Raw genomic sequence first — 62,626 nt, 5'->3', positions numbered from 1 at the left:
CTATCTCTGTTATAGTTCTTGACTCCCTCTGCAAGAACCAATTTCCAGGAACGTACCTCTCTTAGGGCTGACCTCTTAACTCCTCGACCATGTCATCCCATGGCCCTTATTTGATCCAATGGTATTTAACTTGTCATAAACTGGGGTAGAGGCATTGAATGGTTGTCGGGATGGTATTGTATGTCCCTGTTTGACTCGTTAACATGATGGATTTTTACATCTGATCAATGGATTATCCATGGGATGTAGTACCACCAAATTTTGTACGACAGTTGTTATACAAGGGTTTATAGTTTTCCCCATTTCTCAGTCTAACGGTTTAAACATGCATTTGGCTTTCAGCAATTGTTAATGGTTGGCCGTGATATTTTTGCTAATCTGTTTGGATTCTCTGAATCCTTGTTTTCAAATCTGTTTGGATTAGCGGTTTCCCTATGGTTTCCCCTAAATGGTTGGACTTGGCGCCTACAGTGTTGTTTAGAGGTAGGGCTGCCAAATGGGGTAGGCTGGACCTGCCAACCTAGTAGGGTCAATCTGAGCGAGTCTAGGTCGAGATCCATGTGGTTTTTTTTTTTTGGACAATGTTACTAAAGCTTCATTAATTACTCAAAGGTTATAGCCAATCTGAAATGGGACATCCGAAATAAATTTTTTTTGCATAGACACCCCTCGTTTTGCTAATTTATCGGCAATGTCATTAGCCTCTTTATACACATGCTGAAATGAGATTTGGAGGCCCTCACCCATCCATAATGTTTGGCTATTTCCTCCTCAAGCTCTATGGTGGCCTGGATGTTTTATCGCACCAATTTATCATATTCAGAGAATGTTCTAATACAATTTTGCTTCATTAGCCGTTATCTCCCTTATGAGGGTCAGCAGCCGTTATCTCCCTTACGAGGGTCAGCAAAACAAAAGATCATCTCTCCAAATGTATCTTGCAAAATTCCTTTTAATTCCAGTTAGGCTTGGGTTTCTTAATGAGCTTCCATTGAAATTAAGTTTGATATTCCTTAGCATAGGTAAGTTTCACCTATATTTTGGTTTCATTTTCATTATTTTTTGAAGCATTAAATTATGCAAATTAATCTCAACATCCGCTTTGGTCACTCCAAACCCTTCCTTTGTCACAGATAACCAACTCCAAACCGGATGTATAGTCTTTCTTTTAACCAATTCCACCTCCAGAGCTTTGTTATTAAATGTCTTCCTATTGCGTTCCATCCAGATCTCCCAAAAAACAACAGCTCTTGCCCTCTCCCAAATCATCTTGCCCACCATTGGTAAAAAATTCAACTCCATGCTATCCAAAATATTCATATGACCACTCGGCACCACCATCATATGTCCAATTTTTTGAAAAACCCATATCCAGATGTAAGAAGAGAAAGGACAATGAAGGAAAAGATGATCTCCATTCTCATCATTTTCCTTACAAAGAATGCAAACATTTGTAATAATCCTGCCTTTTTTTATGATCTTATCCACAGTAAGTGACTTTCTTTGAATAAAATCCACAAGAAAATTTGAATTTTGAAAGGAGCTTCCAACACCATACTCTCTTCAATAATGGCCTACTCCACCGAATCCTATCATGGAAAAATGTACATTGATTTAATTGAAAAAATACCGTCCTTCTCAGCCTCCCAAGCCAACTCGTCTTCCCTCTCTCTTTGCGGTGTAAACCCATGAATATCCCCAGCAGCGAATTCCCTCTCTCTGTGCGGCATAAACCCATAAATATCCCTAAGCAACGAAGTATATTCATCAATCATTGAGTCCGAAACTTTGTTGTACCTGCAGTTTAAAGACCAGACATGAATATCTTCAAGAAGCGAAGTATATTGATCAATCACTGAGTCCAAAATTTGTTGTACCTGCAGTTTAAAGATCAGGCATTTTGTACCTGTAGTTCAAAGACTAGACATTTGCATCCCAATCAAAGGTCTGAGATGCCATGATATCTTGTTGATTTGTCGCTCCAATAACCAGCGAATATACCGATTTCAAGCAACAATCTCCCACCCACTTACGATGCCCAAAAGATATCTTTCTCCCGTCATCCAAAATCCACTTACAATCACCAATCATAAAAATTGTTTTGGACCTGGAGAGTTTTGTAAGTTCCAAATTGCTTGGGCCTAACCCTAGTTGGGTCAGGGTTGATGTCTGGCTCGATGACTGAGGTTCAGCTTCAACCCTTCTGGTTGGGTTGGGTTTGGGATTGGTCCGACCTCACCTAGTACAAATTTTAAATTATATGCTGTACATTTTAGAAAATAAATTTTTTATTTGTTTTTTTAGCTTCTAGGCAAGGGTCCGGGTTCAAATAACTTGGACCGGACCTGGTCTGGGTCCGTGTGAAGCTTAGTTAGGTTGGGCTCGACCTGGGCCTCACGGACCTGACCCAGTGCCACCCTAATTAAGAGGTTGGCTCTATATTTCCGAAGAGATTCTTTGGTTATAATAATTCATGACATTACAAACAAATAGAAGGTTATAATCGTAAGTTACACCGTCAGTTCCGTACATGTTATGTTACTGGCAGTTTTCCCTAAAAAGTTGACCTCCAGGCCACTTAATTCATTGATGAGAGGCTGAAATTTTTCTTTTCAAATGTGATTCCTTCACTATAACCCATCCATGACATTACATACAAAACAGATGGTTCAGATTGCTACTTAATTGTTAATTCACACATGTTAATGATACAAATTGATTGACCGATGTGTTCAACTGCCAATAAAATTATCCTGTTGGTAAGTTTTCATGCACTATTCGCCCCAAAAAGAGCTTTCATGTATTATCCCAAAGTTAATTCCCAACATAGGGATCCATCTACAAGTGACAACTCCCTTCTACAGGGGGGTCATTATCCATAGTTTTAATAATTTAAATAAAAATAAAGACATAAAATAAAGTCCTATCTTGATGTAGATGAGACATGGTTGGAAAATCATTCGAGTCTTATCCTAACTATTAACTGTTTGGGGCTGGCTGCAAGAGTCTGGTACTGTCATTTTGCTCTATCATGTTTCATACCTTCATAATGACAGTCACTATATGTTTTCTCATTACTTTCATTCATGTTCTTTTATACTGTAGCCACATATGATTCTTTTGAATGTCTTTATTATGAATTCTAAACCTTCTTGCCTTGCCACCTGTCCATCTCAACATCTTCTTTTCAGCTATACTAATCCGATAGGTATGTCGTGCTCAATATTCTTTCCCATAAAACATTGTTGGGACTGCTCAATATTCCTTCCCATAAGACATTGTTGGTCTTATTATAAAACTTTCCTTTAAAACATTGTTGGGACTGCTCAATATTCCTTCCCATAAAACATTGTTGGCCTTATTATAGAACTTTCCTTTCAATTTTATTGATATACAGACGGTGGATGGGAGGCAAAGTGTTGCTCTTGTACTGGGCAGCCTATCTATGAATCTGCACTAGTAAAATTACGTAAAATCGCCGTTCACACTTGTATTGCATATACAGAGACATCCAAAGGAGCAATTAAATATTTTCGACCCACCTCTATGAACCTCTCCTAAACTTCAGAATCTGATGTACCCATCATCCTCTCACCATAAACTTTACTCAAGCACTTGATCCAAATTCCGAGCATTTTTTCGTTAAATTGAGGACCATAATGGGCTGGCCATACATCTGAGTTGTCATCTATCTGCAGGCTTCCTCATAGATTGTTTTAGCGTTTATGTAGCTTGATAGATTGTTTTGTCATGGATACTATTTCGAACTCATCTTGAGCGGTAGTCCATTGTTGGTTTTGTTGTCACTGTCAATGGGTATTGGAATCCACCCCTATATGTTCATGGCAAAAAGTACTATCAGATTAGTGAAAAGTTGGGAGAGGGGACAGAGAACAGCAAATTAACAATATTGAGAACCAAATAAACTTCCCTACTTTTCACAGTTACCAGGAGGCAAGAAATTTAGTACTGAGCACAGTAAAGAGTAGAAAAAGGACATTCATCACATATAACAGGTAGTAGCCAGTTATCAGTGGCTATTGGAAGGGGTCGACCTGAAAAAGGGTCGGTCCGTGTGTTGGACCCGGCAGATCAGGTCCGAGTCCGAGTTGGACCCTATTGGGTCGGGTCGGGTCTGGTCGGCTTGCCTCGGTATAAAATACATAAAATATATGATATGCAAAATAATTTGTTTTTATTTTTTTCTAAATTTCTAGACAAGGGTCCAAGTCCCGTCTAATCCAAGCGACTAGGACCAACCCGCGACTAGGACTCGACCCATGTCTTGGTCAAACACTGGTCAAGTGGATTAGACTAGGACCAACCCAAGCGACTAGGACCCCACCCATGTCTTAGTCAAACGCGGGTCAAGTCCGGGTCCGAATGTATTAAAGTTCAAGAGAGCATGTACACAGACCTTGAATAGAGAGAAAAAGAAAAAAGAGGTAACACGTCCACAATCCAAACTTAACTGGCTACATCTTCATTATTTTTGGAGATAGGGAAGAGGCTTATCACCAATAAGCAACTTGATCGAGCAATTTCACTTGGTCTATCTTCGACACTTATATATAGAGGACAATTACAATGAATCTTGGAGCGAGAAAAATAATATGAGGCTTATCACCAATAACCAACTTGATCTTGTAATTTCACTTGGTCTATCTTCAAACACTTATATATAGATGACAATTACAATGAATCTTGGAGAGAGGAAAATAATACGAGGCTTATCACCAATAACCAACTTGATCTTACAATTTCACTTGGTCTATCTTCAACACTTATATAAAGGACAATCATATATATAGAGGACAATTACAAATGAATCTTGGAGAGAGGAAAATAATATGAGGCTTATCACCAATAATCAACTTGATCTTGCAATATCACTTGGTCTATCTTCAACACTTATATAAAGGATATACAGAGGACAAAAACAATGAATCTTGGAGAGAGGAAAACACAATCAATCTTAGAGCGACATTTATAAATAGAGGACAAAAACAATGAATCTTGGAGAGAGGAAAACACAATCAATCTTGGAGCGACATTTATAAATAGAGGAAAAAAACAATGAATCTTGGAAAGAGGAATATATAGAGGACAAAAACACTGAATCTTGGAGAGAGGAAAACACAATCAATCTTGGAAAGAGGATCGCCAATAACCATGTAATGCTTATCACCAATAACCAACCTATCTTCGATACTCCCCCTCTCTTCAAGTTGGTACATGGATCCCCCAAGTTGGTGCCCTCAAGTTGGTGCATGGAGTAAAGCATAGTTGGTACATGGATCCCTGAAGTTGGTGCCCTGAAGTTGGTGCATGTGTAAAGCAAAGTGCCCAATTTACAAAATTCTTCATATTTTCTTGTGCGCCCCACTGGGGTGGGGTGGAGGAGGTTTATCTTCAACACTCCCCCTCCCCTCAAGTTGGTGCATGGTGGTGCATAGAGTGAAGTGGAGTGCCCAATTTGCAAAAAGTTTTTTGCTCTACTCTTTCGAGCGGATATTTTCTTTTGCATGCTAATGGGGTAGAGGAGTAGAGGAGGTTTTCTTGGAGGAGGTTTTTCTTGTGCAGAGGTTTTCTTGTGCAGAGGTTTTCTTGTGCTGACGTTTTCTTGCGCAGAGGTTTTCTTTTTCTTGGAGGAGGTTTTCTTGTGCAGAGGTTGTCTTTTGAGTGGCACGGGGCCGGAGGTTGGTTTTCTTTGGTTTTCGGAGGTTGGAGGTTGGATTTCTTTTAAGTGGCACTGGGTCCGAAGGTTGGAGGGGGCCGGAGGTTTTTCTTTTCTTTTAAATGGAACTGGGGACCGTTTTTTTTGGGTGGTGGCACGACACTTAGGGCCGGAGGTTTTTCTTTTCTTTTAAATGGCACTGGGTTGGAGGTTGCGTGACACGGGAGGTTGCATGTCGTGTCACTTGGGGCACTTGGAAGTCCAAGTCGGAGGTTTTCTTTTGAGGCCGGAGGTTTCCTTTAAGTGGCACTGGCCTTTTTTTTTGCGCCCTAAGGCACTTGGGGTCAGAGACCGAAGGTTTTCTTTTGCGCCCTAAGGCACTTGGGGCCAGAGACCGAAGGTTTTCTTTTGCGCCCTAAGGCACATGGGATCAGAGGGTTTTCTTTTGCGCCCTAAGGCACCTGGGGCCAGAGGTTTCTTTTGTGCCCTAAGGCACTTGGGGCCGGAGACCAAAGGTTTTTCTTTTGCGCCCTAAGGCACTTGGGGCCAGAGGTTTCTTTTGAGCCCTAGCACTTGGGGCCGGAGACCGAAGGTTTTCTTTTGCGCCCTAAGGCTGGCACTTGGGGCCAAAGGTTTTTCTTTTGCGCCCTTAGGCTGGCACTTGGGGCCAGAGGTTTTTCTTTTAAGTGGCACTTGAGGCCGGAGGTGTTTTTCTTTTCTTTTGTGCCCTAAGGCACTTGGGGCTGGAGATCGGAGGTTTTCTTTTCTTTTGCGCCCTAAGGCACTTAGATTTTCTTTTCTTTTGCGCCCTAAGGCACTTAGAGCTGGAGGTTTTTCTTTTAAGTGGCACTTGGGGCTGGAGGTTTTCTTTGGGGTCTTGGGGCCGGAGACCGAAGGTCTTCTTTTGCGCCCTAAGGCAGGTTTTTCTTTTGCGCCCTAAGGCACTTGGGGCCAGAGGTTTTCTTTTAAGTGGCACTTGAGGTCGGAGGTGTTCTTGAGGCCGGAGATTTTTCTTTTCTTTTGTACCCTAAGGTACTTGGGGCCAGAGATCGGAGGTTTTCTTTTCTTTTGCGCCCTAAGGCACTTTGAGATGGAGGTGGCACTTGGGGCTGGACGTTTTCTTTTCTTTCTCTTGCCTTTTAACTGGCACTTGAGGCTGGAGGTGTTTTTCTTTTAAATGGCACTTAAGGACAGAGATTTTTCTTTTCTTTTGCGCCCTAAGGCACTTGGGACCAGAGATCGGAGGTTTTCTTTTCTTTTGCGCCCTAAGGCACTTTGAGCTGGAGGTGGCACTTGGGGCCGGAGGTTTTCTTTTCTTTCTTTTGTCTGGAGACCAGAGGTTTTCTTTTCTTTTGAACCCTAAGGAATTTGGGGGCATTTTCTTTTCTTTTGCGCCCAAGGCACTTGGGACCAGAGGTTTTTCTTTTAAGTTTTGGGGCCAGAGGTTTTTCTTTTAAGTTTTGGGGCCAGAGGTTTTTCTTTTAAGTTTTGGGGCTAGAGGTTTTTCTTTTAAGTTTTGGGGCCGGAGGTTTTTCTTTTAAGTTTTGGGGCCAGAGGTTTTTCTTTTAAGTTTTGGGGCCAAAGGTTTTTCTTTTAAGTTTTAGGGCCGGAGGTTTGTCTTTGAAGTGGGGGTTTATCTTTTAAGTGGCACTTGGGGCCAGAAGTTTTCTTTTGCGCCCGCTCTAACTCACTTGGTGAGTGCCGGAGGTTTTCTTTCACCCAAGGCACTTGGGTGCCGGAGGTTTTCTTGGGCTCGGATACTTGGGTACCATGTTGGGGGCCGGAGGTTTTCTTCCCATGTTGGTCCTAGTAGGAGGTAGGTTTGTGTTTTCTTTTGCGCCCTAACTCACTTGGTGCGTGCCAGAGGTTTTCTTTCACCCAAGGCACTTGGGTACTTGGGTACCATGTTGGGGGCCAGAGCTTTTCTTCCCATGTTGGTCCTAGTAGGAGGTAGGTTTGGTGTTTTCTTTTGTGCCCTAACGAACTTGGTGAGTGTCGGAGGTTTTCTTTCACCCAACGCACTTGGGTGAGGGGGCCGGAGGTTTTCTTCCTACGTTGCCCTTGGAATGTTGCCCCTGACGTAGGAGGTAGGTTTGGTTTTCCAAGGTTTTCTTGTGCTATGATCGATACCATGCTGGGGCAGAGGTTTTCTTCCCATGTTGCCCCTGGCCCCATGTTAGGGCCGGAGGTAGGAGGTACGTTTGGTTTTCCACACCACCCCCAAGGAGGTAGGTACGTTTGGTTTTCCATATCCCCAAGGCACTTGGGGCCAGAGGTTTTCTTTTGCGCCTTAGGCTTTTCTTAGTTTTCTTCTGCTCTGATACTATGTACCATGTTTACCATGTCCCGACCGGAGGTTTTCTTTTGGGGCTTTTCTTAGTTTTCTTCTGCTCTGATATACCATGTTTAGGCATACCATGTTTAGGCTTGAGGTTTTCTTTTGGGGCCGGAGGCTTTCTTTTGCTCTGATACCATGTCCTCCGAGGTTGGAGGTTTTTCTTTTGCTCCTGGGGCTCCCTCCCCCTCTGATACCGGAGGTAGGAGGTTTTCTTTTGCTCTGATACATACCACCTTTGAACCGGAGGTAGGAGATTTTCTTTTGCTCTGATACCACCTTCGAGCCGGAGGTAGGAGGTTTTCTTTTGCTCTGATACGACCTCTGAGCCGGAGGTCGGAGGTTTTCTTTTGATCTGATACCATGTTTTTTCTTTTATTTTAAGCTGGAGGTTTTCTTTTGCTCTGATACCATGTTTTTTCTTTTGTTTTCCTTTTATTTTAAGCTGGAGGTTTTCTTTCGCTCTGATACCACCTCCGACTGCTCTGAAACCACCTCCGGCTGCTCTGATACCACATCCGATTGCTCTGATACCACCTTCGATTGCTCTGATACCACCTCCGGATGCTCTGATACCACCTCCGGATGCTCTGATACCACCTATGGCTGCTCTGATACCACCTCCGGGTGCTCTGATACCACCTCCGGCTGCTCTGATACCACCTCCAGCTGCTCTGATACCGATACCACCTCCGGCTGCTGTGATACCGATACCACCTCCGGCTGCTGTGATACCGATACCACCTCCGGCTGCTGTGATACCGATACCACCTCCGGCTGCTGTGATACCGATACCACCTCCGGCTGCTGTGATACCAATACCACCTTCGGCTGCTCCGATACCACCTCCGGCTGCTGTGATATCGATACCACCTCCGGCTTCTGTGATACCAATATCACCTCCGGCTGCTCCGATACCACCTCTGGCTACTGTGATACCGATACCACCTCCGGTTGCTCCGATACCACCTCCAGCTGCTCTGATACCACCTCCGAGCAGGAGGTCGGAGGTTTTCTTTTAGGGGCCGGAGGTTTTCTTTTGTTCCGGCTCGGAGGTTTTCTTTTAGGGGTTTGAGGTTTTCTTTTAGGGGTCGAAGGTTTTCTTTTAGGGGCCGGAGGTTTTTTTTTCTTTTCTTTTGTTCCGGCTCGGAGGTTTTCTTTTTGGGGCCGGAAGTTTTCTTTTATTTTCTTTAGTTATGATAGAGAGAGCATGCACACAGACATTGGATATGAAGAGAAGACATTGGATATGAAGAGAAGAAGAAGAGGAGAGAAAAGAGATAACACAATATTTACAATGAATGTGAGAAGTTGAATGTGAGAAAAAGAAGAAGAGAAAAGAGATAACACAATATTTACATTGAATGTGAGAAGAAGAAGAGAAAAGAGATAACACAAGATTTACGTATTTACATTGAATGTGAGAAAAAGAAGAGAAAAGAGATAATATTTACATTGAATGTGAGAAGAAGAAGAGAAAAGAGATAACACAATATTTACGTATGTACATTGAATGTGAAAAGAAGAAGAGAAAAGAGATAACACAATATTTACGTATTTACATTGAATGTGAGAAGAAGAAGAGAAAAGAGATAACACAATATTTACATATTTACATTGAATGTGACTTGGTCTATCTTTAACAAAATGGGACCCCACTCAAGACAGGTTTCATGTAAAAACTAGTCAGTCGTCCAGGTTGACCCCGAACCGGCTCTATTGAATTGCACTGATGCCATGGGCCAGAGTAAGTTAGCAATACCTTGCCAAAGTCATCTCTTACTACCCCTCCTACCACCGTCATCCCGAGGCTTGGACTCCCATTGGGTTGGGCCATGTTGGGTCCGGGTCAACCCGACCCAACCGCATTGATATAAATTTAAAATATATACTTTATAAAATAAATTTCCTATTTTTAAATTTCTAGACGGGTCAGGTTCGGTCTAATCCAAATGACCTAGACCCGACCCAAGTCTTGTTCAAACACGGGTCAGTTCCGTTCCAAATGAGACCCAACCTGCATCTAGGTCCATGTGGAACCTAGTCAATCGGGTCCTAGTCGACCCAGACCCAAACTTGAACCGGCCTGTTGCCACCCCTAAAGACCCTCCATAGGGCCCAAACCTTAGGATCTATTGAATTGCACTGATGCAACGGGCCACAGTAAGTTAGCAATCCCCGGCCTTGATCATCTCTTATTGCCCCTCCTAACGCCATCATCCACCGGGTTACCTTTCAAACTTCCTTCAAAATGTAACTTAGCCAGTTATTAGACTTTCCTTTTCTATTGCATTTAACATTGACAATTTCCGCCTGTTTGTTTTTGAAATTATTCATTGTGTGAACCCAAAAAAGTGTTTTGTTTTCTCCCAAGCTATGAACATGGCCTGAACTTGTTCTTTTCTTATGCCATCTTCTTGCTTTCGATCACTAAAGCATCTACCACTACAGAATAAGTAAAGCTAGTGTGCACAGGACAACACCTGCTTTATAGATGGCGTTGGCTCAACAATGTAAGAATGGACTGTTATTTGCACATTAAGCCAACCCCAATTAAATGGGAAAAAGTTATTATGATGATGATAACACTTATTTGCACATTACATAACATTAAGGATAACCATTCTTCGGCTACATAGGTAATCATCAATATTTATGATCACTTCTCTGATGTTTTCAGTGTTTCTTTATGTGATATTGTTGGGCTGCTTCTGCTATTTCAAATATTTCTTCTGATCATTGTGAACAACAATTCTATCGAATTTGTTTGCTGCTAATAGTGCAATCTATTTTTCTTGGGTTTTAGTAGTTATATGATCATTGTTGGGGTGCTTTTAGTATTTTTTACATGATACAGCTGTGGAGTTCTCAATAGTTATATGATCAACGTTATTGGTAAATGTATCAAATAATTAAGTTGCTGTGAATGTTGCTAGCTAGTTCTCTTGTTAAGGGATGTGAATGCTAACTTCTGAATGTGAAGTAAACAACATGAAAGAAATTATTTAATCTTTTATTTTTCATTGAAATAAAAGTTGGGAATTTAGTGCATACAGGACAAGTCATATAAGGAACTATTTAGAATGACGTTTAGGGTGAGTGCAAATAAGTTCAGGCCAACTTTATTATTAACATTTTTGAAGCAAGGACAACGGGGTTTAATCACGAGCATAGTTGAAATGATATTGTGAAAATGATCATCTTAATGCTTTTACCATTGGATATGAAATTGGGTGGCTGTATTTATTCCATTGCTAAGCCCAAAATTCAAAAGAATTTATTTATTTTACTGTGTGACATACCTAAGCTGTTTGATTTCATATTTGATGACTATAAGTAACTGTGGCCTCTTTGTATGAAAGGTAAATTGTTTCAAAATATATAATCCCCTTACGGCGCACTACTTTTAGAACTTTAAAAAATCTTTAACCATTATCTAATATGAATTTCCACAATAACGAAAATTGTAGAAATTTATAAACAAAAAAAAAAATGTATTTAGAAAAAGTTATCAATGATATTAGGCTCACCACTTACATATGGTTTTCAAGTCATAGTTGTACTCAATTGGCCATAGTATTGATGATGTATGGCTCCCAAAATATGTATCCCTTTTGTGTTTTTATAATCTCCTCATAGAAGAGATAGTCATTGCTATAATTTTCTTGGATATGCTATTACATTAGAACATTGGAAAAAAAAAATATTTACCATATCTAAGGAATGATTTCATGTAATAGTTGTATAGTAATTTATTGAGACCATCTTCAAAAATCATGTTAGAACCATTTGATTGAAACCAGTTTTTAAATAACCACTTTTTTTATTCTAAAGAGTAATATTTATTTATTTTTGAAAAAATACTTTAGAAAGTGATTTTTTTTAGCTCAATTAATAAAGACCATCCATTTTAGGATGATTAGATATAGGCATCGGAATGATTTTTTTCTTCTAAAAATTCTTAGATTGCATAATTATCATTATATTAACAATGTTAAAAAACAAAAAAGTGATTTTGAATTTATTAAGACCTAGATCTTAAAATTCATCAAATGGAGAGTAGAGATTCATTATCAAAGAGCACTAAGTTATACCATGTCAAGGGAGAAAATTGAATTTTTTTTTTTTTAATTGATCATGAGGATATAGAGAGAGTGTGTAAATTTTGAGGCCCTACAAATGTCAAAAACATGATTTTTTAGATGTGTTTCATTTTATTACAATGACAGGCATGAAATAATTCCCTTTAACTTAAAAATGATAGATAAAAAAATGATGTCAAATCATCAGTACTTACCGAATTAATTTGTTAGTACTTGATGCTTTACAATTATAGGCTCAATTCCTACCAAAGATAGAGCCACTGACTCACCGTTTTATGCAAAGATGGATTGAACCTAATAAATCAGATCTCGAAATTCATTTTCTACTTATGTAAGCAACCCATCTTTCTACAAATAGACCCTATTCGTCTTAAAAAAATTTATCACTTTCACCCCTTACTTTTAGAGCCTGTTTGGATAGGAAGAAATAAAGAATTTTGATTTTTAAAATCCAAAGATCCAAAATATTTGGACAAGCACTACTAAACAATAAATTTATCGAACCCCATCGCTCTCAACCTATCATGAGTAAAAAACCACTAAACTCTCATGAATAAAACTATCCAATCCCTCTCCTCACATCATATACATGATCAACAGCCACCATAAAAAGATATTGCAGAAAATTTATAAATTCGAAAGATAAAAATTGTTTCATGCAGCATGGATCACATTTCTACATATGCGGTCTGCGAGATATAAAGCATCTATCTTAAAAATGGATGCAAATAGTTGGTCCATCTAAAAGCAATTGAAACTAACGGTCTACATGTTTTTCTAATAGAATTATTATTTTTAATTTTCAAAATTTATTTATTTTTCCATATCCCTGATCTACATGAGAGATTGCACATCCTTAAATATTAGGTCCAAAAATACAACTCAAAAATAAATTTTTAAGAGGTGACTCATTTCCATTACTTGCGATCACTACCTTGAGTTTAGAGTAACAACAAATTTTAGTTTCAGAATTGTATTAACATAACTCAAATTGCATTGACCAAACTACATATTTTGCGTTATTTATCAAGCTTTTTTTTCATCTATATTGATTTCTATTCTGGTTGAATATCATACTTCATTCCTCTAAGCATGAGAATTTCACTTCTTGTGCAATTGAATATCTAGTTGTCTAGAATTTTTCCATCATTATAGAAAAGTTCTTATAGTGTTTTCAAAATCATTCTTCTATGGTACCAAAATGCACATGGAACAAGTTTGAAGCTTCTAAGAGCCAATTTTTTAATAAAAATTCTTAAAGTTGGAAGAGCAAAGTGGAGATGTCTAACAAAAATAATATTGGGCAGTTCCAACTAGGCTAGCCCAATCTTTACCAAGGCTTACAAACCAGCTAAGCCACCCAACCCATTAATTCCGAGCCTTACCGAGGCTTACAAACTGGCCAAGCCACCCAGCCCATTACCAATGACATACACCAAGAAACACTTTCAAAAATTACTTAAATTTCTTGAAATTATAAGTTTTAAAAGGGGAAATTTTTCATCATAAAAATTTATTACTTTTACTTTAAAAAAGGATGAAAAAATAATAATATTAAAATTAATAATGTGGTCTAAAAAATATTATTAGAATAATTTCATAAAAAGTGGGATGGTTTATTGATGGAGTTGAATGAAATTCCAAAATAAGAAATATTTAATGTTATTGTTTTTTATTTAAAAAACTTAAGCATAAAATTACATTCTATTAAAGGGTTTACTTTTTTGCACAAGATATATCTTGAACTTTAAGACTAGTAACATGTAATGTTTTTTTATATTTTAAAAATATAAAAATGGTCCCATACCGATAAAAAGAGGAGCCAAGACATTATAAAGTACCACACAAGGCATGAAATTTAGACCCATCCAACCACGTGAACCGCTTAATTTCCAACAAGGATATTGCGAGAGCCATTCTAATCTCTTAAAAAACGCTAGTTCCTACAAGGATTAGACAATTCTCATCCGCATTAAAAAAAGTCAAAAACCTAATTTCTCCTCACAAAATATCAAATCTTAATTGCCCACTTTAAATTGGTCTTGAAGGGGACCAATCTAAATCCCCAAAACATTGAGAATCGGGTGATTCCCACCGATAAGGAATCAATTGATCTGGCTACATTCTGTTTTTGCCTGTTTTGTTTGGTGCTTTCATTGCCATAAAACAGAGTAACCTACGTTCAAAAAAGCCCAAGGGATGGCACGCATAATATTGGGCAAACGACCCCAAAATAAGATCCCTACCTAATTTGCTCACAAAGACGATTTGCTCTTTTCCGGAAGGAGAATTGACCGTATTTCTACAACATTCAATCCCAAGGTGTAAAGCACCCATCTTTAAATGTTTTTTATTATAATTATAATTTTTAATTTACAAAAATTATTTATTTATTCATATATATGATCTCAATGTTTGAGATTATACATCTTTAAAAATTAAATCCCAAAATCCATCTCAAAAATAAATTTTTAAAAAGTAACTCATTCCTACATAGACTAATAGAAAGTCCTTTTCTAAACCACCCATGTAGGACAAAGGTCATAATTGTGTGATTTTCCAAACTAACTCGTGTCCTATTGTAAACTCCATGTGCATCTTTTGCAAAAAGAAAATATTAAAGCGAAAAATTTCTATAATTTCCCTAGAATATGGAAGATCTATGCTTCGCCTATCATCCAGCCGTCCAAGTTTGATCAAGAGAACCACACCGTTTGATATTAGATCAGATGTTTCAAAATATTTTATTTTTACTTTTTTTATACAAATTGTATAAATATGAAATTTGATACATGTCATCTTCTCGTTGAGGTGCACCCAATGGTTTAAAAAACGGATCAATGACTCGGATCGGGCTTCCAAAAAACCGATCCAAATCGACAAATCGACGATCCGAATCGAGAATCGGGTGAATCGATCAGAGTAAAGCTTAAAAAAAATTTGAAAAAATTATTAAAATTCATTATAAATATTGTTTTTTAAGAATTCAATAAAAAATGAGGATACTCCATTAAAAATTTTCATGTTTTTGAATTAATATGCGAATATTGATATGTTCTTTCCCTGCATGAACCGCCATTCAGCATTTAATTTACAGTATTTCGTGCTCATCCCTACACTGTTGCTGTTGGGACTCGATATGTGAATAATATGGCTGGGATAGGGTGGTCTCAGAATCATCATCTCTCTCGTTTTCTCTTTGAATAATATGGATTAAAAAAAAAAAAAACAAATTTTCAAAAAAATCAATCATGGATTAAAAAAAAAATCACAAATTTTCAAAAAATTCTATCATGGATTACAAAAAAAAATTCGATCATGGATTAAACAAAAAAAATCACAAATTTTCAAAAAATTCAATCATGGATTACATAAAATTCGATCATGGATTACATAAAATTCGATCATGGATTACAAAAAAAAACAAACAAAAAAAACAAACAAAAAATCCAATGGTGGATTACAAAAAAAGAAAAAAATAGTTCGATCATGGATTACAAAAAATTCAATCATGAATTACAAAAAACTCGATCATGGGTTACAAAAAAAGCAAAAAACAAAAAATTCAATCATGGATTACAAAAAAAAAAAAACATTTCGATCATGGATTATAAAAAAAAAACAAACATTTCGTTCATGTATTACAAGACATTCAATCATGGATTACAAAAAACTCTATCATAGGTTACAAAAAAAAAAAAAAAAAAAAAAAATCGATCATAGATTACAAAAAAAGAAAACAAACATTTCGATCATGGATTACAAAAAATTCTATTATGGGTTACAAAAAACCAAAAAATTCGATCATGGATAAAAAAAAAACAAAAACAATTCGATCATGGATTACAAAAAAATCAATCAAGTATTACAAAAAAATCTATGATGGATAACAAAAAATAAAAAATAAAAATAAAAAAAATAATAAAAAATAATTTAAAAAATCCGTACGAAATCGCCGACTCATTGTTCGGACTTGCCGATTCCATACAATGAATCGGCGATTCACTGTACAAAATCGTCCGGTTCTCTCTAGAACCGAACGATTTCTGATTTTTTGGACGATCCGGTCCCTTTTCACGATTTTTCGAGTCGAACCGAGCGAATCCGATTCGACTCGACGTTTTTTAAAACGTTGGGTGCACCTATAACAACTATTAAAAATATTTTTTGATAAAATATAATGACCTACATAGGTCATTTGGTTATTTTATTTTATTTAAACTATATTTTTTATATTTTTCGCTCATACGAGTTTAATAGAGGATTGGACATCAAAAATTTATGTGTCAAAATGATTTACAAAATAGAAAAAAATAAAAAATAAAATAATATAGAGACGTAACATTATGATTGAGACAATCTTAACCCTCCATTCAAAATAGAGGGCTAAAATAATTTAAAACGTATGATTGAGGCAATCTTAACCCTCCATTAAGATAAGGTGCTCAATATTTTCTCTGCCCTAATATAGAGTAACCTGTAATTCCCAATCTTGCTCTGCCCCAATTACATGACCTAAAACACACCGGTTTTCTATGATCCGCAGACGTAAACCAAAAAACCATTACAAATCACAAAAATTATTGAATTGAATGAGTCGGTAATGACTATCAAACAAAATAAATAAATGTTAAATAGTAGCGATAATAAAATATAATGATTGAGGTAAAACAGTTTTAGACTTATAGGTAAAAATGGACGGATCAGTAATATGGCTTGGACCTCCAAAAGGAGAACAAATAACGCACATTCTAATCATAGTCGATCGTCTGGGGAAGGGATCATCATTTCCATCCTCTTTTGAAAATATCTCTAAATAATAACAATTAAAATACAATTCGCTCATTATCCTCAACCGTGACGAAACAGATCGAGAAACCTTCTGAAAAGCAAGGTATCCATCAAAACAGAGTTCAAAAAATCTTCAATCCGGATTGACATTGCGCAATTTGAAAAACGATCAGTAGACGGCCATTTCCAGTTGAAGAAACTACGGTATTCAACTCTGGAATTGCAACTATCGGGATCGCTAATCGAACAGGGCAAATCAAAAGCGAACTCTTGAAAATTCAGGGCAAAACTCATAGACAAGATTAAACCTTTTAACTCCCTTTGACAGGGAAAATTAAGACAAGAACAATGATTTTGACGATAATAAGTTGAAGGGATCAGAAACCTGGCTTGGAACTCCCAGAGGGAGAAGATAGCACTGTTTGAATCAGTGTCGATCATATGGGGAAAGGATCATCATTTCCATCAACTTCAATAAACACAAACAAGTACCAGAAAAAATGACACTTTTCATTTGAAGCAGCAATGGTTGCAACAAAAATTATCAGAGAAAAGAAATGGAAGAAAAAAACGCGTAGTATAAGTGAGAAAAGAAATGGGAGTAAAAAACGAGAAAACATCAGTGAGAAAAGAAATGGAAGAAAAAACGAGAAAATAAATGGTAAACAACAGCGGCCATATTTCCAGCTCCAAGTGGCCGCCTTAAGAAGAAACGAGGCCAAATCTAGAAGTTAGAGGTGGAGTGCAGCTAAATGTGGCGTCGACTCATACACAGCTACCATATAATCAAGACAACTGGTAATCAGTTTTCGACGCTTGAAAAGGATAATCGAGTGAACAATCCAAATAGAAGAAATTTAAAAACTTCTAGATCTGGAGTAAGGAAAAACACTAGACCCGATTTGCGGGGGAGGTAGCTCTAAAACTCAGACGAAATCGTAGAGAAAAGCCATAAAAAGATATAATCTTTATAGATTGTTCTCTCGCTGATCTTTGTGATTCATACGAGTTTTTAGAGGTGGAAGAAAGTGAAATACATCTAAATCTTGGGGAAGAGAAAATCTAGACCGAATTTGCTCGGAAACACCTCCAAAACCCAAGCCGAAATCGCGGAACCTCGAGGAAACCCCAATGGGCGAAGACCCCTAAGCTTTGAGGAAATCCCTAAACACATCGGAAACCTTACAAAAACGAAGACAGCCAAGAGATGAAACCTACAGCCCTAAGTGAGACTGGTTGCTTTTGAGGAGAAGGTTTGACATATATAGACAATTTTCTGAAACCCGAAACCCTAATTTCATGGATCAACGGACTAGTTTTTGCCACGTGTTTGGTAGTTTCTTTCAAGGAGGAGAGGAGTCGTCCCTTGCTACCCACCCGCCGGAGGTTTGCCCTCTCAACCAAAAGATTCGGAGATTATTTTTATGTCTGGAATTTTTAGAATTTTTAGGTGATTATGTTTAAAATAAAATTTTGAATTTAAAGTTTTTTACATTTAGATTTTCCCTTTTGAATTTTGAGTTTTTCACATTTAGATTTTTCCCTTTAAAAAATTGGACAATCTATTGAGACGTTACTTTTTTAATACATATTAAAAAAAAATTTACTTAGTATATGAGTTGAAGGGATTACATCCCTCAAATTTCAAAATTTTATCTGAGTAAATAGAAAGTATATACTCACGAGTACGAGTGGCAATGGATCCGACTAGACTTGGGACTTGATAGATATACTTGATTTTTGTTCTGAGTATGGGTTCAAATTTTGGACTCTAGGTCCGGGTCCTGCTAAACTCGACCCATACCCATAGTCATAAGGTATAGGATGGCAATCATTTGTTTTTAGACACACGTTAGGTGTTTTGTATTGTCACAATGTTGGTAACATTTAGATTATTATTGGCAAAAAAAAAAAAGGGTAAATATAAAAATAAACAAAAAATATTATTAACCAAAAAAAAAACTCATAACATTAAGGTGGCAATAGATCCGACCAGATCCGGACTCGAAGATTATAATTGAGATCTGACAGGTTCAAGTACATATCCAAATTTTAGACTCGAATATTATTCGGGTCCGGGTCCGGGTCTTGGCAGACCGACCCATACCCAACCGGTTGCCACCCATACTCGCAAGGTAGCCGGCTAAGGACACCTCATTACGAAAAGCCACTGAAGGCAGGAGAATCAAGGATTCAGATATCGACGAAAAGTCGTGTCGAGATAAAATGCGTTAAGGATTTCGGGATCACAATTCTTCAGGTTTAGGGTGTGTTTGACAATGTAAAAAATTAGCGATATTTGGAATTGAAAAAACCCCGCATTTGATAGCTTATTAACTTGCATTTCATATCTCTGAAAAGCATACCTATTTTTGGCTGTAATCCGGCGCTGTTCAGGGTGAATGAAAACGCTCCTAGACCCATTTTCGTATTTCCAAGTGTATAATACTCATACATAATCTAAGAACGGATAGGATTGGATTGGCCCGTCGATTTGGTTATAGTTGGACCGATTAAGGTCAGAAATTCGGATTTGGGTAAGCCAATTTGATGTAGTCAATTACCATAGAGAGTTTTAAAATACAATAAAAATGAAATCACTCCACATACGGTGATCTAAGTCTCCCAGGAACCGGACCATCTATCTAACGGTTTGGATTTCAATCGACAATTTTTAAAACCTTGATATGCATGTGTGTTGTGCATGTTCTCCACTTTTAACCCAAAAGCTATAAGTTTCATGACCAATTCTTTTAGGGGAAATATCAATTAATGGGTTGAGACCTTTTATGAAATCACTGGTGGGGTAAAAAAAAAACATGAATTATATTTGATGGTTTACTTTTAATTTTCTATTTCAATCAAATACTTCATAAACAATAATAAAAAGTTCCCAAATTACCCTTGTATGGTGACACGAAGCTTGAACAATTAGAGGCATAATAAAAATTTTACCCCTAAAATGGCCAAAGCATATAACAAAAATGCCATTACTTGTTTGAAGTTAGAAATAATTAATAGTTTGTTCGGTATTTGAAATGATAAACAATAATGATATTTACATCATTTAACATACCACTTTGGTAATTTAACCTCTAGAGAAGCCTTAACAAAATTATAAAGTACATCTTCTTGTTCGAAGTTATAAATAACAAATGATTTATTACGGTATTTGATATGAGAAATAATAAGGAAAATGACATAAATATCTCTATTTGTTTTTCATTTTAAATAAAAAATAAATTATTTTTAACTTCTAACTTGAAATAATCAGGGGTACTTATGTCATTCTATTAAAGCTTATTTTGGAGTAAAATTACCAATGTGTCTCTAATGAGTTCTCTAACACGAAACGAGGATAACCGTGGAGATTTTTAACATTTTTTCAGGAAGTACCTCATTGAAATGTAAATTAAAAGTAAACCCTTAAATATAATTTGTGATCTATTGAACTTTTTTTAATTTTGTAAGGGTTTTAACCCCTTGATTGATATTTTCCCATTCTTTTGTGACAATACCAAATGAGTGTGCGATTTTTTTTAGGGAAAATTATAAATAGCTTCTTCAAATTCAACTTTCTAGACATCCTATCCTCCTTTAAATTTAATTTTGTAGACATTTTATCTCCAAAACTTTTTGTTACTCACTTTGAACTCCAATACTATCTTTTCTTATATTTACCATCTCAAATAAAAAAGTCAATAATTTAAGATAAAAATACTTTTACTTTTTCTCTTCTCCCCCCTTTGGAGTCACATGACTCTCTCTACCCACACTCCCTTTATTTAGCCATACTCGCTCTCTTCCAAAGTAAAAACCCATATCTTCTCTTTTTCTCTCTCTAAAAACCCATGTCCTCACTATCTCTCTCGTTCTCTAATAATACAGTGCCCTACAAAAATTTTTCTTGGTCCGATGCAAAAAAGTGCCAGACCACAAAACAAATTTTGATATGGCACTTAACTCAAACCCACCCGGTCCGACACACTGGGTGCTGGACCGCATTACAAGCCACATTATGCGAGAGAGAGAAGAGAGAGAGACTGTCACGTGACTCCAAAAGGGGGAGAAGAGAAAAATTAGAGATATTTTTGTTCTGAATTATTGACTTTTGAATTAAGTGGGTAAATATAAGAGAAAAGAGTATTAGAGTTTAGGGTGGTATACAAACAGTTTTGGAGGGTAAGATATTTAGAAAGTCGAATTTGGGGGGTATTTATAATTTTCCCTTTTTTTTATTAATGCTCAATTTTTCTACTTTTTCCTTTTTAGCTTCTATTTAAAGCAAAACAATTTGTATAAAGTTGCAACCTTATATTATAAAGAGAAAATTTCGTACGAAACCCTAATTCCTTATCTTATTTCATAGTATATATCCCTTCCGTTTTTCTTTTAAGCAGAATAAAAAAACCACTAAGGATTTCACCGTATCCCCTCATTTTATTATCTCCCTTGTTTATTCACTTTTGACCATAAAAGTTAGTCCCAACAAATCATTTTATACCATCTCAACCCAAAAACAATTTTAACCATGTTTTCCCTTGTAACCCCATTATATCTTCACCTCTCAATTCACTATGTTCTAAAAACCTTTTTTTATTATGTTTTTTCTCTTTTCAATCCCTTATCATATCTCTCACTCTCTCAACTCACCCCATTGAGGGCTCTTTCTCCTCTCCTATTACATGTTAATCTCTCTCTAATTTTGCAGCCGATTCCTGTCTCTCTCTAAACCTCTATTTCTCTAATGACTATGTACCTATGATTTCTCTTTAATGGTTATGTATTGCTGCAATTTCTCTCTAATGGCCATGTACCATGTGATTTCTCTCTCTAACCATTTATCTTTCATCCCTATTAATCATTCTCCAACTTGATTATGTTATTTGGTCTTGTAAATATGGACCCAGTTTCTATGTGGCCAAGCCCGCATGTGTCGTAATGCGGGCCTTTTAATAAATCTATTTTTGAGATGGATTTTAAGACTTAAATTTAAAAACATGTAATCTCATATAAAAAATAAAAATAAAAAGAAAGAAAAAAACTCTTAATAAGTGATGATTTATATGAGCATGATGGTCTTTAGGGACCATCACTGTTTTCAAAATCTTTTGGTTAAGTTTCTTTTGTTTGCTCCTGCCTTGCCACGTCAAGTGGATGTGGGCTTTAAGCATATAAGGGGTATTGTAACGGTTACACCTCATTTATGAGGTGTCACTTAATAAAATATTATAATAAGGTGTAGTAAGAGTTTAAATACGAGAGGCGTGGACTCCCACCCCCACCCTCTCGTATTTAAACTCTCGTATTGTAACTGTTACACCTCATTTATGAGGTGTCATTTAATAAAATATTATAATAAGGTGTAGTAAGAGTTTAAATACGAGAGGCGTGGACTCCCACCCTCTCGTATTTTGGTTAAGTTTCTTTTGTTTGCTCCTGCCTTGCCACGTCAAGTGGATGTGGGCTTTAAGCATATAAGGGGTATTGTAACGGTTACACCTCATTTATGAGGTGTCACTTAATAAAATATTATAATAAGGTGTAGTAAGAGTTTAAATACGAGAGGCGTGGACTCCCACCCTAGAAAACTTTTGAAATCTTTCCCTTTTTGGTCAAAACACAGTGAGCTCCTCTTCCTAGCCGAATTTTTATCGGAAGCTCCCTTTCAAATATTTTAGGTAAGTGACATCGTCTTTCTGAAAAATAGTCTATTTTTAATAAATAGTGATATTTCCATCTAGGATCTTTATTTTATCAGATTTGTGTGTAAGTGACCTCATTGTCTCGAAAAATAATCCATTCTTTTTAAAAATAAAATGAAATAATTATTTCTGCTTATTATCATGAATTTTAGGCGCGATACATTTTATGCGCACGTGACCTCATTATTTTGAAAAATAATCTTTTTGATAAAAATTGTGATATTTTATCTATGTTAGAAATTTTGAATGCTGTAAATTAGAAAAATAAATTTATTTATTTTTCTTGTTTATTGTTAGAAATAAATGTGATATTTCTGCTTTTAGTAAAAAAATTGTGATATTTCCTTCTACTGTTTTGAATATTTAGACATTGTAAAATTCATGTGCAAATGACTGCCTTATTATAAAAAAAAAAAATTGACATTTTTGCAATTGATTATAGTATTGTTGTGAAATGTTTATTTGTGGATTGATATCCCCTAAATTGTGATAATTCCGTATTCTTGAATTTTTATAAGAGTTTTTCTATACATATTAAATTGGCAATTATGCTAGAATGCCTTTACAAACTGCTACCTTTCTAAATTTGAGCCCAAAATATTTGATTGGTTATTTTTGAAATGTTATAGAGAGTGACTGTTATTAATGGTTTAAGTGAAATTCATATTAATGATTTCAGTGATATGTTGAGTACATGATATTGCTACTTTCGAATGTTTAAAGAGATTTAGAAATAATTTAAGTATGCAAGTGGACTCATCCGGTTCGCCGGTGAGGTATAAGTGGACCTATCCGGGACGCCGGTAAGGATTAAGTGGACTCATCCGGTATGCCGATGAGGTATAAGTGGACATGCAGGGATTAAGTGGACCTATCTGGGACGCCGGTAGGGATTAAGTGGACCCATCAGGACGCTGATGGGGTATATAGGTGACCTACTTGGGACGCCAGTAGGGTATTTTGTAAAATCCTTTGAATTATGCACTACCGTTAAAGTGTTATATGCATTTCAATTATTCGGATTATACTTAATTATGTATTTATTGAAAGTGAAACTGTTGATGCATTTCTGTTAATATATCTCCTTTTGGAAAATATTGATATCTTTCAACCATGATTATTTTTAGGATTATGATGATCACTTACTGAGTAGCCAAACTCATCAAACTATGGTAAACATTTTTCAGGATAACTGCGGCTTCATTTTGAGTACTCGTCAATGGCAACTTTGAAAGATATTGTAGTTGTGCCATTAAATAGATATAAATATCAAAAAAAAAAAAATTCATACCTCGTGACTCATCCCAAGCCATCCAATTCAATATTTAATGAGTGAAAGTGATTATAACTTCCATGCGCAAAAGATAAATGGTTTATTAATAGGCAATCTCTTAACTAAAAAAACAAAAAATAATAATTATATTTTAATAATATAATCTAGGTCGGGTTGACCCCGACTCAAATCCCGACCCTATATGACAAGATCTAAGCTGAACTTGGTAACATACACACTCCTAAACCCGGACCCAGACCCAACTTGGATTGGGTCAAGGTCAAAGGGACCTATCAAGTCCAAAATCTAAATATGGGTCTAGAGCCTGACCTCATCGAGTCCACAGTCGACCCGATTAGTAGTGGAATATTTTTTTCTAGCTCTATTTTTTTTATTTTTAATTATTGATAGTGGGTGTGGTTTGTATAAGGATTCAACCTTAAACAATTTAAGGCGCACCTCCAAATTGCATCATAACACGTAATTTTGGTGTAAAAAGTTTTTAGGATTATTTGAATATCTATTTTTCATATCTAAGTATAAAATTTTAAACAAAAATAATAATTACAATCATTTAGATCTATAAATATATAAAAATCTTAAAAATAGATGGTCTAAAGACAAAAGTTTATATAGAGCCGAGGCTCTAAACAATCAAAATAGATCCCACTTCAAAATTTTCACAAGAAGATGTTGTTTTAATACCCAAATATCCTCAATTTGATTATCTCGACATCGAGATGCATGGACATGAGAAAGAAAATGGATTTCAAGTTTGGGAAATAGTGCATCTTACAATGTATTTTTGGATTGTCAACTTTCAAGATTTTTAAGTTTCCATAGATATGCTCGATCTACACTGTTTTTTAAGCTTTAAATTTTATAATTAAAGATAAAAATATATTTTAAGGTTATCACAAAGATTTTCAGTATTGATACCACAAAATTTCTCAACGCTATTTGAAGGTGCGCTTTACTTTGATTGGTTAGAGCCTCGGCTCTATACAAACCACATCTTTCTATATTAGCTCACTATTTTAGAACGCATAGTATTTTATTTTTAGGTTTTTCTATGTATTAGATTAAATTCAAATTTGGAGTGTCTATACTTACGCACCTATAAGATAATAGAAAAATGTTTCAATAATATAAATAACCATAGCCCTACAAGATTCATGGGTATTTATTTCAAATGATTTATTTCATTTTTTTTTTTTTCAAATGTGTGAAAAGTATATGCAACCCAAATTCTAGCTTAATCATATATATAGAAAAATAAAACTTGAAGTATATTATACGCTCCCAAAAAGTAATACTTAGCATAAAATATGAGGAATTTTTTTTTTTAAACATATACCCAAATTATCACCTAGTTGACATTTTACCCATTTTCATCTTTTCCAACTCTTTTTTATCATGCATATTTTGATAGATATTTCAAAATTAAATAAAAAGAAATAGGTACAATTTTAAATAGTACATCTTTTAGATACAATTTGATAAATTTTTGAAATATAAAATGCATAGGTCTATCTTCAAATTCCTAAAATATAAGGGCATTTTTCTATAAATTTTCCAATAAACAAATAAAAAAATACAAAATAATTAAAACTAATATCGTAAGCCATCTCCCCTCAAACTTACATATTTGTAAATTTTAAATAATAAATAAATAAGATGCATGCCGCAATGGGGAAATTTATCTAGAAGCACCTAACATATCATATTTAACGATCTATTCATTTTTAACCATTCCAACTCATAATCATATGTATTTTTAATCAGGGTTTTGAATATTAAATATTGCATTTTGATAAATTTTCTGAAATAATATTCCTTTAAATTGCTCTTTTATTTTATTAAACTTTCTACGAGTTCTTTCAGCATGCTTTTCTCCTTTGGGAGTAGATGCACATTGACTCGCGCGGGAACATAGTATACGTTATCTTCCTCTAATCTGAAACAATCTTAAAAAAAATACCAAAATTGCAGGCTTTGACGGAGATAGCGGGTAGTGAGTCCAGATTTGCGTGGAGGGTGGTGAACTTTGTCCCTGACCACATTTACCCTCTCCATTTTCATTAGAGAGAGAGAGAGAGAGAGAGAGAGAGAGAGAGGGAGATTATTCTCTAGAGAGAGAGACAGATTGTTCTCTAGAGAGAAAGAGAGAGAGAGAGAGAGAGAGAGAGAGATTTTAAGGAAAATTACAGGGTTCAGTTGATTATGTCAGAAGTTTAAACACGCAAAAGTGGTAAGCGAGAGAGGCTCTCTACGCCATAAGCTTCAAAACAACGTATATTCCCATAAAATAAAGGAAAGTTCAAAAAACCAGGGTCCATTCCCCTCTTTTGCAATTGTCCTCCCTTTTGGCGGGTATTGCCTTTAGCATTTCCTTTAGAATTTTGAATTGCAGAGCCGCAAAGGGCTTCACAACGGTTTCACAAAGTTGCAGAGCAACGCAAAGAATACCCATTGCTCAAGAATTGCAAGGTGGAAAAACCGCTCACCACCCACCATTCTTTCAGAAAAGAGCTTTGAAATCCTCGCGGAGAAAACCCAAGTTTTATTTTTGAAGCTAACCATGAAAAATGACCAGGTATAATAAGGATTCTTTTCTTGCATGCATTCTATCTCTAAATGTTGGTTCTTTCCTCTTTCTCTCTCTTATTCTCGATTTTTTTTAATGAATGTTCTTTGGTCTATGAATGAAACTTTTGTGGACCCATTTCCAGCATGGAAATTCTTCCTTGAAGGGGCATGGCTTGTTGAGAAGGAAAGCAAATCCAATATGTGAACACAAAGACAAGATGCGAGATTTGAAGCTTCTTCTCCCCTATAAATGGCTAACCATTACCGCAAATCAAAGGCAACGAACCGGAGTTTCTCCTTGTTTCGAATTCGCAAATTGTGTTTGCAAAAACTCCCTTTTTTGTTGTTGCTAGGAACGGTATTAAAATGGCGTCTGCTTCGAGCTTCAAAAGAGCAGATAGCATCACAGAAACCTTACCAGAAGTTCTCAGGCAGAGCAGATATCAGATGAAGAGGTGTTTTGCCAGGTGCCCAATTCATCCTTCTCTCTCGGTCTCTCTAGATTTTTGCTTTGAATTGATTTCATTTGCTTGCTATATAATAGCTCTCTTTTTATATGTTTCTCTCTCTAGATTGTAGCTTTGAATTGTTTTTTTGCTCATTCTGTATTATCGGTCTGTTTGTTTCTATATCCAGATTGCCGATTTCAATTGGTTTTTTGCTCATTCTGTACAGTGGGTCCCCTCGTTTCTCTCTAGATTTTCATTTTGAATTGGTTACTTGCTCTTTCTGTAAAGTGGGTCTCCTTTGTTTCTGTCTTTAGATTGACATTTAGAATTGGTTATCAGCTTGTTATGTGCGATTTTGATTCCTTTCTCTGTAATCTGTTTCTTCAAAGATTATAGCTTTGCATTGGTTATCAGCATATTTTTGTGCAATGAGTTTTACTGTTAGCTCCGTTACAGGTATGTTAAGGGTGGAAAAAGGGTCTTGAAAAAGAAGGATTTATTGGAGGAAATGGAAAAAGCAATAGAGGACAAGGTTGAAAGGTCCAAGCTCATGGAGGGTCTATATGGTTACATCATTAGCTGCACTCAGGTGAATCTCTTCATGGGCTTCTCATTTCTCATCATAAACAAATGGAATCTCACATGAACTAATCCCTCTCTCTCCCCACAGGAAGCATAAACAAATTGAATCTCACATGAACTAATCTCTCTCTCTCTCCCCACAGGAAGCAGCTTGTGTTCCGCCATATATCGGGTTTGCAGTGAGACCCAACCCTGGAATATGGGAGCATGTAAAAATACATGCTGAAGATCTTTCCATGGAAGGAATTACACCTTCAGAGTACCTGAAACTCAAAGAAACCATATCTGATGAGAAATGGTGAGTGAATTTCCCTTAAATTGATTGTATTCAGATTTCAAACGACCTTTATCCAATTTATGACTTTTAAAAGTTGAATGTAGCTTCTCCTCTCTCTCACTCTCAAAAATCAAGAGGATAATGTCAGATTTCTTTGGCGTAACTACAGGGCAAGTGATGCGAACGCACTGGAATTGGATTTTGGGGCTTTTGAGCTAAACACACCCAAACTCACTCTCCCTTCATCTATTGGCAATGGAATAAACTGCATCACTAGATACTTGGCAGCGAGACTCGGCCGTGATTCTGAGAGCATGAAACCATTGCTGGACTTTTTACTTTCTCATAACCACCGAGGCGATGTAAGAGAGAGAAAATACTAAATATTGATAAAAACAATAAGCTCTGCTGTGAAAGAGTGTGATAATTCTAGCTGTAATCTGTAGACATTTAAAACTAATTCAATGGCTTCCCCTTCTACTTGCAGAATCTTATGATCAATGAGAACCTCAATAGCATTCCCAAGCTGCAAACAGCATTGCTCTTGGCTGAAGTCCTTCTATCTGGAATGGCTGGTGACACACCATATTACAAGTTTGAGCAAAGGTCAACTTCTGTTTCAATTATGATCAATATGAATGTGTGTGTGTGTGTGTGTGTGTGAGAGAGAGAGAGATAACTCTTATGGGTTCACTTGTTGCAGGCTTCACGATTGGGGTTTCGAGAAAGGATGGGGAGACACAGCGGAGCGTGTTAAAGAGACAATGCATGCTCTATCAGAAGTCCTTCAAGCACCTGATCCTTCATTTCTTGAGAAGTTCTTGAGCAGGGTTCCATCTATCTTCAATGTCGTTGTTTTCTCACCTCATGGCTACTTTGGGCAAGCGAATGTTCTGGGCTTGCCAGACACTGGTGGTCAGGTAAATTTCTCCTTGTACGAAGTTTATAACGAAAATGGCCCTAGAAATTCATGAAATCTGATTATTGAGGATTGTATATGTTATATATCAGATCAAATTGCTCTGCTATGATAAGTGTACAGAAATGCGGATCTCTCCCAAACACTAAAAATAAGCACTCAACTGTCTCGAATTGCAGTCAAATACTACATGCCAGTATCATTTCAACAACTCGATGAACTGATAAGTACAACGATCTAATTTCTAAGAGAATACTTCAAATCAAACTTCATTAATCTTCGAGGCAATTACATGAACCAATCTAAGCAACTATCCTGTAAGAAAGGTTAACCTCATTGAGGAAATACGCGAGAAAACTGGAATCACATTCTCTAAAGCAAGTTGTCAGGTTCACTGTAGATGGGCATTAAGTTTGGAGAATTTCTTCTTGAGGAAGGATTTGGAAAATGACTTGAAGAAGCTCAACAACTTCGCATGATTTTTCTCTTTCCTTTCATAAATTTCACTTGGAAGAAGTGTTTTTTCTCTCGGATAAGATTTCACCCTAGTCATATTTTGTAGAAACCACCCTCTTAACTCTTCTCCGTATTGGATAGAGAAAATCAAATTTTAACTTCAAATTTAAATGACTATTGAAGGAAAATTGGACATGTCCGCAACGAGCCTAATAAGAAGTAGCTATGGGAGGCTAACCCAGTTTCCTTATCTATGAGAAAATGCCTATAGCTGGCCACAAATTTGATGATTTTTTCCTTCCCCGCAATTTTGCCAATTCACAGACTCGTACTCTAGTAAAAAAAGATGGGTAAATGTCGACCAAAGGAAGAAAGTTTAGTGAGAAAACTAACATATATGATCCTTTTACTAGATTGTTTATATACTGGATCAAGTGAAAGCCCTTGAGGAGGAATTGTTGCAAAGAAACAAACAGCAAGGATTGGCGGTAAAACCTCAAATCCTTGTGGTAAGTAAGTTCACTTGTCGTTTTTTCTTTCTTTTATCACCATTTGAGAGTATTTAAGTCAAATTTCTGATGGCTTTCTGAAGGTCACTCGACTCATTCATGAAGCCATGGGGACAAAATGCAACCAAGAATGGGAGCCCATACTCAATACCGAGCACTGTTACATTCTGAGAGTACCATTTAGAACAGAGAGGGGAGTTTTACGCCAATGGGTTTCACGATTTGATGTATACCCTTACCTCGAGAGGTTTGCTCAGGTATGTAATTTGAAAAGTCTGCGTGTGTGTGTGTGCATATGTACAATACTAATATTGAAAGCCTTGTCCACCAAAATGTAGGATTCTACGGTGGAGATCCTCAAGCATTTAGATGGGAAACCTGACTTGATCATCGGAAACTACACAGATGGGAACACTGTTGCATCCCTAGTGGCAACAAAACTTGGTGTTACCCAGGTTCGACAACAAAATTCAATGCCTTGTAACTTAAATTATATCTTTGTTACTTAATCAAACATAGTTTATTTCTTCAAAACTCACTTGCAATTTATAACAGTTCACTTCCTGATATCTTTATATGGAATCATTCACACAAACAGATATATACATTACTATACAGTAGTCTTCTTTCTAAGAAAACTACCAATTTTTCTATAACATTTCTTTTTACATGCATGCATGCCTATATAAATACATGCGAACATACATTCATGCACTGTGTCAATGTCTATACATATTTTGTGCTTTCAACTGTAAGTAATTACTCAACTGGTGGATTGTTTTCTTCAGGGTACTATTGCTCATGCCTTGGAGAAGACCAAGTATGAAGACTCCGACATCAAATGGAAGCAACTGGAACCCAAGTATCATTTCTCTTGCCAGTTTACAGCTGACTTATTTGCCATGAACGCTACTGATTTCATCATCACAAGCACATATCAGGAAATAGCAGGAGGGTAAGCATCTGATTGTTTCCAATTTAATATTCCCATGAACACATCCCAGTTATGAAAGAGAAGGATCCAGATGCTCAATGGAAGAAAAAAAAATGCTCCGTTGAGATCATTGTGCAATAAAATGATGGATGGAGATGGAGAGAGAGAGTGAGACCCACCAGAGTGAAAATGTCCCTAATGGTGGTTCACGTCCTCCCTCGTCAATATCCATTTTTTAGGACAATTGGACTAGGGTTTTACGTATCCATTATATTAATTTGTACTTTCTAATGCTCAAATTGGTTTTATTTTGTGGTAAAGAAACTTTTATGTTCCTTCAAATGCTCAAATTGGTTTTGTTTTGTGATCACGTAACTTCTATGTAATAGCAAGGATAGACAAGGGCAATATGAAGCTCATGCTGCTTTTACTATGCCTGGCCTACACCGAGTTGTTTCTGGCATCGATGTCTTTGACCCCAAGTTCAACATTGTGTCACCTGGCGCTGATATGTCGATTTATTTCCCCCATACCCAGAAACAAAAACGCCTTACTTCTTTACATCCTGTAATAGAGGAGCTCCTCTACAGCAAAGAAGATAACAAGGACCACATGTGAGTCTCTCACGTTCTCTATAGAATTTAGGTTTTATACTATAATTATATAACAAGGAAAAGATGTTAGTGTTGCACACTCTCAATGTAGAATCAAAAGTTTTCTTCAAAATATAACAGGGAGGATTTGATAGTGAAAGTACATTGGACTGTATTTTTTTTTTTTTTGGGTGGGTGAGCTGGGATGCAAAGACCATAAAGCAACAATCATAGGTCCTAACTACAAAGTTAAGAGGCAAAGATTCTCTCTCTTTCCCTCTCTAAATCAGTGTTTTTTCATCCTAAAGCACTACTTTTCATATCACTACTCCAAAATTTTCTGAAAACTGTCCTTCCATTCAATCTTTTGTGATGTAAAATAGAAGCCACAATAATCGATGCTAACATCTTAAATATGTGCAACAACAGAGGATTTCTTGCAGATAGAAAGAAACCCATAATCTTCACCATGGCAAGGCTTGACATAGTCAAGAATGTAACGGGTTTAACTGAGTGGTATGCGAAGAATGAGAGGCTCAGGAAACTGGTCAATCTTGTTGTGGTTGGTGGTTTCTTTGATGCCACAAAATCGAAGGATAGGGAAGAGATGAGTGAGATTAAGAAGATGCATTCACTAATGGAGAAGTACCAGTTGAAGGGTCAGTTTAGGTGGATTGCAGCTCAAACTGATAGGGTTCGGAACAGTGAATTATATCGTTGCATTGCTGATACAAAGGGAGCTTTTGTACAGGTACGATCTGCATACTGTATTGCATTTACTAGTCTTGATCATGTCTAGCTTTGCTCCCTACAATCCTTTTTCTCCTATTATCTAGGGATGCAATCAAATTATCTTCATTCGTTGTGTTTCTTTCTCAAGATCTGTGGCAATCAACTATTTGTCTCATTTTTTAAGTTTGTTTCCTTCATTATTTCTCAGCCTGCTCTCTATGAAGCATTTGGGCTCACAGTTGTGGAGGCGATGACATCTGGGCTGCCCACCTTTGCGACCAATCAAGGAGGCCCAGCGGAGATAATTGTAGATGGCGTCTCGGGCTTCCTTATTGATCCTAATAATGGCAATGAATCGAGCAACAAACTTGTAGATTTCTTTGAGAAATGTAATGCAGACCCCGAGCACTGGAATAAGTTCTCCACTGCAGGGCTTCAACGCATTTATGAATGGTAAGTTAAAAAAAGCCCAACTATCCATTTGCAAGAAAGCAATGATTTGAACTATAAAAAAAGAAACCAAATAATTTTTTGGCAGTTTCAATTGATGGAACTTCTGACAATATTCTTTATTATATCTTATAAATAGTGCAAAGGAGCTTAGAATTTTCAATTATGGGTCATTTTCTTTTTGTTTCCTTTTTTGCAGTTATACTTGGAAGATTTATGCCACTAAGCTTGTGAACATGGGAGCAATTTATGGTTTCTACAAGCAATTAAATAAGGAACAGAGACAGGCCAAATTGAGATATTTGCAGATGCTGTTCAATTTGCAGTTTAGAAATATGGTGAGTTGAGAATTTCAAAATGATACAGGGAACTAAGAGTACCAATATCAGGAAAAACTGATATCCTAATGCTTGTAGGTCTTGAATATTTAATATTCATGCCTTCCTAGGGAAATAGCTATTATTTCTGAACATTTAATTTTGACTGTTTATGACAAAAGAGAAATCTGGAGTCTCGTATTTTAGTTCTGAATTTTATATCTTGGTTTTGAATTGTTCATATTTGATCTAAGTTGTGTTTGTTACCTTTAACTTCTGTTTTTTACTTTGAATTTGGGTTATAGGCAAGTAAAGTAGCAATACCAAGTGATGTTGAAGTGAAGAAACCTGAAGCTGGACCAATAGTAGTAGCCCCTCAACCAACTCGGTAAGTGTTACCATTTATGGCAAGGTCACCTTTTATACTAACACAGTATCGCACGATTTTTCTTTTGGCTGAGTCAAATTTCTTGGCCAAAGTTCAACCATAGTTAGGGCTGAAAATTCTACCATGTTTGTGGCTGAAATCGTACAATTTGACTTTACATAGGGAATTTACCAACATATTACCATTGGGGTACGTCCTACCAAATGGTCGATACTTGTTTTTGAAAGAGGGATAACCACAAATATACCTGTTTGCACAATGTCTCAATTCTTCAAAGTTCTAGGTGGTGTTTTAAAACCTGGTAGTCATGATTGGGAATTGCCAATCCTGACCAGGAATCGGCCCAGACTGACCTGGTTCCTTGTAGGAATGGGAAATGGTCTAGTTCCTTTGGACTCACCTGGTTCCGTCTGGGCGTTTGCAACTTGTCATAGTAGCATCCCCCTTATAAAATGGTTTTTATTTGTATCTTTCTTGCCAGGCACTTTCTCAGACACAATAAAGGGATCGGCTTTATGGCTTACATTGATGCTTGATATATTATTAGCTAGAAACAAGGGTTTCATTTAAATGAAGAGGGATGTTTGGGGGTCATATGAAAGTTTACAAATTGGTGTTTGTGTGGGTCTAGTGAAGTTCCTTGGAAACACAGAGACATGTTATAGACAAAAATTCAGAAATTTTGTTTGCGATGTTCGAAATTTGGTTTTTGATCATAATGGAGAATCATGGTTGGAACTAATAGTGCACTGATTTCCTTTATGACAGCAGAAGAACGGAATCGAAGGTGCAAAGGTGAGAGAACCGACAATCTGGCCTCCAAAGTTTGGAACATATCTCATGACTATTCAGTGACTGAAGTATTTGGGTTTTACAGGATTCTCACGACATGCTTTACTAAGAAGCCTCGCACTCAGAGTTGATCCCATTGATGACTGGGATTTGCGTAACTAAATTTCACACATTTGTTTGGACTGAGATGACGGTTTTCTTCCATTTGATTTGATTTTTTTTTTCTCCAAATTGTTTGTGATCTATTTGTACTTGTGATATCAAAATAAACAAAGAAATATGTTTGTCTATGTAAATTTGGGTTCAATGTTTTGTGCACATATAAAAGTTCTAAAAGAAAAAATATCTAACCAAGGAGAAGGGCAAGGGACCAGAGCATGGACAATGTTTGTTAAGAAACCACGCACACATTGATCAAACTCTGTGTAGAAGTCAGATGATGGAGATGTTTACAGTATGGACATGATCGGAAACTGCAGGAATCACTTGGGTCCAAATTAACTCCATGATCCTTTTCTTTATAAACTGACAGTGGATGCTCTGCCTGTGCCCTTTTCAGCTCACATGTCGTGCATATGCTATGTACTCCCAAGAAAATCGACATTCACTTACAATATCATTTCGACATTAGCAAGCATAGTTAATGGCTCATGGACAACCCATGTAATGTAATGAAAAGCTGTATAGTTTGAGAGAGAGACAATAACATTCCAAAAATTAGGAATTCGACTTGAGCTTTAGTGGTTAGAAGCAGACATTTAGCATGGCTACATGTCAAGTTCAATTCCTACCACTGAACTATGCCATAAATAACATTCCAAAAATTGTAACCAAAAGGTACAATAGGATGAGAGAGAGAGAGCCAGAATGGAGGTTAATGGAATTGTCATAATTTGAGAGCGAAAGATTACACAGATAGGTATAATGGAGTTCTTGTTGGCAAGGATTACCACCACCATCAAATACAAATGCATGGCAGATTAATGTAAGAGTTCGAGCAAATGGCATTTTCATCTGCGATTAGCTTTCCTCTCTGAGCTCTTAGCTTTTGATGAACATGATTCATACCTTTAAATCTCTAATAGAGGAACCAGTCATAGCAGAACTGTTTTTCTTGCACTTTTATCTGTGTTTCTCTCTTCTCTTCTACCTGACATTCAGACAAATACATACATGTACAACCATGGTTAGCATTTGCCTTCACTCTCTAGCTCCTGGTTCTCTTGCATTCTCTACCCACTTAATATTAGTTCTTTTTTGCATTTTCTCTCCTAATAATGGTTGGTTCTTTGATTCATTTTCTACCCCTAAATGTTATGTTCTTGAGCTTAACATGTTTCTATGGTGTGTGCTAGGCAAACATTTCCTCTTAACACTGGTTTTCTCTCTTTGAACTGGTCAGTTTTTTGGTATCTACATGTGTAAGAGGTTGTTTTATTCTTCGCAACTATATTAACTGTTATTAATAATGTCTATGAATCCAGTATTCGAATTCAGAGCACTACAATACCATGACGAGAGAGACTAAAAGATATAATTCAAGATGAACCTCCTCACTTTATAATAGACCTTTTGATAATATGAAAATTTATCGAAGTACACCTAACTATTCAACTATTTAATAAACATTGAAAAATTTACATAAATGTCCCTTATATTCTGCACTCAATTTAAAATTTCTCTCAATATTGTATATTTTACGCTCATGTTTTACTTTTTTTAGAGCATGTATCATATTTTAGTTTTAACTGTTTTCCTATACATTGGATTAAGCTCAAATCTACGATATCCAAACTTCTCACTATCATGCATGAGAAATAATATAAGAATAAAAATTTCATATTAAAAATGACGGCATAACCAATATACCCCTAAATTTTGTACAAATATTTTGGTCATGTTATTTTTATTTAGTTACTTTTTATATTTTTTGATGGATACATGATGATGCCAAATATGGACATAGAAAATTTACGCTCAAACCCATGTATAATAAAAAATAAAAAATAAAATTGAAATACTATACACTCTTAAAAAATGGACATGAAAATAAAATAGAAAATATTAGGGACTTTTTTTTAAATTTAAAAAATAAATGGCATCATCATCATCATTATAGCCTTTTCCCAAAGAGATATTTACACAAATTCCTTTTTTAACATTTTACACCTTTTCAACTATTCCAAACTTGTGTTTGTGGTATTTTCGAAACTAAATCAAAAGAAGTTTATTTTTTCAAATTATCTACTATTGATAATATGGGAATCGATGAAAACTAATTCCAGTGGCTTATATACTATTGACAGCATAACAGAGTAACTGCAATGTGGGATTTCATAATTTTGGACTGAATAGAAAGGTAATATTATTGCATAACGATAGATCATAAAACATATGCATCTTCCATTCACTTGTGAACATGGTGACTCGATCATGGAAATAATCAATGATGGATTATGAATTTTCAATTGGGTGCCGTTTACTCAAGGCATAAATCCTAAAAAACCAATGGCTCTCCAAACCCTTATGAAAGATGTAGTTCCAGTGCCGAGCATAAGCTTGAAAATCTATTTCCAACCCTAATTATGAATTGGTACAAATTGAGCACATCTATAAACATTTGAAAATCTTGAAAATGAACAATCAAGATAATATGCTGCAAAAGACACTATTTTAAGACTTGAAATCGTTTTTTTCTCATATCCATATATCTCTATCCATATTTGTTATGGTTCCCCTTCAAATAACAAGCTTGTATTTCTTTCTCTCGTTTTGTAGTGTGATTTCTTTAGCAAATTAAACCTCCTTATATATTGCTCTTTTTATGAAGTCCTACCAAAGGACTAAGTTTTACATTCAAACTAGAAGCCAGCTCTTCTCCTCCTATAAACTCCTCTCTAAAGATAGGAGTTCCACACTTAATATAGAAAGGAGCTCTTGCTTACCTTGATTCAAGAGACTGAGAAGAAAGTTGTTGAATCATGCCAGTACAATAGATAACACAATCACAAAGAGTTTTCTTATACATCAACCTCCATTGAACTGCCATCCTCCACCTTCTTAGTGATCTCTCTAACCTCCTTGACAACTTTCTCTCTCCTGATATAAAACAATCCTTCAAGCCATACATCTCAAGAAACTCCATCATCTCGCTTACCCAACCCAATCCTTGCTTTTCTTCAGTCGCCCATTTGAGAAAACTTCCATTCGAAGGTTTCTTGTCCTCTTCTTTGAAATATTTCAGCATATTTTCAATGTATTTCAGTAATAGACCATCTTCTTCTAGTGTGGTTGGGAGCTCCTGCAAGAGACCATGACATTTCTTCACAACCCAACTCATAGCTGATGTCTCGTTCTCTCTAGAAAGTTGAATTCCTGAGTAAGCAAGCCGTCCTGCTGCCTTTCGAAGCTTTTGGGGAGTGAAGAGCAAGCGCAGGGCACAAAGAGTTGAGAATGACGGTCTCCCATCCTGCTGAATGTGAAGAGAGTCATTTATCTGAACTGTGTCTTCTCCCACAAGAATAGGGATTTTGTCACCTGGGTTTCTGCTTAAAAGGAAGCCATAGTGCTCCAGAAGCTCTAGGTTGGTGTATGTGCCATAACACAAGAAGACCTGTGAGAATATTTTGGAAGGGGGGGGGGGTGGAGAGAGAGAGACTCATTCATTTCATTATGAATAGCCATGCAACTGTATGTGCACTACATGAAAATGCAGGAACTAAGACAACATTGTAAATCTTGGAAAATAGCAAATGCGCGATGACATGAAACAAAAAAAAGACACAGGAATTTCATCACAAATGATGAACAATAGTTATTCTCAGCTGCTCCCTGCAACGGAAGAAATTTTGTCCATCTTAATTAAAGCAACATAAGTAAGCTCGTTTAAAGATCTTTTGGGATATTGTGGTTGTTTCCACAAATGTAACAGAAGGTTAACATTTTACTGATTTCTGATCCTAAAATGAATCATATCCCATATTAATGCCATTAAAAAACAAGATGAGAAAGGTAACAAACCACCAGAAGCAGTTAACAACCACATGAACTAAGGTTAACATTATCAAAAAAACAAAAAAAACCACATGAACTACAACTACCACATTCCATGAACATGCTTTTTTGAAACAAGACTTCACAGTAGAACTTTCCAGATGCAAGAATCAGATTCCAGCAATTTTTTGGGTGGTTCAGCTTAGTTTGCACGTGAGAGGTTCAGATCTTAGACCTCTCTCTCATACACTAGGCGCCAAACTACGACATCAAATGCCTACTGACAGATTCTTGTGAAATTCCCACCCAAGCAAAAATCCTAATCCACGAGCTAATGGTATATCATCACCATCATCATTCGAGCCTTATCCCAACTATTTGGGGTTGGCCACACGAATCCTGTTTCACCATTCCACTCTATCAAGGGCCATACCCTCAGTCAAACAATAAGTCACCATATATTTTTTCGCTACTTCCAACCATATCCTTTGGGGTGCTGCACACCGAGCACACATACCGGGTAGCTAAGCTACTCCTTTCTTCACACTCCGCCTTCTCCTTGTCCTTTTAAAGCCTTCCACTTGCACCAAATCACCCCTCCTAACCAGTGTTGTTTTAAGTCGACACTACACATGACTAGACCACCCAAGTCTACTTTCACCCATTTTATCACCTATTGGGGCTACGTAAGTCTAATTTCAGTTTATCCTCTCTCCTGTTATCCATCTATGTATCAATATATGTATATGGCAATCAGTACTTCCTAACTTTCCCATAGGTATGTCCTTGAGCCTCCAAGGATAGGAAATGAACTGGAGGACTTAACTGGCATTGTGATCCATATTGTCAAGTCTTTTACAATAACAAAATTTTCATGCTATCAACAACCACAAAAGCATAGACAAGCAAATAAGAGTGGAGAAAAATTATATCTCATGCACCATGATCAATTAGAAATATCAAAATTTTTTAACACATGGCTTTTGAAGCTTATCAAAAAGTAGAGAGTTGGGCCAGGTTGACTCCAATGGTATCCACCCAAATCAAAGCAACTACTTGAATGTGCGCTAAGCAGTACCATTGGAAATTCAAGCAAAATATGATGTATACCTGTTCTCCTCTTTTGTATCTTTTTCTTGCATAAAAGCAGTAAGCACCCACATCTTCCTCGAACCCACCATCGACTAGCCTTTGAAAGTTCTCACAACATTCTTCAGCATCGGAGTCCTCTCCAATGTTTATATCACTCCGCAAAGAGTTTTGATCCATAGACTGCAAAGGACACACTTTAGATAGTGCAGTAAATCAGATATGTATACAAAGCAATTCATTTACCTTCGTTTCCAGTTCACCAGAGATACATGCATCCATCTCAGGTGCATCATAATTGAAAAGGTCTCCAACAGGGCATAAGCACCCAGCATCATCCCAAGGTATATGCAATGTACGAGAGGATATCTTGCAAAATAAACAGAAAACATACACATGTTTAGATTATTTAGATCGACAACGAAGATAATGCCTATAAACTTAAGATATCGGGTTATGAGCCACTCACTCACAGTTGCAGAAGCCCATAGCCATGATTGAAAGCTCAAGAGTTGGGGCTTCAAATTGATCTCTTTCATAAGGCCTTGGGTTTCTTTCCACTCGAATTGGAGCTTGGAAATTGACTTTTTAGAAGCCGAGATAGCATCAGCCACCTATACATGCACTGCAAATTTTCAGTTTTCAACTTCTTTTTTTTTTTTTTATGTTTATTTTTCTATGGTTTTTTATTGCTTAGCCCAGAATCCCAGATAAAGTCAACAAAGTTTGGAATGGTATCGAGTAACATAAAATTCATGAAATTTGACGTCATACATCTTTTGAATGTCAATGTTTATCAATATTCGTACCTGTCCCTAAGAATGCAATAATATGCTACTTATAATAAGAAAAAGAAAATAAAATTGGAATGAAACTGAACTTGCAAAGCTTGGATTTCAAACTGATTGAAGGTAGCCAGAATATCATAAGTCCGGGGTAACTGCACCAAATAAGGGTACCACCATGAACTGCTCCCTTTCCCCACTTCAGCCAGCAAATATACAGTTAACACCTATAAAATTACACTTGTTGCAGTAAGCCTCAGGGATAGTGTAACAGGAAAACTTCAATTATTATTAGAAAACAAAAGACGCAAGCCGAGTCCTTTTGGCCTTCTTTTTCACAAATTAAATCATGCCAATGGAACTTGTTCTGCAGTCTGGAGTTCTATATAACTGATCTCTTGAATGTCGACCGAGCAAGCAATCTCTTTCATTTTTCTTGACAATTAAATAAAGTTCTGACCATTTAGATTATTTGGCAACTTCAAATTGATCTATGATCTATTTTTTGGGGCTGGTAAATAGGGAAGCTGTTGAAAATGTCAGAATATCAAATTGATACGGTCATAAGGGTAGCAGATTACCAAGCCATATAAAAAAAAAAAACCATTAAAGAGAGAGAACTCAAAAATCAATGAATGTAACTAAAAATGGAACCTTTCAGAGTTGAAGATAAATGAGTAAGTTCGACTTAAAATCCACCACTAAGTAGTAGACAAAGGGCTTACCTGAGTGGAGGTGAGATGAGGGTATCTTTGAAAACCAGGCGTTAACTTACCATCCTTCCTCAAACTCTCCCTGTTCATTAGAGCTTTTCTTGGAACTCTAAGAATGAGTTCACCACATCTCAGTTCTCTAGCTGCTGCCAAACCCCTTCTGCAACCAAAATCATCAAATGAAGTAAGGAAGAAGAAATTACAAACATTCATCATCTTAGTATCAACTTAAAAAAATATCTGTTTGACCAAAAGAGAAAACCCAATTAATTCTTCAGAAACATTGAAACAATAGTATTGGAAAATCCCAAAAAACATAAGTTCACAAATTGCAGAGACCCATTAAATCGCATGGCATTCAAAATGAATTACTTTAACACTCGTGTTGCAGAAAATGATAAAAAAGGGTGACAAGTAACACCTACAATGGAAATGAATTAAATGGATAAACCCCATGAAATCTATCTCAAATATAAAATTGGTTGAAATGTGAAGAAGAGATCTCAATTGAATTGAGTAAAACTATGATTTTTTAGGGCTTACCCCCCTGCTTCAGGGAAGTTAGAGATAGAGAGAGAGTGACCCAAGCAAGAAATGGGGCTCGTGACAGAATGGGGAGAATCGGATATCCCGACTTCTGCACCCCATCTCAACAAAGCTTCAAGGCCTTTCTGGTCATCCATGGACAAATTCTTAGCATCCCAAATCTCTCTCTAGATTTTAGAGTTAGAAAAAGTTTATAAGACAGCAACCTTATAATGTAGAATTAAATATGCACCTCGAAAAACCATTAAAAAATGTTGTTTTAATGACAAAAAAAACCGTCTAATTGATCATCGGAAAAAAAAAAAGGAAAGAAAAAAACAGCAAGGCTCTAAACAATCAAGAGCCCACATCAAAAATTTCACTACAAGTTGTTGTTTGATGCCCAAATATACTCAAATTGATCATCTCAATATAAAAATACATGGATCTGAAAAATAAATAAATTTCAAAGTTTTGAAAATAGTGCATATTGTAATGTATTTTGGGACAGTCAATTTTTGAGTTTTTCAAGTTTTCATAGATCCGTTTGATTTACACTATTTTTTAAACTTAAAATTTTATAAGTAGATATGAAAATGTATTTTAAGTCTATTACGAAGATTTCGAGTATTGAAATCATACTTTTAAGCACTATTTGAAGGTGAGCTTTATTATAATTGTTTAGAACCTCGGCTCTATACAAACCCACCAAAAAAAAAAAAAAAACAGATTTTGAGTCCTAGAAATTGTGCAACTCATTATCTAAACCTTCCATTTACAAGATTTTCATATGTTTATAGATATACTTGATTTTAACTATTTTTGAAGTTCAAAATTTTGTAATTAGATATGAAAATAAATTTTAATACTAAAAATAAATAATATGATTATAAAAGATTATATATGTTGAAATCATTTACCTTTAATACAAGGAGGTCGTCATTATCTATAACCATATGAAATCTAATAGCTTGGATGTGTTATAAAGTTCGATAAATTTTTTTTTGAACTTTAAGAGTGGTCAATAAAATAAATGCAGCATCTGATAGTCAAAATTACTTGTGCGTCGTGGCCATTAAGCCATTTAAATTAACCTTTTCCATAAATATCTAATAATTGATCGTCTATTTTTTCTCCATAGCATAATTAAATAGCAAGAAGTTTGCTCTTTTATTTAAGAGAAATTTATGTACATATCCCTCTAAAAAAAATTATTTATTTTAAAAAAGTGATTGTCTACAAAGAGACTATTTTTCTTTTATACGTTGAGGTCACAATTATCTCATAAATTTTAAAATAGGTGGTTGTTAGAGTATCATTGAGTAGACATAAAGTTCAAAAAAAAAATTATCAGACTTCGTGACTCGCTCCAAGCCATCCAATTTGACATATAATGAGTATGAATGATTGTGACCTCCATATACAACAGATAAATGGTCACTTAATAGACAATCCCATATAAAATTATCCTTACCTATCTACTTACGGATGAAGTTTTTGTAAGGCCTATGCTTTATGAAAACAAAATAAAGCATCACCTCAAATCCTCATATGGAAAGCACTTTCGGCAACATAAATCTCCATGATCGCTCTAAAATTAATTTCCAACACCAATAATGAAAATCAAAACTAAAAAAATGGTTCAGATCTCTTGGATATATTAAAAGTTATTTTTTAGAGTGAAATTGACGGTCTAAATAATTTGTTACAATATACAATTCTTTTAGAGCTTGAAATCCTAGATATATTTTTCACAACCATAATGTTAATGTAAGGAATTAGTTCATATAAGGTTGGGGTGCAGTTAGCATACGGATGCATCTGTAGCTGTAGAGGTAAGGTGCACCTTCAAAATTTATCATGGTATATAATTTTGATGTAAAATGTTATTAGGATTATCTCAAAATCTATTTTTATATATAATTATAAAATTTTAAATTTAAAAAATGGTTAAAATCAAGTAGATCTATAAACATATGAAAATATTGAAAATGGATGGTATAGATATTATATTGTAAAATGCACTATTTATGAGACTTAAAATCTTTTAATTTTTCATGGTCATACATCTTGATGTCGAGATGATTAAAGGGTTTTCAACATTAAAACTACCCTTTTCGATGGATTTTTGAGGTGCATATTTAGTTCTACATATAAGGTTACAACCTTATATAAACTTTTTCCATAAGGTTGAGGCCCCAAACAATCAAATTAAGGTGCACATCAAATTTTCACTAGAAGAAGTTGTTTCGATGTTGAAAAATCCTCAAATCTGATCATCTCGACCTTGAGATACATGGACGTAAAAAGGATTGCTTTAAATCTTGAAAATAGTGCATCTCGAAAGTTTTTTAAACTGTTAATTCAAAAATTTCAAGTGTTTATAGACCTATTTGATCTACATTATTTTTGAAGCTTTAAATTTTACAATTAAAGATGAACATAAATATTTATGTCATCGTAAGGATTTTATGTAGTGAAACGATATCTCTTTGATACTATTTAGGGCCTCAGCCTCGTAACCAGAGTAAAGGTTTTTTCGATGAGCCATGAGATGAGGCTTTACGTATATTTTATAGGGCTGCAGCCCTATCAAACCATCTTCCTCTACTTAAACGCCATCCGATAGTTCTTTATACGAGCTGCCTATTGTATTTCGGCAGCAAATAACAAGGCCTCTGAATCTAGAGGGAGAAAGAGTTTAGGCCAGTGAGGGAGGGAGAGTTTGGGAAGCTGACACCAGTGGTTTTAGAGAGAGAGAGGAAACGCATTGGAATTAGGTTTTGTCTGTTGCTTGGTGATGGATGTGCCTGGTTCTTCGAAGAAGATGATAGCAACACAGGAAGAGATGGCGGAGGCTAAGGTACCGATCCCCTACAGGGACCAGTGCGCTCACCTTCTCATTCCTCTCAACAATTGTAGAGTTGCGGAGTTCTATCTTCCATGGAAGTGTGAGAATGAGAGGCACACGTATGAGAAGTGTGAATACGAATTGGTAATGGAGCGAATGATGCAGATGCAGAAGATTAGAGAAGAAGAAAAGCTCAAGAAGAAGCAAACCCAAGGGATCCCTTTGATTCCTAAGACTGCAGACGCCTAAATTTCCCTTTTCATGGTTGGTACATGGCTTTCTAGGGTTTTGATTTTCATAGCATCTGTTGTTTTCACATCATTTTCTTCACCATCATTGGTATTATCACAATAGTTTTCTATTGTTTTTGGAGTTTTCTTTGATAATCTTTCATTGTTTAATGATCTCAGCAACTTCAAAAAATCCAACCTTTTAACAAAAGAATCAGTATAGTTCACTGAGGGATATGAAAGAATTGGCATAGTTCACTGAGGGATATGGATTACTTGGTTGTGCAAACTGTTTCTTTTTTGGGTAGTTAGAATTGGAATAGTTCACTGAGGGATATGGATTACTTGGTTGTGCAAACTGTTTCTTTTTTGGGTAGTTGTTGCATAAATTGTATGAATAGGCCTGGAATTTTTTGTTGGTGGAGATATAAGGGAAGTAGATTAGGATTGATTGCACATGCCTTTTCTCTTTTTCTTGTGACAAATTAACCCAATGTTGGTGAAATAAATTTTCCAATGTTTAGGTCTCTCTCATCCATAATCAGCGTTCCCTTTCAGTTATGAAAAGTGTTACTGAACGGCACAAATCTTAGTTCCGTGTTAAGACCCTTTCTTTCTAAGTACTGGAATGGACATTTTAGGAAGATCCAATTTTTTTCACCTGATATATTGAAGTAATTACAGTTTGTTTGGTTCTCTATGTCTTTTCCTCTATGGGGTTTGAGTGATTATTAATTGTAAAGCAAACTTTCATTGAACACTAAATGTGTTGAAGTCTCAAGCTTTTGATGGAAAAATTGTATATGTCTTCCCTTTTGCTGATATATGTGGCACATGTCAATGAAACTACTGCTATAAGCTGATAAGATTGGATTAAGAAAGCTGTGTAACTTCTGCTACTCTGGAGCTTTTTCTATCAAACTTTGGTTTGTGATAGGTTTTAACATTATGAGATAATTGAATCAATCATAATTGCATTAGATACAAGTACAATGCCTTCAATCAATGTATAGATTCAGCTTGCAATGCTTATTCTAATTTCTTTGGGATTATTTTGGATGCTACTTAATGTGGCTCACATGGTGAATGTTTGAATTTACTTATGAGTTATTGGACTCATCTTTTGAGTTGTTTTTTGCAATTCTAAAATGCTAACTTGTAGAGTGATGGGGTTTCTCTTTAAGTTTGCACATTGTATGGCATTTATGATTTATGAATGATAGTGGTCTTGACCACAAAATTCATCAAAATGGTTAAATGACACTTGAACTTTCAAAAGATAAAAATGTGTTATGATATTTGAAAGAAGGAAGAGAAAGATGAGACGTGGCATGTGAAGGAGTCGTAATGTCAAAGAATGCATTGAGAAGTACAATCCGAACTCTAGAATTGGATGTTATGTTTTTGTTCCCTTGCGAGCTATCTTGAACTTAAATGCAATGGAGTTAATAGGATAGTACAAGAATTCAGGGATTTAGCTAGGTGTTTTGGGATGAGGAACTGGCTCCTCTTCATCTTGCTTAGCTTACTTTATGTTGGCTGTCAGATTTGACGGTATTGGAGACGTCATGATCCATGGAAGGATAGGTCTGAAATAGCCAAAGGGCTACTCAAGAAAGCACCACTTTTTATGTCCGTAAGGACAACATGTTTTGGGATATTTCTTATGTACAAGAGCTCTAGGATGTAGACGGGTGATGTGTCTCCATGATAAGGATGAATATGTTTAGGCAATGTTTGAAAACCCGTATTAGCTAGGTGGATTGGCCATCCAGAAAGTCGGTCTGGATCGGTGGATCGGCCTGAATGGTTGCACAACCTTTAGAAAATTTTAAAAACGACTAAAAATTGTTATAAATATCGTTGTTGGGGTTTTCAAGAAAAATGAGGTAGTGTGATGAATATTCATTAATTTGCAAAAATACATGAATATTGAGATGCTGCTTCCTGTTTGAATTTCTGTATCACATCATAGAAAAAAGGAACATCTGATCATCATGGATATGAATACATGGTTCAAAATGGAGAATACAACAATAAAGATTCAACCTACTACTAGAATGTCAAACAAATCAAAGCTTGGATCTAGTAGAAGGCTCTTCAATGATCATTAAGAAGAAAATTCAATGAAAATGGTTGAAAATTCATATTAACTAACATCAAATATATTATCTAATATATCTCTAACATATAAAGACCTAATGAAAGTATTAAACTATTAATATATAATCTAATGTTTAAAGTTTTGATGGTACTATCTCTATATATATATTATCTAATGTACTGTAATTAGGATATGATCTAGGAAAATTTATGTACGGAGACTCTTTCTTGCCTTTTATTACGGTATGGGGCAATCATCATCACCATTAGAGCTTTATCCTAACCCACCATTCTGCTCTATCAAGGGCCATACCCTTAGTAAGACCATAAGTCGCCATATTTTTTCTCACTACTTCTATCCATGTCCTTTTGCCTCTTCCCTTTGCCCTTTTAGAGCCTTCTACTTGAACGAAATCGCACCTCCTAACTGGTGTTGTATTGGTCTACATTGCACAAAGCCCCCCCACCTAGGTCTACTTTCCCTCATCTTATTACCTGTTGTAGCCACACCTAATCCCTCTAATGTGTTTATTTCAAATTCTACCATTTCTTGTTTTGCCATACATCCACCTCAACATCCTCATCTTAGCTATACATTCTATGAGTATTTTGTTTCTTGACCCCTCAACTTTCCATCATATAAAGCAAAGTCGGTCTCGCAGTTGTCCTATAGAACTTCCCTTTCAACTTCATTGGTATGCAACAAGCACATAAAACTCTAGATGTACATCTCCACTTCGCCCACCTAGCTCTAATTTTATGTGTGGCATCTTCATCAATCTTTTCATTTTCTTGGATTACCGATCCAAAGTATCGAAAATACTCTCATTTAAGTATTTTTTGGCTATTGATCTTAACTATTTCATCGTTTCTACTCTTATTATTGCTGAAATTGCATTCCATATATTCTGTCTTAGGCCAACTAATTTTAAAGGGTGTGGTTTGTATAGAGCCTAGGCTCTAAACAATCAAATTAGAGCCTACCTTCAAATAGTGTCGAGAAATGCAGTTTCAATACTGGAAATCTTTGTGATAACCTTAAAATATATTTTCATCTTTATTTATAAAGTTTAAAGCTTAAAAAATAATGTAGATCGACATATCTATAAAAACTTGATAATCTTGAAAATTGACTGTCCAAAAATGCGTTACAAAATATACTATTTCCCAAACTTGAAATCCATTTTTTTCTTATTTCCATGCATCTTGATGTCGAGATGATCAATTTGAGGATATTTTGGCATCAAAACATCTTCTAATGAAAGTTTTGAGGTAGGCTCAAATTTGATTAATAAGAGCCTCGGCTCTATATAAACTTTTCCCAATTTTAAAATCTTTAGATTCTAGAGCATCCCTCCAACTTTGAGTGGACTTCGCTTCTAGTCTCATTGGTCCAAACTATGTCATCCACAAACAATATGCACTATAGCACCTCATCTTTTAGGTGCCTAGTTAACTCATCCATAATTAAAACAAAGAGATTTGGGCTCAACGCTGACCCTTGATGTAAGTTTATTGTCATGGAAAACTCACTTGTCTCTCTACTATTTGCACACTAGTTAGAGCTCCCTCGTACATATCTCTCACTATGTCAATATAGCATTTGGAGACTCCTTTCTTTTCCAACACCCACCAAATTAAATATCTAGGCACCATATTATAAGCTTTCTCTAAATCAATAAAGACTATATGAAAGTCTTTTTCCTTTTCCCTAGACTTCTCAATCAATTGCCTAAGTAGGAAAATGTCCTCAATTGTTGACCTCCTTGGCATAAAGCCGAATTAATTTTCGAATACACTCTTTTCAGGCCTTAGTCGCTGCTCAATCAATCCCTCCTATAGCTTCATAGTGTGGCTCATAAGTTTGATCCCTTGACAGTTCACTCAATTTTGTATGTCTCCTTTGTTCTTGTAAATAGTTATCACAATACTTTTTCTCTATTCGTCTGGCATTTGCTTTGTTCTCAACACTTTGTTGAACAACTTGGTTAGCCAACATATGCAAATCTCCCCCATGCACTTCTAAACCTCTATCAGGATGCTATCTAGCCCTAAAACCTTTCCTATCTTCATCCTCCACAAAGCGTCTTTCACTTCAGATATCCGAATCCTGCGCATGTCTTTGTGAACTTTACCCTCATTTATGCCAAAGGTTAGCGCTATGTTCCCATTGTTTTTATCATTTAAATATTTTTAAAATAAAGTCTACACCTTTCGTTGACCTCAGCATGGGACAATATTTGGCAAAAATTACGCCGAGAGCATCCCTTCATAATTGCCTCCCATCCGGTATTTCCAACACAAGCAGTTTGTTATACCAACACCAAACAACACCTTCTTTTAGCCTATTTTGTATTTTTAATGCTTGACATCCCACTTCCTTGGGTGTTCAACGTTTTGAATAAAAGAGAGGGTTGTGTTTTTGCTGAACCACCGACCCATTTGAATTTGTCGCATTTAAGCAGTCAAAACAAATTCATGAATGGTGGGCGCGATGTTGAACCTAGGTCACACCTGGCTGGCCATGTGGTTTGCAGATTGGTACTATTGAGAGAGAGAGAGAGAGAGAGAGAGAGATCAAAGACTCACAAAACAATGAGGAGAGAGAAAGGTAGGAATCAAGAATCAAGTCTAAATAAAATAAGATAGAGAGAGGGGCAAATCTATCTCATCTCATTGACATCACTTGTCAATGGTTTATTATTGCTGCTATAAAACGGGGATGACATGAGAGAAAGGGATCTCACCATGACACCATCTTTCCAACTTGAAGCTGAGCATTGGAAGAGAGAGAGAGAGATTTTGGAGAGAGACAGGAGTGGGAGGATATGTTCTTTCTCAATTGGCTTTTAATTCGTTTGTTGCGGACTTGCGGTTATATATATCCTCATCAAGGCTGCCTTCGAGCATGGCATGAAGCTCTATGTGTTCGTAACTTACAGACATGCTTCAGCCACTCTGACGACACACTGGCAATACGGGAAATTTGTCAAACTCTTTAATTTTATGAAGAGGCTCTTTTGTGAGTGTTTTTTGGGAGTTAAGGGAGACTTTGGGCTTTTCGAGCTTTTTAATGTGTCTTAGGTCGTTTTTTTGTGGTGCCATTTGGGTGGAGATATTGTGGGGCAAAGTGGGCGATGGCAGTGATCGAGAGTAAGTTGGTGGGGTTAGTGAGTGTGAGGGCGGCGTGTTTGGGTGGTGAAGGAGACAAAAAGAAGTTTAATATACAGTTTATAAAAGACACACCCCTATCTGGTATTGAAAATGCCAAACACACAAGAAAGTGGGCTGTCTGACTTCAAAAATACTGAACAACCCAAAAGAAGTGTATGCTTGGCTTAAAAAATACCAAACAGGCCAAAAGAAGTGGTTGTCCGGCTTTAAAAACACCTAACAGGCCAAACGAAATGTCTTTCTGGTGTTAGTTATAATGGACAGATGGTGAATTTTTTTAAAAAAAAAGAAATGGAAAAGTTGTGTGATTCCCCCCACCTGTTCTGTGTTGGAAATACTGGACTGGGAGGCAATTGTGGAAAAAGAACAGAGCCACACGTGGGGGGCTGTCTTTGCCAAAAATCACCCCATACCGTGCGTGATAAAGGATGGAAAAGTGTGTCCATATATAAATTTCCCTATTAATAATATATTTAAATTTTAATATATTATATATCATCTAGTGATAGTATCCACAATATTATCTAGTACTAATATACTATCTAATATATTTTCATATTTTCAAGTTAAAACTTTAACTAGATAAACATTATATCTAATTGAACATAGATATTTTCTATCTCTTCAATGTATATGTTTAAACTTTAACATATATCGAATGTATCTAATTTTCTAGCTAAATTTAAATAATCTAATATATGCAAATATCTCTAATTTTAGGCAAATGATCTGAAATATAATTTTTCTGCATATATTAAGATTATCTAAAAGTTTTGACTCAAAATTAGGTTATATGATGGAAGTCAAACGTGATAAACTGGAAATTAGATTATATTATGTTACATAATCCCTTATTAGCACAACCTACAACTAAGAAAAACAAAAAAATAAAAATTGAAATAATATATTACAAAAAATTTCGGATGTTCTCGAATTTTTTCAAGAAAAGCTTATACAGTGCAAAAAAAGAAATAAATATAAATATTGTTAAAAAAATTCAAGTGCCTAGTTTAGATTGATCCTCAACCCTGTTGCATGCAGATCCCTAAAAAATTTCTTGATTACAGCTAAAAAAAATATTGGGTCGAGGATCTTAGCTACGTTGAAGAAAATTCCAAAAATTTTGATTGGATCTGAAAAACTTTGATAGGGCTTTGATGCAGGACTCAATAAAAATCAAATGAGACAATTTGGGTTATTTCTTTGAGAATCAAAGGAGAACTTGAAAGAGTGGCGGATTGGGTTTTATATGGTTTATGGAGCTGCTATTTTTTGTTGACAAAACCCCAAAAGATCCAAAAATCATTCACCCAAGGCTTGGATATTATTATTTTGCATCAATTGATGCATTTATCGATCATTTGGAGGGCTTTATATTGAGAAAAGTTCAATTATTTGGGTGAAAATGCCGATTTTTCATAGGGTTTGAGCATTGATTAAGGGAATCTCCGGTTCCCGGTAGCGAATCACTGATTCCTTTCTAGACCTAGCCGGTTCTTGATATATTCAGGGAACCGTTAGGTGTAGAACGATTCCCAGGTTGGATCGGGCAATTCCGATCCAACCCGGCAGTTTTTTTAAAAACGTTGTGTTTAGGTTTGCAATTTAGAATGATATTTACAAGGATATTAGGAAAGTGATTGGTACTACATACACCCTTTGAATTTTAGTTAATATTCTTTCCTTTTTTTGGTAGTAAAAAGACTAACCGTATGAAGCTTTGCTGGCCATTGTAACCTCACCAACTCCATTATTCCCAAGTATAACCATTTTGCAATTATAGTTCATTGGGTTTGTGACACATCTATTCTTTTCTTGTGTTATCACAATGCCATGAGGGCTGTGTAATCAGGTAAGTGGCAAATCAATGCCATAAAAGATTGTCGATTATTGAAGGAAAAAGTGTCCATTATGTATAAATAATCTGTTGGTTGTGAAATCATTACAAAAGAGAAAATCCAATGTTAAACTGCACATAGTTGATGGTGCTAAAATTTATAATTTTCTACACATGGATTATGATATCATGAACCATATGTTGTGTCATGCATCTATAATCTTTTTATAATGTTCACTTGGCGTTAAAGCCAAATAAAAGATAACATGCAACATAGAAAATAGATAAAAATAGCTGATGGACCCAGGCTCCATACTTTTCATATGGACCCTCACCCAAATCTACCTCTTTCGATCTGGTTGAGGAGCCTAAAGAAAGGCTCCTAAATGCCCCCAAAACTGTCTTCTCTAAGGAAGAATTTATTTAGAGCTCCAAATCCACTGTCCATCACAATCCAGATTTGGTATTGGGCATATTTGGAGTCCCAAATCATCATCATTATCATTATTATTATTGTTATCATTTTATTTTTTAATGAAGGAGAATGGTTTTGGAGTGGAGAGACTTATTTTGGAGCCTTTTGGCCCTCACTTTTCAGAAGTGGTGGTTTTCTTTGAGATTATATATGAAGACCCTGGGTCCATCAAAACTATTTTCAAGATTGATTGTAACATTTAAGTTTCGAGCTTTTCTGTCTTTTCTTTTTCTGGTTTTAGTATTGGACTGGATCAATTGGGGATCGATTTTGGTTGAACCTCTCCGGCCTGACACGTCAAACATGTTTTAACATTGATATTTGAATTATAAACACAAACACCGATGAAATGCATGATACATACATGTGTGTATGATTTTGGGATTTACTGACATGCATTTTTATTCCCTTTTGCGAACTATCTTATTCTGCTCAATTATTTTTGGATTTAGAACAGACTTGACCCCATTACATCTTATTGGAGCTTAGGGGAATTTTGGTTATTTTAATCTTATCCCCATGGATGGTGATAACACTATGGCATCACCCACTCAGGATTGAGGGCTGAAATATTGACCAATGACCATATGGAGAATATCAAATTGGATCCACCATCCATCTCTAACTTGGTGGCAGCCAAAGTGCTTTTGATCCCCGTTTAAGTTGTTGATAGTTTTGTCCTTTCAGGACATATTCCTCCAACTTTGTTTGAATTAGGACAATAAAGTAGCCCTTGTGTGGTTGTGAGTATTTAATGTGTCGATTATAATTCATTCTTTTTTATGTGAGGTTTTTTCATGTAATTTATTTGTTTTATTGAGAATCCAATCCTTGCTGGTGAGACTATCCATTCTGTGTTTTATTGTGTTAGATCACAAAATAGTTCTATAGTAGTATATCGGACCTTTCTTTGAGTTTGTTTAATTTAATTTACATTGATCAGATCTATCATGCTGATAAGATCCCACCAATATTCCAAGATACTGTTTGTGGAATGGTAAGTGCAAAATGTTGTCAACAATTAAATAAAAAAAAACTGGGAAATGTTATCCAAAAATTATGTTTTATAAAATATTGTTAACTCACCTTGACTGTATAAATAACAGAAAAAGAAAATTAAACTTGTCTTTTGTGGTACTGTGTAATATTCATTCTCTTTTTTTTTTTTGGCTTTTTGGGTCTAATGCGTAAATAGGTTACAGAATTTGCCAAACTGGCCTGTGGATAACTGAGGATGAGTGTGTTAATTTATTTTGGGAAAATATCCCCATATCCCCAATTTTTAACTTGTCTATCTCATCAGACCCAAGAATTGAAAATATTACTTGTAAGCAAAAGCTGGCCATCTTTTCTATCTTACAACCCCTTGGACCCCTTTGACTGACCCAAAAAAATACTAAAATGACACTCTATCCCTCTCTCTCACATCACCACCTCTCTCTCTAAACTCCTCTCACATGACCATTTGGAGTCAACTTGGAGGTTGAATCCATAGATTGCAATTGATGAGCAGAGACCATGAATGTTATTGCTGTTATTGATGAGTCAATGCAGAGAAGGCGGAGAAAAGTGAAGATGGTATCCAATTTCCGGCAAGTTTTCAGGCCATGAGTCGCCAGAAAATCAGCTGCTGCACCGGAATATGAGACCAGGGGGCCGCTCATGGTGGTTGAATCATTCTTTGGTGTTTTCCGACATCTGGATTGATTTGTACAGCGAAAACCATAGAGCAACAGTGAACCCCCTCTCTCTGTACAACCATCTATTTAATGACAAACCCTAGAGCAACAGTGAACCAAATTTAACCATCTGTTTAATGACAAACCCTAGAGCAACAGTGAAAACACATTGCACAGTGAAGCCCCTCTCTCTCACTACAATGAAAGCCATGTTTTTGCTCACAGCTCGAATGGTTTGAGCCTGGCCTCAGATCAACATCTCTTTATTCTTCAATTCATCTGATAACGATTTCAATTCGATCCATGCTTGACCACTGATCTCCTAAGATTGAAGCTCCTTCAAAGGAATATCTCTGTAATGCAAAGCCAGAGGGTCTGCTTCATCAACTAGAGCTGCAGAGGCTGCCATTTCTTGCTTTTTCTTCAACCTCTCAGCTTTCACGGCTTCTTTCTTTGCTGTTTTCTTGCTAACGCTTTTAGGGGGTTCTTCTGGGGCGTTCACAGAATCTCCATAAAAGGAGCCATCTTTGTCTATTTCAGAGAGTTTCAAGGGAGAAATTAGGGTTTTTGGAGAGGGCTCAGATGCCATTGAAATGGAAAAAAAGTTTTGAAGTCCAACTTTTACTTTAGGGGCTTTGAGGCCCTATTGTTTCTTTCTCCCTCTAGAATGTTGGCTCTCAGTGGCAATTGGCAACTTGCTTTCTGGATTAAGAATCTGATTCTCTAATGGCAAGCAGCGTGGGATAATTTTTAGATAATTGTTAGAGAGAGAAGATAAATTTTAGAGAGGGGAATTTTCTCTGTAACTTTGGGTTTTAGAGAGAGAGAGATGGGGTTTAGAGAGAGAGATAGTGATGTGAGAGAGAGGATAGGGTGTCATTTTAGTGTTTCTTTGGGTCAAAAATTTAGGGTCAAAGGGGTCTAGGGGGTTATAAGATGGAAAATATGGAGGCTTTTTGCTTACAAGTAATATTCTCAATTCTTGGGTCTCATGAGTTATAGAAGTTAAAAATAAGGGTTAAAGGGATATTTTCCTTTTTATTGTCTTGGATGCCTGTGTTGGTATGAGTCATCTGTAATTGCTGGGTGGTTAAGATGCAAAGTGAAGTGCTTCTAATTGCTGAGATTCCCAGAATTTTCCTTTTTCAAAGATAAGAACAAAAGAAACATGTAGGAGAGAAGATCACCACTTGTAGTCACTATTTGCATAACGAAAATAGAACCTGGCAATAAGGGAGGTCATACATTTCAGATTAAGTCAACTAGTTTTCAGATAGATTGCAATGTTTTATATTTAGCTAATTTCCTGAAGAGAACAATTCCCACCGTGTTATTTAATTATTTATGAGAATATTTCTTTTTACAGTATGAGAACTTGGGGGGCATGTGGGAAACTAAGTTAGAGGCTTTTTTATGTCATTTCAAAATGTGTCTTGACCTTTCTTCATTGAGATCTGTCAAACAATCCTTTATACAGTGATTGAGCCTCAAGTTAAACTGGAAAGCTCTTACAAGCGTCTCTGGATGGTGAAATGGTTGAAGAGGACTAAATCTTGGACGACTATAAGAAAGATCAGAAGAGTTGCAGTTTAAGCTTAGATGACAGAATTATGCAAAGTGGATATTATTTGAGCTTTCTTAATTTTCCCTTTGGAATTGTGCTTCACGATATTGTAGTGTAGAAATGCCTTCCTACATTTTATAGTGTGATTCAGGTTGTTCATGATGCAAATACATGTTGGAGTGAAGGATGTTGTACAAGTAGTTAGTGAAAAGAAAAGTAAGCTTGTGTTCAGCCCCATGGACGCTTTGTCCCCTACATGGAATGATACTACAGCGGTGAAGGCGATTAGCTTTTGAAATGTCTCAGGATGTTTACTCAATCTTTGGTATCCTCCCTCTCTGGGGAAGGCAAAGATATGAGGAGTTTTGCCAAGACACAACTCATTATAATTGCCAATGGTAGGGGAATTTTGCTCTTCCTGATGCTCTGGAGTTCTTAACTCACGCATTATTAGCTCCAAGAACATTCAAAGCTGCTATTAGCTTGGTAAGCCATTGGGTAAAATTTGTCGCTGTTTGAGCAGGAGTTTGAGGTCTCGCTAACATTGGGCTAGTCTCCTCATGTATTTTTCGCGGTTTGCACTTCAGGCGCAACTTGACGTTTACTCTTTGGATTGGTTGATGGATTTTTGGTGCATTTTATTCTTTCTTTATTTTATTTTGCTGTTCAAGTAAATATATTTCTACCCTCTTACGTGAATGGATTTTTACTGTCACTGTTCTCAACTGTTCTGATTCATGCTTTTATGTTGCAATTTGTGGTTATACTAAAAATTATCTAATGTTTTACAATGAGTTGATTGTGACAAGTTCACTAATAAGAAGCATTTCTATTTTCATGCAGGAAAGCAGGGTTGGGCGTGTTCAATTCTCAATTTCTTTGTCATTTCCTATTTTCTACCCATCAGGATCCCATATTGAAAGATCTTTTGTATGATACTGTGTCTATGCGCTAATGACAACTTTCAACAGGTTTTATCCTGCTTCTGCTGTCTTTGGCTTCCATACTGTTTGAAAGAAGGAAAAAACTTGGTCCTAACATGATCAATATGCTTTTAATCGATTGGATCTTTTCTATTGCAAACGATGGTATGGATTTATTTCTCCTCTCTTATACTCAAGAGGATTTGCTATTTCTTTCTTGGCTTCTTGAGTTCTGAATGGTGAAGCTCTTTAAAAGTTAGAAGCTTCCTTAATAATTAGACCAGCATTTCATTTTGAAAAGGATAGCTTAAGGGGGCATAAGGTCTATGGTACATCACCCTTGCATCCACTGTTCGCTTCCATTGATGGATGGTACTCGTTACATGTAGTTCCAGATGATGGAGATTGACACAGGTGTGGATAACAAAAGTTGGTTGCTCCGGTGGTGTACCATATGCGATACTAGGGTCATGTGTGGTTGCTTTCCCACGCCATATATTCCATCTTGGTTCTCCTGGTTGTTAGTCTCACTGGAATTATCAATTATTTGCTTTTGAGAGGGGAAGGAGTGTATAAGAGCAAATCCTGAGGTTGAAGGTTGAAATGATGCAGTTCTTGAGATGCAGGTATATATAACAGTCATGTTATTGCTACTATAGGAACTGGTCTCTCTCTCTAGGAATTGTCTTGAACATGGATGTGTAAATGGAGGGCTCAGGAAATGACAGTGAGAGTTGAAAAGTATTAACTATTTAGCCTAGTATACAGCCCGAATGAATGGTAGAATGACACAAGCTCCGAGCATTCGCATGAAAATTCACTGATATTGAAATGGGGCTTTTAAATGTGTTATTTTCTTCTTTTCCAACTGAGGGCGCTGTACTACAATCTCATGATACCATAAATCCAAGCCCGAGCCTGAACCTTGGCCTTGGATGTGTTAGGATTTGATAACAGGATTGGCACCAGCTTTCCTCTTTGTCTGGTGTATGATCAGAGCTGGAATTTTTGGTAGATTAGAGTGTAAGCCATCTCAAGGTTGTGGACTTACAATGCTAAAGGCATAAAGCACTGGTGCAGAGAGAGAGAGAGCGTAAAGGGTTTGTGGAAACTGGACCCATTTATGGGTATTTTTTTATGGCCTCTATGGCGTGCTTCTGCAGGAGCATATTGTATATCTCCTCCCTTGCGCAAAGGACTTGTATAGTAAGGATTTCCTCGATTTAAAATTTTGGAATCCACACTTTAGAGCCACTGGATGCGTATTTTTAAAACATGGAAATTTGATTTTGACTTCAAAACGTTTGTTTTGTGATTGTTTTTCTTCTTCGTTTGAGGTTGATCATAAGTAGAGGTTATATTTTCAAATTTTGGAGTTCCCAAATACCGCCTACAAAGGGGGTGAATCTTAATATGGGGTATATAATCTTGCGTAGAGTTTTTATATCCTCACGGGAGAGCACATCCCTCTACCTCAGGTAAAACTCAATACGTGAGTAATTTTAAGACCCTAAGTTTTTGGAGATGTAACATCTTGAACCAAGTAAAAAAAAATTCTCCATGGAGATCTCTATATTTTTTAATTGAAAAAAATAAGGGATTGTATACAATGAGATGATTTACTTTTGGTACATGGAGGTTTATATTTTTTAATTGAAAAAAATAAGGGATTGTATACAATGAGACGATTTACGTTTGGTACATGCAGGTCACAATTATTGATATTCATGTGATCTAAAATTTGATAGTTTGGATGTGTCACAAAGTTGGAGAAATTTTTTTTTAAACTTTGAGCTTGATCAATGAAATAAATGCAGCTACCCAATTTCATATCCAATGGTCAAGATTAATTGTGGTCACTTTGTACTAAAGGTAAATGGTCTCATCATATACTTTCTTAAAAACTAATGTCTTGAGACCTAAAAACTAATGTCTTGAGATTGAACAAAGACTGTCCAATTTTTAAAAGGCAAGGTTTGAGTGTAAAAAACTGAAAATTCAAATTTTTTCATTTGAAAATAATCATGTAGTGATTTTAGGTTGTTCTCAGAATTTCAGGCTAAAAAATCTCCCAAGAAGGTCTTTTAAGCGAGGGAGGTGATGGATAATACTGCTTTAAAGGGAGCATAGTTTATGTGCTTTATTTTGGTTTTATATTTTTTGTAATTAATATAGAACACCCTATTGGGGGGCCATTTATTTATAGAAAAAAGTTTATGTAAGGTATCAACTTTATACTATCGAAGGAAGTGGCACCTACAAAATCTACCTGAAAAAAGGTTGTTCGGACATCAAAAAACCCTATACTTGATCATCTAGATATCGAGATATATGAATAAGGAAAGAAAAACAAAAGACTTCAAGTCCTAAAAATAATGCATCTTGTAACAAATTACTGAGATTGTCCATTTTCATAACTATTAAGTATTTATAAATTTACTATTAAAATAAGATACACTTCCAAATTCTACCAAAGACGTAGCTTTGGTGCAAAAAACCCTTGTGTAGATTATCGCCTTTATAAGTATCAGCTTGATGCTTCATGTAAATTTCTTGTTTAAAAAACGCTATAATTGATCATCTAGATATCGAGATATATGAATAGGGAAAGAAAACAAAGACTTCAAATCCTAAAAGTAATGCATCTTGCAACAAATTAATTGTGTCCATTTTCATAACTTTTAAGCATTTATAAATTTACTATTAAAATAAGATGCACTTCCAAATACTTTGGAAATTTCTTTGTGAAATTTTCATAGCAAACTGGGCCTAAGACGAATGCATCAACCCTTTGTTTTTTGTGTGGATTTTCCTTCTCGAAGATTTACTTTGGAAATTTCTTTGTGAAGTCTTCATAGCAAATCCCTGAATCAAAGGAATGGTCTTGGCAATACTATTAATGTGGTATTACTACATGAAGCATCTCCACCATCTATACTCAGTAATGGATGGTTGCAATGAGCCATCCTTTCCCCCAAATGGTAAACTTGAAAGGAAGAACAGCTCATCGCCACCTTCCATTTTTTAATGTTGACAGTCGAGATGATATCCACAATTGATGGTGGAGAGAGCATCATTTAATAAGTTTATCTACATTTTATTCATGTACACCGTAACAATCAAGGTTTATGTTCCCATAGGAAAATTAAAATTTGACAAATGCCTAGTACTTACCCTTTTTAATCCTATGCTCTGCGTGCTCCCACACAAGTAGACTGTATACTAGCTCCCTTCAGTAAAAGAGTTATTTTTTTTTTTTAATCTGAAAATTTGAGATCCACCTAAAAATCAGAGGAGCCTAAATATATCATTTTCTTAAATCTATTCAGTAACATAAGTCTTAACCATTTGTTGGGGCACATTTTTATCTTTGTCCAATTTGCCACTCATTTTGATAGAAATAACCATTAATGATAATCACCAAATTGACTATGCCTTTGTCAAAATCACTTTATAGTCTCGCTTGTACTTGAATCCTCTCACATTTCAAAATATTTTGTTGTAGAGATTTTAGAGTTTGCGCGGAAAGAAGATCAAAATACTCTCATTAAGGAAGGTTTCATTGAAAATGAGGGGGGAGCATATTTTCTTTATTTTTTATCCGCAGAGCTGTTGGAGTTTTGGTGATTTTTTCTTGATAAGAGGGCTAAAGAAAAGTGCTCACTCATGAATAGTGGAGCAGACCAAGTGACTCAATCTTGCAATCCTAGACATGCTGAGGATAGATAGATGGTCCACATAAATCAATCGTTTCGATCGTCAAGATCAACATCGTACATTAGTAGGCCTAAAAATGCATTGTCCTAAATCAACCATCCATTTAAATGGACCTTAAATAAGTCAAATTTGCACCTTTTGAGAGTAATAAATCCATTTCTAAAGAGAAAAATGGATTTTAAGGAGTTCAAGATGGTCTTTGAGTTGCATAGACTTTAGGATTTTGGATAAGTTTATGATGAGTTATAATGTACAAGTGCATCAAGCCACATGGTATGTAATTTTGAAATTTATGAAATTATGGTTTTTTTGTTGGGTTTATGTGGCCTTTAAAGGCCTTATGAGTGCTTGTAAAATAAAATGATATATTGGAACATGAACTCAGTGGAAGTGTGGTCTCTCGTGGACCATACTAAGCAAACGATAGTTTGCTGATACCGATCTGTGCTTAACTATCTAGGCCAGTCAGTTGGGAAAACTCCATGTCACTTGGGCATGAAGAACAAACCGATGAGGGTTTATGGGTTAGCCCTTGATGAGGTCGGAGAACATACCCAGATGAGTGAGCCGAGGGACTATATGACCCTTGTGTGTGATGGTGGCCTATTGAAACGAGGGCCAAAACCTCATCAATGTTTCATCACACGGCATGCATATTGATAGATCGTTCGAAAAAGCCAGAAATCTACCTTTGGGTGAAGCGTATGCATGTGTGATAGATACCTCTATGCGCCATAGAGCTGTAGTCGCATCAGGTCGTGGTGACATTGACTTGTCTTTATGGGAGGACATGTAATCCACAAACTGGGATTGCGACCCATTGATTCATCGACTTGACTTTGGTGACCTGCTAATGAGCCCCTGCTTGGACTGTGGGTCATGGGAAATACTGGGTAGGTTTGATAAAGCTAGTGTGGTTTGTAGTCCACAGTTGAAGGTGGAGTACCACGTTATTACAGATTGGATTCCTAAAACCATATGGATCATTTTCCCATCATATTAATTTAATTGTGTTCATTTTATTATTGAAATGATTTTAGTTTTATTATTTGAATTTTTATGAATCTCTCAATATTTTATTTGTGATTTTTAGATATATAAAAATACAGTTATTGTTCTTACAAAGTTATAAAAAGTCAAATATATATTTTCAATTGTTTTATTCAATTTTAAAAATAATATTTTTTTATAATATTCCATGGGAGCCTATAGTGCACATGGGCCCACCATGTGGCATGTGGGTGGGGGCCCAGATGTACCACAAAAGGGTGGCACGCCCCACCGTCTTTGGATTCTCTTATTTGCTTTTAAGATAAGGTTAGTTTGATTTGTGGCATGTGGTCAAATCTTGGAAAGGATATATTGACCATGGTTTTATCTATTTTGTAGCAAGTTTGTTTTAAAGAGATATGGTCAATTTGAATTGATATGGATTTTATCTTATTTATATTTGGTAGTATTTATCTATTTGATACTAATTGACATATCCTTATGGAATATGTGACATGGATCGTGTAATTTTATAGAATGCATGATATTTATTTTATCTAAATATATTGATGGGAAAATGGTTCATGCACATTCCATAATGTTGTGGCCCATTTATGAAATGGATGATTCAGATCTCTCATCCCATAAGTCACCCTTGATCGGCGGTCTATGTTCAATCTCATAAGAAGATGCAAACTAATGAAAACCCTAAGAAACCTTAATGCATATAAAAAAGAGATTGTCTCTACCTAAAAATCTCTACACCTTATCTCTTGTACTTAATTCTCATCTTTCTCTTTCATATCCCAAAAAGGGGCACACACTACTCTCTCATGTTTGATATCTCTCTCTCACATTGTGAAAGAACCTAAGGGTTTAGGTTATGGAGTTCTTCTCTCCTATCTCTCAAATATGGATTTACGGCTAAGGGTTTTAGGGTTTAGCAAAAAGAGAATCAATCTCTCTCAAACTAGGTTTCTTAGAGAATTCACATAGGGTTTGAGTTTGTGATCAAAGGGGTTCATGTTCCATTGGTGTGGCTTGGCCGAAATTTGTTTTCTCGATTCAAGATTGAAACTAGACCATTGATCCCGCACCATCGGATGGTGGTGATTCGGTGTGGGGTATAATAAGCCCGGTTGAAGTAATCTTCGACACTCTTTTTTTTTGTTTCTTGCAATATTATCTTTTATTATTAAGCATAATGCATAGTTGTTTCAATGACATCAAGTTGTTAAGATCTTGGTTTTATTGTTATGGTGATTTTATTTTGAAATTTATCTTATTATAATAAAGATCACCTGTAAGTGATCTTTTGCCAAAAGAAATGGATGAAAAAAAAAAAAAATTGTATTCTCTGATAAAAGATCTCATAGGTCTTTCTTTCATTTTTTATATTACCAAAGCATCCTAAATACCTCAACAATCCTAAAGCAACCCATGTCTCCAATTTATTTCTCTCCCCAACACAAGAAATCACAATTTCTTTATAGGGAAGGCATTTGGTCTGCCTAAGCCCTCCCCAGTTTTGGGGATCTTTGTGCTATTTGTTTTGTTTCAAATTTCGCGCCTGCACACACATACGCACGCACACACTAGTGTTTGAGAATGTGGACTCAGACTTATTAAGGTTCACAGCTCAAGTCATCAGCCCAACCTGTATGAACCCATTTTGGAGTTGTACTACGATTTTTAAATAAAAAAATTGGTACTGGTTTTAAGAAAATCGAAGACTCGAGGCGAGTCACAAGGTTTTGCCTCAAGGCTCAACAAAGCTCCAATCTGCGCTACTCATGCAAGTCCCAAGCGGAGTCTCTGATATTTAACCACTGGTTTGATCAAATGATGGATCGCTCAACATTGGTCTTGGCTCCAATTTTTGAAGGATAGACACACACTCTTTGCCCCCGGTGAAGAGGCCTGTTGAAAATAATTGAGAAAAAAAACTCTAAAAATGAATTTTTTAAGAGCTGGTAATGAATATAGATTATCCAATTTAAAAAAGAAAAAGAGTATTCTATATGGATGATGTTTTAGCTTGACTCCACAAGTTCTGATTGCCTCAAATAATCTTATTTCTAAAAATATTGACTTTTTATATTTTGGT

At 36.0% G+C, this 62,626-nt stretch overlaps 3 protein-coding genes and 2 non-coding genes across 11 annotated transcripts; 2 read left to right on the top strand and 3 right to left on the bottom strand.

Moving 5' to 3' along the window:
• Positions 1–16,813: 16,813 nt before the first annotated feature.
• Positions 16,814–16,909, bottom strand: LOC148780315 (small nucleolar RNA Z103). The gene has a single exon (XR_016041821.1). It is a non-coding gene; the product is annotated as a small nucleolar RNA Z103 (small nucleolar RNA).
• Positions 16,910–17,278: 369 nt separating this feature from the next.
• On the bottom strand, positions 17,279–17,372 carry LOC148780314 (small nucleolar RNA Z103). The gene has a single exon (XR_016041823.1). It is a non-coding gene; the product is annotated as a small nucleolar RNA Z103 (small nucleolar RNA).
• A 9,380-nt stretch (positions 17,373–26,752) lies between these two features.
• On the top strand, positions 26,753–34,167 carry LOC18445384 (sucrose synthase 7). 2 transcript variants are annotated; one of them, XM_020674309.2, is made up of 17 exons: positions 26,753–26,940; positions 27,379–27,511; positions 27,648–27,802; positions 27,951–28,143; positions 28,269–28,387; positions 28,485–28,701; positions 29,570–29,665; positions 29,749–29,922; positions 30,004–30,120; positions 30,454–30,620; positions 30,989–31,213; positions 31,622–31,943; positions 32,133–32,377; positions 32,574–32,712; positions 32,997–33,079; positions 33,851–33,874; positions 33,957–34,167. In XM_020674309.2, the coding sequence occupies exons 1-17, from the start codon at positions 26,840–26,842 to the stop codon at positions 34,000–34,002; spliced, it is 2,556 nt and encodes an 851-aa protein (XP_020529968.1). In that variant the 5' UTR covers positions 26,753–26,839; the 3' UTR covers positions 34,003–34,167. The 2 variants fall into 2 exon arrangements, with proteins under 2 accessions (XP_020529968.1, XP_006855585.1); XM_006855523.4 differs by having other exon boundaries at positions 33,848–33,874.
• Positions 34,168–34,789: 622 nt separating this feature from the next.
• SDG40 (SET domain group 40) lies at positions 34,790–41,357 on the bottom strand. 6 transcript variants are annotated; one of them, XM_088847222.1, is made up of 8 exons: positions 40,995–41,357; positions 40,464–40,611; positions 39,834–39,965; positions 39,427–39,567; positions 39,200–39,322; positions 38,975–39,136; positions 36,817–37,484; positions 34,790–35,021 (listed from the first exon to the last, which is right to left on the bottom strand). In XM_088847222.1, exons 1-8 carry the CDS (start codon positions 41,132–41,134, stop codon positions 35,018–35,020), a joined length of 1,518 nt encoding a protein of 505 aa, XP_088703348.1. In that variant the 5' UTR covers positions 41,135–41,357; the 3' UTR covers positions 34,790–35,017. The 6 variants fall into 6 exon arrangements, 5 of the variants coding, with proteins under 5 accessions (XP_088703348.1, XP_088703349.1, XP_088703352.1 ...); XM_088847223.1 differs by having other exon boundaries at positions 40,464–40,608; XM_088847226.1 differs by having other exon boundaries at positions 38,975–39,150; positions 40,995–41,179.
• A 2,256-nt stretch (positions 41,358–43,613) lies between these two features.
• LOC18445381 (NADH-ubiquinone oxidoreductase B18 subunit) lies at positions 43,614–55,972 on the top strand. Its single transcript, XM_006855520.4, has 2 exons — positions 43,614–44,091; positions 55,733–55,972. The coding sequence occupies exon 1, from the start codon at positions 43,777–43,779 to the stop codon at positions 44,074–44,076; it is 300 nt and encodes a 99-aa protein (XP_006855582.1). The 5' UTR covers positions 43,614–43,776; the 3' UTR covers positions 44,077–44,091; positions 55,733–55,972.
• Positions 55,973–62,626: the final 6,654 nt, after the last annotated feature.

Source organism: Amborella trichopoda, chromosome 9 (assembly GCF_054954075.1).
Source record: "Amborella trichopoda isolate Santa Cruz 75 chromosome 9, AtrichopodaSantaCruz75HAP2 v2.0, whole genome shotgun sequence".
Classification (NCBI taxonomy): Eukaryota; Viridiplantae; Streptophyta; class Magnoliopsida; order Amborellales; family Amborellaceae; genus Amborella; species Amborella trichopoda.
Note: the sequence above shows the minus strand (reverse complement) of the source record. Positions and strands in the feature narration are given on the sequence as shown.

What these genes read in the sequence shown, in the direction of transcription:
- LOC18445384 (XM_006855523.4), top strand. Translation starts at nt 26,840, where the DNA reads ATGGCGTCTGCTTCGAGCTTCAAAAGAGCAGATAGCATCACAGAAACC. An exon ending in TGCCAGACACTGGTGGTCAG is followed by an intron (nt 28,702 to 29,569) that starts GTAAATTTCTCC and finishes TCCTTTTACTAG; the next exon opens with ATTGTTTATATACTGGATCA. An exon ending in ACCTCGAGAGGTTTGCTCAG is followed by an intron (nt 29,923 to 30,003) that starts GTATGTAATTTG and finishes ACCAAAATGTAG; the next exon opens with GATTCTACGGTGGAGATCCT.
- SDG40 (XM_088847222.1), bottom strand. Translation starts at nt 41,134, where the DNA reads ATGGATGACCAGAAAGGCCTTGAAGCTTTGTTGAGATGGGGTGCAGAA. An exon ending in AACTTCCCTGAAGCAGGGGG is followed by an intron (nt 40,612 to 40,994) that starts GTAAGCCCTAAA and finishes TTTTGGTTGCAG; the next exon opens with AAGGGGTTTGGCAGCAGCTA. An exon ending in CTGGTGAACTGGAAACGAAG is followed by an intron (nt 39,137 to 39,199) that starts GTAAATGAATTG and finishes TGTCCTTTGCAG; the next exon opens with TCTATGGATCAAAACTCTTT.
- LOC18445381 (XM_006855520.4), top strand. Translation starts at nt 43,777, where the DNA reads ATGGATGTGCCTGGTTCTTCGAAGAAGATGATAGCAACACAGGAAGAG.